The following is a 72,089-nucleotide window of genomic DNA, read 5'->3' as shown; positions in this document are numbered from 1 at the left end:
TTCATACACTTTCATCGAATACATCTACTAGTTGCCTCTCTACTTGCACAATATTGGTAAGTTATTGTTGGCAAAGAATTGGGAGACAAAGTGTCTTCTTAATGGTATAGGAAGCCCCTTTCTTACTCCATGTTGCACCTTCAAATCCAAATTCCTAAGCAAAGGGTTGGTGATTATGGTGGCAAAGAGTAATGGGACAATGGGACTCCCTTTGGCATCGACATCTTTACCTCAAATGGACCTAAGCATAGACCATTTACAAATATGTTCCAAAGAGATTGAAACATCCCTACATAAATTCCACAATTCCTCCTCCATCATCTATCATAGTGATGAACTCATGTTGCTTCTTTTGCTTCATCAATTCATGAAATTAATTGGTCAAAGAACCAGTCCCATAAGATACCATTCCCCTTAGACTAAATTTTGGCAACTTCACCTTTATGTTTTTGCAAATCCTCCATGTAATGCTCCACTTCTTTGAGAATTTGATAAAACATCCCATTACTAGAACACTTAGAAAGAGTCATAATAATATACTCATTGCATTGCTAACTACTAACATGCAACCCTCTTTGAAGTCAATCTTGATCTTTGCCATACATATTGGTAATCTTAGTTATGATAGCAATGGATCTCATCTACTTCTACATTGGATTAGCCATTGGATTGTTGGTTTGTTTCCAAGCATCCTTCAGCTATAAGTTGAATCCTTCCCTTTCTAGAAAGGAGGTGTTGAAAGAGAGGGGCTTCCATTTCTTTCTCCTACTAAACACATCCTTCTTGGATGGACTTCCTAGGCACCTCACATTCTAAGAGATCATAGTGAGCCAACTAATTAACATTATATCTTTGTTCAAACCTCCATAATCCAAAATAGAAAAATAGCTTTGTCAACAAAACATTTGCAAGAAGCTTTTAAAGGAAAATTTGTTATTTCTTACCTCCATTAGACTTCAAAGAATTTGGTGGTTGAAATTATTTGTTTCCATCCCGCTTTAACTTCAGCATCTCTAAGATCACGACTAATAATTAGGTTCCTCCTTTTGAGGCTTGTTTGTTTCCTTGAATTTACCCTTCTCAACCTATGTTTTTTCCTTTTTGCTTCTTTTGAAGTTCTTCCTTATCTCCACTATTTTCTCCTTTGCTTCTTCTTATCTCAATTCCTTTTTGGGCATTCCTTTGCAAAAAGCACCCATCTTCTTTGCATTTGAAGCATGTATCCAAGAAGAGGGAGAATTTGACATCGACCAACAACTCAATCCCATTAGGATAAAAAATCTAGAGCATCTCAAGGATCTTCTTCCTCTTATCCCAAAGTATGAGAGGTCGCTTGCTCCACTAGTTGATATTATTGTAAGAACATAGAGCGGTCTACCTAGCACTTCTACTAGCACATTACTTCTCCATCTAGCAAAGTAGGAAGTCCATGAAAACTAGCCCATATTGAGCATTCAATTTGCAAGACCTCCTCAGGAATAAAATCATGATGCCATGGAAGCATGTAATTAAGGCTCACTTTAAGCCAAAAAAGTGAACCCAAAACCCAATCTCTTTTTGCTTTAGATGAAAGCAAGACCCAAAAGAAGTCTAATGGCAAGCAAAACAATGTGAGCACCACTTTGATCCATAGGTGAGCCAAAACAATCTAGCAAACTCATCCTCAAGGGGGACCTTCCCTTAAAATACATGTGCATGTTGCATAGAGAATACTTAGCATTGCTTTGCCGAATGCATGGCAACAAGGATACCACTCATGCACATAGCACTTGCTCCCCAAATTCTATTGTGACTCTCTTTTAATTCTCATTGAAACATTTTTTGTCACCCCACATCTTCTTCTCTAGCTTTTCCATGTTCATGCTAGCAACGACAATGTTAGCATAATCCATCTCCATCCCATTGTCTTGCTTCTATTGCTTTATGTTAGTGATATGTGTTCCATCATCTCTTACTCCTTGTTCACCCCCCATGAATATGGTACATGCATGAAAGTGGGAGTATATGCCACATGTTGGTAGGAAATGTTGCTTTTTTAATGAACTTAATACAACCACCCTAGTTAATAGACCATGTGCCATGACTATCTATTGAGAGTTCCCCTCTTCAAGTTTCTGCATACTCAAGAGGTTCTATGTCTTTCATTTAAGGAAAAGGCTATTACAATTTGAATTGTTTCTATTTTGCTAATGGATGGATATGCTCCTTTTTTGTAAGGGGCTCAAATAACTTTTGATAACTATTTGTGCTTGTATGGATGCTAGGTATATCCCACACTTCAGGGGGGATTTGAGGGAAATTTCAAGATTTAGAACCATGGCATTGAGTTGATTTGAATGAGATTCTTCTTTGTTTTAATGTGACAAGGAAATACTTAGATTGTTAAAAAGGATGTTTTATTTGTGGATGTGTAAACTATTTGTGCTATGTGAGTAAGAATTAAAAGTTATCAAAATGCACAAATGTATCTTATAGCACATGTACATTTTGGATGCGTACAAACATATCCATTACAAGTGTGTATCGACATTGTCTTATTTGAGATTGACTACATGGTTGATGGTTAGGCCTATCAATTGTGATGTATATTACATAACATGACTATATAAGCATGACTATGTTCTATACAAATTTGTTTTGAATTACTATGCATGCACATTATCCTATGATCCATAGCTTCATAATTTTATCCAATTAAAAAAACTACATTAGGTGATATATAGATATTTGCCTTGCTTTACCATATAGACACTTATTTTACTAGTTATAGCTTCACATCTATCTAGTAAAATTAAAAACCTAGTTCCAATTTAAAAAACCCTAGTTACTAACTAGAAAAAAATGTGTATTTACTAGTTATAAGGCTATTTACCATCTAGTTTAGTGTCTAAAGTTCCTTGTGCTACAACTCGGCTTCCTCGATCTGTGTAATAGACCGCTCTCCTTGCAAAAATGAAGATGGCCTCGACTCCTCTCCTAGCAGCCCTCCCCCTCTGAGCTTTTGTAAAGATGACCTCTCCTCCCTAGATCATTCCTGACCCTCCATCCCAATCGAGAAGCTGCCCTCTTCCTGAATATGCCTTCCTTTCATGTGTAGAAGCTCCTCCAATCTTCCTCTAGATATGTGGTATCTTCCCTACTCTTTGTCTCCCAGCTCTAGCTCCCTTCTGTAGGCCCCAACTCCCCTTCTATCTGGTATAGTACTAAAAGGCAAGGCACGACAATGTGATTTTACTAGTGGGTTACAACTCCTTGGTCTCCTCTAGAGTAGTTGTTATGGCGAGCTCCCAGCCTGAAAATGATGCCCTCCCTTCAGCTTTCTCTTAGCCCATAGTAGCCTCCCTCTCATCCATCGATCTCCCCTTCATCCTCCTCCAAATGCCCCTCTCAAAGATTCAAAAGCAACCGTCTTCTTCTTCACCACCTCCTTCTTCCACTTCATGTGCGTAGATTTTTTTTCTTTTTAAGGCTTTTTTATTAAGCCTTCTTTGGCCACATTTCCACACATACAAGCCCATAAGCACAATGGCATGCTCTCCTGTCATTTTGTATTGTCACCCTCAAATACATCACATCTACTTGTCCCTCACTATATCCTCTTCCTCTTTCATGGCTTACATTATATTTTACACATGAGCTATTCGACATATATAGCCACCACGTATTTGATGTCTTGAGCACACTGTCTCTCTAGGGATACTCACCTCCTAACTCACTTCCATCCTGCATTATGTTGCCATCCAAAGCTTCACACACTCCATGTGCACTAGTGGCTCTAGGCATGGGACCATGTCCTAGAATTGATGGTATGATAATGAGTGCATGGAGCCATACAAACATCTTCAGATCTAGAGAGGACTAGGATCTATTGCTAAGCAAGAGGCTTGCAAGGCAAATGATGACTCTGACTCGCTGTAAGTGGTGAGCAGATGAGAAGGCACAATATTGGGACGTGTACCACTTATTCATGAGCCAAGATGCAACCATAGTCTAGCACTAACTATGGTATCCACATTTCCCTATACCTATCAGTGACCTTATGATATGGCGCTCATTATACTAATCATAGATTCCTCATTCACTAGAGTCCCACCCTATCACATTCACCTTCTTTACACAGAATATGGTCAAGAGAGTGATAGAGCATGTGCAACATGGAAAATCGAGATACCATACAAGTATACAAGGTGAGATTGCATTTGCGCTATAGACACCATGGTGCCTCCCTTTGCCTTTAGGTTTAATAGGGCCCTTGTGGAAGGCTAGAGGCACATCTCAGTGTGCATATGCAAAGTGAGGCAATTTGAGAGGAGTAGGATAGGCTAGATTCACATAAGGTTTTTTTATACGACCATAGTTTCACCTTGAGGGCCATGGTTAAGCAAATGAAAATGAAGAAGAAGAAGCTCTAATGCTACTTTGTGGATTTCCATAAAGCTTTCGACCCCATTCCATGAGATAGATTGCTACAAAGGTTGCAAACACTCAAGATCCTAGTAGACATGATCTAAGGTATTTATGCATTGTATGAGTGTGATTGGTCCAGTGAGATGCTCAAGAGTACTATCAAGCATTGTCTATAGTACCATAAGAGTAGAGCAAGGATGGGATCATCATCTTCCAAGCTATTATTAATGTGCTCTTCTATGTCTTGCTTTTCTTTTTCATAGGAATCACCGGCATCTCTTCTCTTGAACAACTTAATTCTCTTCCCCAAAATATGAACTTTCAACTTTGTACCATCAAGTTCACATAGAGAATATGTACCATGCTTCATAGTGTGTAGACCAAACCACCTCTTTGAAACCTTCTTGATAATGCTCTATTGATTCTCAAGACTGCTATTATAAATTAGCACCCAATCTTCTTCTTCCACTGGTCTTAGACAAAGCCTTTGCTTCTTATCAAACATATCCTTGTTTTTCAATCTGGCTTCTCTCAATCATATAATTGCAAATTCAGTATCTTTAGTCTTTCCTACTACATCTTCTTCCCAATGTAGCACATTCCAAATGGTAATAACATCTTCAATAGGCATGATAGGCTTCTGACCATACATTAATTCAGCATGCATATATCCAGGTCCCACTATGTGTAGTATGATTAGCCCATAAAGCATAAGGAAGCAACTTGGGCCACTCATGAATCTTCCCATTGCATGCTTTAGCTAAAGCTTTGTTAATAGGAGAGTTCCCTCTTTCACTTTTTCTATTCCCTTTAGCATTATAAGTTATAGTAAGAGAACTTTATTCCCATCCTGGAAAAAACAATCCTAGGCCCATTATTTTCCTAAGAAAGGCATAACATTTCACTCGTAGACTTTTAGTGAGCAGATCTATAGATTCTTGTCAGTTGAGATCTTGACAAGCTCTATTTGCTCATCCTCAATCATCTCTAAAGTGATAACACATCTCAATGTGCTTGGTCTTTACATGAAAGACAAGATCTCGTGCCAACTAAAGGACACTTGTAGAGTACGAATGCAATGTAAGAGTCATAGTCATATGAAAGTTTGCCACCAGACTAACTATAGAGCCTTGCTACAAGCCTCAATGGCTACAATGTACTCAATCTCGATAGTAAATAAGGCTATGTATTTATGCTCCATAGACATCCAAGAAACAACACCTCCAACAAAGGTGAAGACATAGCCAAAAGGTGGACTTTCTACCATTTGCATGTCCTACATAATCACAATCTGTATAGCCCATGACTCCAGTATCCTTAGACACCATAACAAATGCACATATCTACTTCATGGCATCCCAATGTCACTGGCCAAGTGTCACCATATAGCAAGCCATGATTCACATGACAAATGTTATGTTAGGTCTAGTGGGTATCATGGCGTACATCAAACCACCCTCCACAGCATATGCTAATAGAATCTTGGACATCCTGGCTTTCTCATCATCCAATTGGGGACAATTTGCTTAACTAACCTTCACATGAGAAGGCAATTGGTAGCCAATAGGCTTACCACCCTACATATGGAACCGCTCAAGGACTTTATGAATGCACTCCTTTTGTGACAAGTAGAGAAGGCCATTAGAGTGATTGCACATAATGCACATATGATATATATGTGAGGCATGTCCCATGTCCTTCATCTCAAAGCTCTTCTTAAGCTCAGTCTTCAAAGCATCTAACTCATCATGAGCACTCCCAACATATAGCACCAAAATGATTAGGCTACCATCATAGGTCTTCTTTCGTGTAAAGATACGAATTCATATAACCAATTTATAATACCATTTCCAAGGTGCCTGCTTAAATCCATAAAGACTCTTCCTCAACTTGGATCCTAGGTGTTCCTTTCCCTTTTCCTCAAAGCCCTCAAGTTAAAACATATAAATGTCCTCATACAAGTCCCTATACAAAAGTCATTTTCACATCCATCTAGTACAAATCTAGATCCATCTATGCAAGCAAGTCTAATACCAAGCATAGGGCAGTCATCTTAACCACAGGAGAGAATATCTCATCAAAATCAACTCTCTTCTCCTGCTTAAATCCCTTAGCAACCAATTTAGCCTTATATACTGGCTTGGGCAACCAAGGGTACTCTTCAACTTATACACCGACTTACATGACAATACATATTTCCCTTTGGGCAAAGGAACCAAATCCCATGTATGGTTTTTTTACAGTGAATCATACTCAAACTGCATGGCTCTCTCCTATGCATAGCCTTATTATAAGTGAGAGGTTTACCAACATCTGTCATCATGACATAATGCATATAGGGCTCAAAACAATCAGGAGGATGTGAAGCTCTAGTAGAGTGTCTCAAGTCAGGTTGTGGGGCCTATAAGGCATGTCCTCTCTATCCAATATCATCATCGTGTACAACAAGTGGATCATGGGTCACTATATCATCAATAGCTACATCATGTTGTGTAATTGGGACTGGTTGTACTATAAAAGCGGGCTCTTTTTGAAAGATCACCTTACATACATCGCCTACTGTAGTCTCATATGCATCTTTTTTTCTCACCTACATCACCATATTCAAGAAAGATACACTTAACAAGCTTATCATGCTTGTCTTTAGGAATATGGTAGAGAGCCTCATATTCAAAGACTCACAAGTGTGCATACAATGAAGATTTACTAGACCATACCTCCTTTGCAATTCTATCACCAAGATCAATGCATGGGGATCTATTAATGAGATGCATGGTAGTAGTAACTACCTCAACCCAAAACTATCGTGGTAAGCCTGCCTGACTAAGCATAATACAGTGTCATGGCATCGCACGTTCACATTCAAAAAACCTAGGTTGCAAAGCTGGAATAAGGAGGTGTCACTCTTGTGTGGTTTACTGGTTTCTTTCTACTCAATTTGTTTTTGTCACTGAAGAAGATGAGAAATAAGTGAATTCATTTGCAAGTTGTGGATGCAAATCTCACTAATCTTAAAGTGCTTGTGAGTTAAAAGCCTCGAGACATTGGTCGCAAGCTCAAGTTGAGTGAGGAGCCTTGAGATGATAACAAATGTCCTTAGTGATTGAGCAAATGTTTATATATGTGATGACAAACATGCTTGAAGAGCCATCATAGGGCATTAATTCAAAGGAATTGGTTGATCCAAAGGAGGTTAAGTCAACCTTATGCTCTTGTGTGAATAAAAGGATGTTGTGATGGAAGTTAAGATAAGCTATTAAGCTTATTTTGACTAAGCTTGCTTTTAGCCAGCTTTATTGCATGAGGGGTTATTGGCGATTGCCAACTTTTCACAAATAAAGGGATTCTATGGCAATTTTAGAAGGGTATAAGTTTTTTATGAGTGAGCGCCATATTTAGGAGAGGCCTTTTCTCTCATTGAGCTGACTTTGTCAAGTTTTGGAAAAAAGAAGAAGAGAAACAACCAAAGTCTGGTGAAGATAGACCATGTATTCGGCATGTTCACACTACAAGGATACGGAGGCATAGCCACCGCACTTTTCGATGCAAAATAGCGGCATTGACGCAAATAACGACGGTGTTCAAACGGAAAAAATGTGGGTCCAAACCCGAGCGCGTTATTTTGCGTGAACAAACAAAAGAGAGAGCGAAAGGGAGAGCAAACTCCATCTTGCATTTGAGAGGGAGAGGGAGAGAAAGATGGAGAAGGAAAGCTTCTCACCACTGCCACCACTGTTTGGAAGAAGAGGAGGAAGTGTACGGAGGGCGAAGAGGAGCCACCGAATCCATCCTCGGGCCTTTGCGGTGAGTGCATTGTTTCCTCTTGCTTTGTTTTTGTTTTTTCTTCTTTTCTTTTACTTGTTTTTGTTAAAAATCATGTGTATTGAGAGAGAAAGAGAGGAAATAAGAGAGGGAGAGGAAGAGAGAAATGGAAAGAAGGAACGAGAGAGAGAGAGAGAGAGAGAGAGAGAGAGAGAGAGAGAGAGGGAGAAAACATTAAACATAATAGGGAAAGAGAGAAAGAGAGGAAGAGGGAGGAAGGGAGGGAGAGGTCCTTGTTATTGTTGTTGTTGTTTTATTTTTTCTTTTCTTTTTTTCTTGTTTATTGTTGTTGTGGTAGTCGTAGTAGTGGTAGTGGTAGTGGTAATTATTGTTTTTTAATTTCTTATTTTCTTGTTTGTTGTTGTTGTGGTAGTCGTAGAAGTAGTAGTAGTAGTGGTAGTGGTAGTGGTAGTGATAGTAGTAGTTGTTGTTGTTGTTTAATTTCTTCTTTTCTTGTTTGTTGTTGTTGTGGTAGTCGTAGTCGTAGTCGTAGTCATGATTGTAGTAGTACTACTAGTAGTAGTAATAGTAGTTTTCTTATTTGTTGTTGTTCTTATAGTAATAGTTTTTTTTCTTTTCATATTTATTGTTGTTTAGTTTTCTTGTTTGTTGTTGTTGTTGTTGTTGTTGTTTTTTCTTCTTTTCTTATTTGTTGTTGTTGTTATTGTTATTGTTGTTTTTTCTTCTTTTCTTGTTTATTGTAGTGGTAGTGGTAGTGGTAGTGGTTTGTTGTTGTGGTAGTCGTACTCGTAGTCATAGTCGTTGTAGTCATGGTTGTAGTAGTAGTAGTGGTGGTTTTCTTGTTTGTTGTTGTTGTTTCTTTTCTTTTCTTTTATTTTCTTTTCTTGTTTATTATTGTTTAGTTTTCTTGTTTGTTGTTGTTGTAGTAGTAGTGGTAGTAGTACTAGTTTTTTCTTCTTTTCTTGTTTGTTGTTGTTGTTCTTATAGTAGTACTAGTAGTAGTAGTAGTTATTGTTGTTGTTGTTGTTTTTTCTTATTTTCTTGTTTATTGTAGTGGTTAGTGGTAGTGGTGGTAGTAGAGAGAGAGAGATGTTTTGTTAAAGGAAATGAGAGAGGGAGAGGAAGAGAAAAAGAAAGAAGGAACGAGAGAGAGAGAATAAACATACAACATAATAAAGAAAGAGAAAAAGAGATAGAGATGGAAGGAGAGAAGAGAATGAATGGATAAAAAACAAAGAGAGAGTGGTGGCGAGGTCGGGTGAGGTCCGATGCAATACCACGAGACGGGAAACACTCCGACATACGTTAATTTGTGGGTGGGTGGAGACTTTATATACGTTAATTTTGCTGAGTTACAAGAGAAGAAATCCCTTCTCAAACAATTTAAGAAAGAAAAAAAGAATGATAACAAAAACAAATTATTTGTCATAACGTAGACCAAATGGAAAACGATGAAGGTCGTGATGTTCAAGATTGCAAGGCGTATCTTAATCAGCGTGTCCCATGTCCTTGCTCTCAATGTAAGCTAGCAATTAGATGAAAACGTCGATTGTTTATAGAACACGTACGACGCTTCGGCGAGTTTCAATCTGAGATCATTGATCAAGTAATATCATATTTTGAGCAAATGGTAAGAAAAGTGTATATCAATCATGCATTGTATTCGCAAGCTAATTGAATACCATATACAAAAACATTGGATGTGGCTGGAAAATTTTCTATCCAGGGAGGTGACGTCTCATCCCAAGGAGGAGTGCACCCTTTGCGACTAGTTAGAAGAGTTCGTGGGCATGCGATGGATGGAGTGCCTGAGCCAATCCACCACTTGGAAGGTACTACCCAATCTATACCGTCAATACCAGAGGAGATAGGTAGCCTTCCAGACTTACCTACAATCTTGGAGCCTGAGATGGAGGCAATGATTAATGCATTGATGCCCATTGAAGTCGAGACTTCTGATCCACTTAGAGAGGAAGCATCCATACCATTATATGATGGGTGTCGAGTATCTCGCCTGAAGACACTGCTTGCACTCCTAAGTGTGCAAGCAAAATATGGGTGGAGCGATGCGAGTGTGACTGAGTTGTTCAGGTACATTATACGTACGCTTCACTGATTTCTTTTTGACACTATCATTAAAAAAATTTGTGCTTTTTCAAGGTGTTTTATGATTTTTTTTAAAGTTATTGAAGTATCATATATTACCACTTGCAAATACCATGCCTAAGTCTCGTGATGATGCGTGATATGTTTTATGAAAGCTTGGCATGGACTACAACAACATCCATGCATGTATCAACGATTGCATACTGTTTCGAGGAGAATATGAGACTATGGAGACATGTCCAAAGTGTGGTGCTCACAGTTATCGACAGGACTTGCAAGGGCAAACCATCCCTCAAAAAGTTATTAGACACTTTCCGCTTATCCCCCGCACAAACCACATGTTTTGTACATCCGACATGGCGAGCTTGACAACGCGACATGCGCAAAATAGGTCCACAAATGGAGTTCAACGAATATCAGCGGATTCACGCGTATGGAGCCACATTGACTCTACCTTTCCAGGCTTTGCTCGAGAGCCAAGGAATCTTCGGCTCGATCTTGCTATGGATGAACCCATTCGGTCTGCGCTCAACTTCTTACAGTGTGTGGCCTATAGTCCTTGTCAACTGCAATATCCCTCCATGGCTTTCTACAAAGAAAGGACATCTCATCCTTAGCTTGCTCATTCCCGGCCACTACAAATTCAAAAATATGGATGTGTATCTTCGTCCATTAGTCGATGATGCTTAAGATTTTGTGGGAGAAGGGGGTCACTGTGCAAGATATGAGCAAGCGCGATGGTCGATGGTCCGCCAATATTCAAGCCATTCTCATGTGGACCATGCATGACTTTCCGGGATTTGGAGAATGCTCAGGTAAGTAGGCTTCCGTTCTCATTGGTAATATCTATCATAGCTCGTTCAAGTTTATATGTTGGTGGTTGGAAATGGGGTAGAAAAAAGAATGGATGCTGCAATGGAGGAGAAAGTGAATCGCTTTTGTATGTTGCACCATGCCTCTATGGAGACGTGGCTCGCTAGGTACGAGCAAGCTAGGAAAGATTGAGAGGAAGCGTGATCTGAATTTCGATATAGTACGCACCATCGACCGATTCGATATCCCGAGCGCATGGAGAAGGTGTTGCGGTTTATGTTAATGCGATGGTTGCATGGAGCTTTGACTACAGCGTCTCGCGAATGAGCGGATATCTCAACCGAGGAGTGGGAATTCTCGAGGGGATGTAGTCCAAAGGTGATGACGTGTTTATGGTTTGTCGTATCTATATTTTATATGCAAAAACTAATTGAGTGTTTCAATGTACAATACAAAATATATAGTGCAGTGTGGTCACGCGGACAGCATTTTCGCATGGAGCATATTAATAAAATGCGCTCCACAATAGATTGTGGTATCATGGCAAGGTTTGAGCAAGAGAGCCGACGATGAGCAACAGATCCAAACACAATTATAGATGAGATGGAGTGTTTTGGAAACTTACAAAGTATTGTCATGGTGGATTACCATAGCTTCTCCATGATCCTATTCGATGTGCAGTGTTTCAAAGTGGTACTTGAAGGAGCTGGAGCAACAGTTTGACGAGGTCCATCTGGATTTCTCGAAATAGATTCCAAAAAAAAAGACAGATTTGCGCGACACGTTTGTGTTACCAGCTCATTGTGAACAGGTGCATGAACTCGTGTTTTTTAATTGTATTACGACATGGTACATATCACAATAGTTAAATCTCTATTATACATGATTATGAACATGTAATTTTCTATCCAAACTCTCGACAACCTCGATGGTGGTATGTTATACCTTTAGCTCCCCGAAGTGCGAGAGTATATGATCAAAGTGATGTTTTGAGCATAGATAAGGACAATATGCAAATAGAGAGGTCGATATTGCAAGGGGTGGAGGCCACCGAAAGCTTGAAGCATGTAGAGGAGCCAGTATCGGGTAACAATGATGGAAATACAGGAGTCCAAGAATTCTTTGAGAACGAGGTGGACTCATCCTTTTGTGGTGACATGTCTATCGACCTTCCAGTGTATACGGAGTTGTGTCAGGAGATTGATATGGGACCATAGGGTACTTCATACTTGGAGCATCCACCTACTCAATTCGTTGACGAATCGCTTATAAGGGTACATAATATATGCATTTTAAGTAATATATTTTTTAAAAGATTTATATTACCGTGCTTTGTATGATTTATATTGATTATGCTAACATCAATTTTTGTCTGTGCGTATGACCTTTGTGGATATTTAGATCATCACAATGAGTCGAGGGATGAGCAACGAGGAGCTACAGGAGATCTTCACGCGTATGTCTCCAGATCAAATGGCGAAATTCAAAGATATGGCAGACCACGAGCTATCTCGGACACCATCAGGCCGCTCTATTAGATCTACTTCGGTGCGCTCTAATGCTTTCATTTCCAGCAGACGAGGTCGATGCTCCAAACTTGGGCCAGACAGAGGGAGTGGTTTAGGGGGATGCTGTGGAGATCTGGATGCAGTGAGCCCGTAGGTGGCTCGAGATACAGATGCTACTCCTCGTTCTCATGGCAGTTCGAGAGAGCGTGGCTCAGGTGGTTGCTGTGGAGGTACCGACGCAATGTCTCCGTCTCGTAATTTTGCTGGAGTTGCATTACCTCCGATATTTGTCACACTAGGTACACCAGATATACAGGGGTCTCCTGGATATGCCCAATAGCGTGGTCACAGGTGGGAGAGGACCCATCTTAGGCATACCCCAGAGGGGTATGCCTACCTTGCAAATGATAGGTTAGGAGCCATCATCATGAATGATGAGGGGAGGAGGGTGATGGCTTGCATGAGAGAGTTGTGCCAACAAGTTTTTCGGCACAACGTCTTGGATCATTGGAAAAACATACCAGAGGGGAGCAAGGACTATATAGTAGTATCCTTGCATGAGGAGTTTCTGGTACCAACCGCAAGTAGATAGGTTTTCTATGGGCTGGATAATGGAGTGCATACGTGTCACACAGACAATCGGACGCATGCAAGGTACTTAAGAGTAGGGCTTCAAAGCCCGAGTGGCTAGACACAGATGACTAGCACCGACTCATGGAGGAGGCTACAGATTCTCCAGGACGTTGAAGGTAGCAACGCGAGGCGGCGAGGGCACGACTAGAGGCCGAAGTGGTCCATCATCTTGGGAGTGGTAGCCACAGGACATATATGGAGGACTTTGTAAGTTTTCCTTTTGTTCTACTTGCTTATTTTTTTGCAATACCCTTTGTACTGACAATCGTGTTTCTAATCGTTGTATTTTGTTTTCTTTGCAGCACTCCATTACAAACCGCGATCCCATCGGCCTTGAGACTCAATATGTAGAGAGGCACGGTCTCACTGCATTAATCGACTGATTGTATGGACGCAGCGGTCCTGTAAGTCACTCATCTTTCTTGTCCGTAATTACTAAGTTTAATTAAAATGCATTATTGTATGGTGGATTGATGTGTAGTTGTTTCTTTTTTTGTAGAGTCCGTTCGATGCTCCTTTGCGGGCGGGACAAGGTTTCGGATGGCGAGGATCTATAGCTTGCCCTTGGATCCCTGGAGCTCACATACTCTTCTTTTTTTGTCACGTGATATGTGTAGATATTTTCTATGTAGTAGTAGTATCTTACCATGATTGTATCGGTCGCTTTCATTACGCGATCATGTATTTATTTCATGTATCAGTGTTATGATTTAAGTACACTTTGCCTTTATTTACATGAGCATTGTACACATTACTGAAACTATTTTGTATGGCCCAAATAAAGCACATAGTGCTATATGTGGCAACCACAAATTTTTTTCCCATCTTACGGTCACTATTAGTGTCGCAAATTTACTGCATGTGTCGCTATTAGTGTCACAAAATGTGTCGCAAAGCGTCGGTATCAGCATCGCATTTTGCGACGCTAATACTGACATTGATAATGATGCTAATACCAACGCTTTTTGCGATGACTGGGGCAAATTTCTTTATAAACATTTTCATCGCTTTTAACATCGGTATAAGGCCTATATGTTGTAGTGTCAGAACAAACCCCAACTCCTGGTGTTGTGTTTCTGGGAGAAGCTATAACTGGAGAAGGAAAGCACCATCGCATGTAGGACAAGTCATTGACTACACAAACTTTGAACCATCACCTTGTGGAGCATATGACTGCTTGCTAGTTCTAGGGAAAGATCATTGCAATTAGAGACGCAATTGATAGTAGCTCAAGGTTCAAACATGAGACACTAACTCGGAGGGAAGGAAGTGACTGTAGTGCAATCATTATAAGAGCTGATTATTGTGTTGAAGTCATGGAGATTGCAATGTGCTTGGCGGAAGGCTAACATGAATTTATGGATTTAGGAGGTATAAGAGGCTAGTGAACATGTACTTTGGAGAACTCAACATGTGGATTGGAACGTAGTTTAATCAAGTCATGAGATTGACAAAACAGTGCTAAAGATAGCCTATGTATTGCTAAGATTGCAATGCAAAACAAAGTAGAATGCTTCATCCTGCAGCCATGCTTCAAAGTTGAAGTGTATAGCAAAGAAGGTCAATGCACATTATCACAACAATGTTAACAAAGTTGAAGATGGGAAGAGCAAGCCACTTGATAAGCATGGACTGACATGCTGAAGATAGGCAATCATGAAATTTTACTCATTTTTCTTGCTTGAAGCTTCTTAACTTGAAGCTACTACTTGTCATGCCAAAACATTCATTATGTTTTGCTCTCCTTATAAATTTAACCTTGTACACCAAGATCCTCAACATGTTCATGCCCTCTAAGCTAAAGAAATTGTACTAAGATGTTTGTATCCCATAAATCCCCAAAACATAGGAATCATAAATAACCTAAAAGAATCATGCTTCTACCATTCAAAAGTTGTATTTTCATCTTGCTACACGCCTAATCCTACGTGGATTTGTGGCTTGGCTCAATTGCACCTTGACATCAGTGATGAACTTGACATAAAGCCACAACCAAGGCATCAACAAGATGGAAAACTCAACTTCTTTTGTCTAAAGAGATGAAGCAACTTATTCATGCACTTATGGAATGGTAACAGCAACACCATTAGCAATAGATGCTACAACAAATACAATTACAAGCCAATGCAAAGTATGAGGCTATTGCTCTATGCAAAGGACACTATCATCACTTTAGTTAAGCGACAAATGTAGAAGTCGCGGCTATGAAATGGCATTGTGTCACCCATGATCCTTCCTGCTACTGTTGCGCCTTCTTCCACTCCACCTATAGCTCTAGTCTCTCTACCTACACCCACTCTTGTTCCTTCTCTTGCCATGCCTACACTTTCTATGCCTACAATTGTTCTTCCTACACCTTATGTACCTTCTTCAGCCCCTAGGCCTACACCAAAATTTACCCCTATGCATATGACAGTTCTTATACCTTTGACTATCTCACCAACTCTTACTCCATCGTGTACTAAATTTCTTGAGGAGGTAAATAAAAATTTGGAAGATCTAAAACTTGATTTGTCTCGACGTGTAGGACAATAGAGATAGACACCTCTGCCTCCTAGAGCTTTAAGAAGAAATAATGACTCACAATGTCTTTGGTGTGATAGTCTTGAGCATTATTACAAGGAGTGTGAATCTTTCGAGGAAGGAAGGAGAAGGAATTTAGTGTTTTGGGGACCCGATAACAAAATATGTTTGATAGAGACCATAGGTTGTCTTTGCAATCTAATTTTGACAAAGGGAAAATGAAGCAAGTTCTTGAAGAGATGACTACTTGAAATTCATATGTGGCTAGAATCGATGCATTTGCTTATGGTATGCAGGTTGAGCGAAGTTCATCGAGTAAGTCTACTTTATGGTCTTTTGACTTGGATAAAGCTCACAGGGGAAAGATGCAGCAATTGGAGTTAGTTACTACACGACAAAGAATATGGAGAGAGGCTGATTGGGATGCACCAGTGGACACTTACTCTGCTTATGCCTTTTCGGCAAAGACCCAAGGAACAGAGGTACAAGTAGAGGAGTAGAGGAGATGGGATGATGAGGTTCCTAGCACATCGAAGGAGACTACAATTGACTCATTCCTAAATAGTCCTATTCATGCGCTCTATAATACCATTCTAGGATGGGGTGTATGGGGTGGTCAACTTACACTTAATACCCCTCTCATCACAGAGTTGCTCAAATCCCTTAGAGGTATATTCATCCCTATTGTTAGATCCCAAGGATTTCATCCTATGCCTAGATTGATTCTCAACTATAGCAAGAAAGTGGTGAAATGTAGGCAAGATATCTAATTTCATTTAATAGCATATGTGCAAACCATATGCAAATAATCATATATGAATGCAACAAAGTACTTCATGTCACCCAATGATTGATAGGGCATGGAACCACAAACACCTGAATGGACAAGAGCAAAAGGCTTATCCACGTGCGTAGAGCCAGACTTTTTATGAGAATTAAATGTCTACCTGCCATAAAGACAATGATCACATGAATCAAAAAATGAGTAATCAAGAGGTGGAAGATATTGCAAATGAGTAAATATTTTCATTCCTCTCAAAGGCATGTGTCCAAGGCTATTATACCATAAAGATACATGTGAAAGATCGATTACAACCAAAACATGGTCAACAGACCCAAAGACAAGTAAGGGGTAGAGGCTATCGACCTTGGCACTTTGAGCAAAAACAAGACTACCACAAGTGATCTTCCATATAGAGTTACCAAAAGACACATGGTACCTGTCATCATCCAACTTTCCAATTGAAATAAGGCTTTTAGTCAAAGCTAAGTCATGATATACATCATGAAACACAAAGAGAGAACCAATATCAAACTACAATCTAACATTACCTATGCCAATAATATCTAATGTAGTGTCATCTCCTAGTCTAACAAAGCCTGTAACAATATGGTAGCTATGAAACCAATGACAATGTGGGGTAACATGGAATGAAGCCCCTAAATCAAGAAGCCAACACCGAGTAAGAAGATTGAGCATCGGTCAACTGAGTAGCATCAAGTGATGAAACAGCAAGTATGTAATCATTGAAACTACACTCCAATGTATTTATCTCCTCTATCTTCACACTAGACTTAATAACAATATTATGATCATCAAAAGATTTAGCATTATCCTGTGCTTTCTCTATCTTTTTCATTATGCATTTTATTGCATTGCGACCTAATTTGGCCATACTTTCCACAATAGTGACATGTTAAAGAGGACTTACGACAATAAGACTTACTATGTGATTGCCCATGAGGCTAAGACTTGCCCCTGTTGGGCTATGAGTCTCTACCACATTATGATTATTCCCATTTCAACAATTTTTTCCTTTAACTATAAGTGTATGAGAAGTGCATGTTGTATCAATACTTTTCCTATTTAGTTCCTCTATAAGTAAAGTACCCTCTACATCATTATATTTAAAACCATCTTCAAAAGGATTAGTACTCATAGCAGCATTAAATGTATCCCATGACTCCGATAGTGTGAAAAGTAAGAAAAAATACTTTATATTGTCCTCAAGCTAAATGCCCTACGAGATAAGTTGAAAATAGAGTGAAACTCATTCAAATGAGTAAACATAGGGATGCCCTGCTTCATAAGAAGGCCCACAAGCTTCTTCAACCAATACAACTGAGATGCAGGACTCTACTTGTCATAAAGATCACATATCTTCTTCCATAAATCATATACACCACCATTACTTGAAATAACATTGAAGTATACATGCTTAAACAAAGACATTATGATAGTGGACTTGCATAACTCATTAAGCTCATCTCAATCATCTTTATCCCAATTGTCTAGCTTTATACCCTTGGCTTTCAATGGCTTAACCCACTTCTTCTACGCTTATACCTACTATATTTATGTATTCCGATATTTGAAGTTGTTACCATGCAACTTCTCAATGTTGAAAATAGCACACCATTATGTTTGTGAAGGGATACAAGTTAAAAGAGTATGGGCTGCTATAAGCATAGCAAAATAGTCCCAAAACTAAGCCAATAATGAGGCCAAGCAGGGGAAATAAAAGAATATATAGCTATCCACAAATAATGGGCACTAGAGTGCTTGAACAAGGAGTTTACTTTCAAGGAAATTACTCATAAACAATATTTAGCATTGTTGTCCAAGCTCAGAAGCAAATCAACATTGTTGATAGGTACAAGGTGCCCAAGCTCAAAAGCAAATTAGCCCACAGTCACATCAAGCTCTGCAAAGACAATATGCATAAACCAACTAGCCATATACATAGATGAGAGACTTCGACAATCTCTAATGAACCAAGCTCTATAATGTAAATACAAATAGCTCCCACTAGAAGTGAATCCAAAATGACCAAGAACATAAGAATGCTCGATACATCAAGGAGATAACATCCAAGAAGCCCAAGCACATCAATGGTACATCTAGAAACATATACATATGATATAGCCCGCAAGTGAAGGATCACTAAAGCAAATGGTTAACATCCAAATACATCCAATAGGGCTCAAATCCAAGCTTCAAATATCACCATAAACATATGCGAGCATAAATATCAATGTCGAGCATCAACGCAAGCATATGGAAGACCGGAATAGCATGTAGGCATGTAATGCACAGAGCTCTATAACTTGTAAGTTTTCTCTCCCAATAGAAGTGTTTCGTTCTATATAAAATACAAAACTAAAAACTACACAAAATCAACTCCGTGAGTACTCATAGTTTTCATTGTGTTGTTCATTTCTAGCTATAGAATACCTTATATAGTATGCAAAAGTTATGGCCAAAATATGAAGGTGTTGTTAAGCTACCATAGTTATTAATGACTTCTACATCATGCTTTGTATCCACTCAAAATGGATAGAATGACAGCTTCTCAGCTCAATAAGCACTCAATGAGGATTCAAAAAGCTCTTCAACTAGCTTGAAATACGTGTTGCAAGTAGGGAAGCCAATGCATACCTCAAATGGATTGAAATGGGGGTTACCATGAAAGTTATAAGTCAAGCTCTCTCCCTGAGCTAAATGTAATGTCGATGATGCTCCTTGAATGCTTGCTCTGATGCTAGTTGAAAGGTGGAGTAAGAGTTGGAAGCACAATCGGAAGTAAGAAAGAAGTAAGAGCTATGGAGGTTCAAGCAAGAGAGAGCAAGATGGTCTGTGGGAACTGTAACAGTCACAATGTGACCTACCTTCCCTTATTATGTTATCATAGTAAGCATAAAGAATAAAATGACAATGATGGACCACCACCACTTGAAGTGTATAGGTGTACGAGCAATAAGTACAAGTAAATACAAGCTACTAAGCACAAGTGGACTTTAGCCCCCAACAAGAACAACTAGCAATCATGCCATATAGTGGTAAGCAATCTATCTCAACAATAACTGAAGCTCCAATAAAATATTATTTGTCACACTTTAATGCTATAACCACTCCCCACCGTAACTCCCTTTTTCTATGGATACTTTCATTGACATTTACTCATCACCTTAGCACCAAACCTCAATATATACTTGCATCATTGTTGATCGTCTTGCCCAATAGCCCATCCAATCCCTATAGGACTAGTATTGACAACTATGACAATGATAGGCCTTCCACTTAATAATTGACTTTCTCTTAGCACTAATGTTGTTTGCAACAAATACTTTAGCTTCTTCATTGAGTTTCTATGCATCTTAGACCATTGGAACCTTTGACATTTCCTCAAAAATTGGTAGAGTGCATCCATAGTATGAGCAAAATGTGGAATCCAAATAAGATAGAAGACATATGCACCCAAGAATCTTCATGCTTCTAAAATGATATTGCATACCTCCATCTTCCCAATTGCATTCACCTTTTTTGGAAATGGCCATCTCCCATAGGGCCACACATATGGCCCACAATTAAGACTTCCCTAACTCCAAAAACTAAAGTTTTCCCAAAAGGAGTTAGATTTACTTCTTCTAACTTGATTAATATATTTTCATAATTGGCTATATGATCTGCAACACAGAATCTATGACCCACAATTAAGACTTCCCTAACTCAAAAAACTGATTTTTGCCCTAAAGGAGTTAGATTTACTTCTTCTACTTGGTTAAGATATTTTCATAATTGGCTATATGATCCACAATAGACCTTCGGTACCCTTAAATAGCATCCATTAATTCATCCCTAGCCCATTCTTTGCATCCTTTGATTGGCACATAATCAAGAAGAGGCATAGTGATTTGTGGTATAAAAACCCATAAGACTATATTCATAGCATTCATCATATGCACAACTAAAATAGTTACTCCCTATGGTAAGGTACACATCCTCACCAATCCCAAATGTGTTTTCATGGTTGTTATATTCCTACTTTCAATAGCCAATTAGAATCAATTATACCTAGAGTAAAGACTACCCAAGGAGTAGATTGCCCTTCCTTTAAAGTACAAACTCATCCACAATTAGATCAACTTCAACATTCCTAATACTTATTGAGTCATGGGCTACATATCATTATAAACTGTAGAGCACATTCTTCTTTAGTACACAAAACCATCTATTTAAATATGAAGCAAATGATGGCTCCAAAATACCCATCCTTATCTTTTCATTCAGCAACTCGACCAACTGATTTATCTATCGAGATGCTTGTTCAATCTTCCCCCAGCTCTATTAGAAAAGCAATAGGTTTTAACTTTTTAGCCATAGTTTTGTACTTAGTTTAAACCCAAGCTTCTAATCTTTCACATACACATGTGCAATCTTGTGTTTCAAAATCTTCAATCACCCTATATATGCCAATGAAGCATACTTTGATAATTTCATAACTACAAGTCCACCCTTAGTAACATCACAAGACACCTTGTAAAAAATCCATGAGATGCATTTTTCATTACAGATATGCTCAATACCCCACCCTCATAAGGTGCCATCAATGGTCCATGGTGCTCTAAATTGTAAGGCTCCCATTATGAGGAGAAGCCATGCATGAGCATGGAATTTCACTTGTATGCTAGATGAGGTCTATGTGACTAGATGGCAAAAAGGTGACCGTTGTGGATCTAGCCTTTAGGTTGGAAAGAGTAGTTATATTGGTAGTAACTTGAGGCACAATACATCGAGTTGCAGGGTGTGTGAGTTATTAGAGATCCTTATTTTGGGGTCCACCGGGGGTCGTAGAAGCAACCCCTAGCTGGGTGGTGGCTGCCCTGGTAGGGGTTTGGGGGCAGCACCCTTGGCTCGATAATAAATAGAATATTCCCTAGAATATTCCTTGGCTTACTAGGGAAGGTTCATAATGTGGTCGGATAGGTTGACCAGACTACCTTACTAGGCTATAAAAGGAAGACCCCTCCCAAGTGATGATCAATCTATCTTTCACTCAATCAGAGTTCCTCTAGCTACTCTTTGCTCTTCACTTGTCATCTATCAGGATCACCATCTAAGCTTAACAATGGAAGCACACAGGTGGACAGAGCCATCTTTATATCAATTTATTTTGAATTAAAGAAGTTTATTTTCTTCTCACATTTGCTATGTATCCTCTACTCCTTGCTCAAATTCTATTTGTTGCATCATGTAATTTTTGCACACAAGACTCAAGCAAACCATTATTCTTCAAATCCTCTTGAGCCTTGAGAACATACTACATTTTATTTCTATGCATATTTTTAAGCTTCTAAAAACAAACTGAACCATTTGCTAAAAAATGTTGTAAATCCTTTAGGAAAAGTAGCTATACCTACTAAAAAAAGTGATAGCCTTTTCTTTTTAGTACCATCATAGTCCCCCTTTATAATGGCACTTGTTGAAACCCATCTTAGTTTTTTCATGATTAACACTTATAACGAGAAACTGAACAACATGCTTACCATCACAGCTTCTAATCTTAGGTGAAGCATCATCCAATACCTTAGCTTCCATATGAATTGTAGCAATACATGGATGAACATCTCTTGTATAAAGAAAAGCTACTCATCCTGAACATCTTCTATGGTGATTTTAACATTTAGGCATGTAGTATACAAATCTCTTAGTGCGTTATTTACAATCTACATTATTCAACCACGATCCATGTCAATTGGCCACATTCTCTTTTGGGAATGACTCATTATCATTATATTTATCTCCAACCCATGATCTATCAATGCAATGCATGGCTCCTCAAGATCACCCACTTTGACTGGAGTCTTTGTAGTAGCTTTTGCCCAATGATTCTTAAACAATGACTTGTAGGTATAACTCTAGTTGCTTCTTTGTCATTGAATTGGACCTTCTTACCCCTCGAGAAGTTTGGCTATAAATTCTTGCATTTTCAACATATCCCTCTTCTTGCTTTTGCATCCCATGCATATGTGACTCCTATATACCTTGTATTCCTTGTGAAAACATTTCTTCTTCTCCCTACAAAGTGGAATTGGTCAGTTCCCCCAAAATTTGACACTTCCTCTTCATAATATCTATGGTTTCTTCATGAAACTCTCATTTAGCAATCCTAAGAAAATTTCATATTGTGTTCAAAATTCTTTATTCCAATACTTTCTTCAAATATGTCGCTATTTTAATCTCACATTGCAATTTACATGTTGGGTTTTTTGCCTTAGCTTTTCTTTGGTCAAGTTCCTTTCCCTTTGATGCATTTTCTATGGATACATTAGGTGGGCTGTTTTCATGAGGTATACACTATTCAAATTCAAGCTTTCCACTTCCTTTGGTTGCTCTTTTCAAAGTTCCTTCATTTCCATCATACCATTTATGCTTCTCTTTAACAATGACTCGGTGTTCTAACCTTTAGCAATGTAAGCATACACGAAAAGAGAATCCACTAGATCTTGTTGGCTAGTCATTTTTCATATGCAATTTCCTACTTTCATTCAACTCATCCTTGGTAATCTTCCCTTTCTTAGTTTTTGCATTGCATAAGATCAAAGCTCATTCTTCTTGCTAGTCATGCCTTCTCTTCTTGCATCCCTCTTTATGACATTTTCAAGTTTTAGATGACCAGCTATTCCAATTGCAAGATCATCATTCTCTACCTTGGTCAAGTAATTAGGAATTGCATGCTCTTTCCATAAGTTATAGCTTCAATAGCAACAATGCATGCCTTGTAGACATATCTTCAACTAGCTTCCTCATACCGCCTTTCCCATAATTTGTACTAAGTAGCAACCCTATTTCTTGTAAATGGATCTTATCATCCTTAAAGAAAATAAGATATTTACTTAATGCACCCTTGTAGGTATCACAATATTTTCAAGCACACTCTGTATTATCACACCAATTACATCTATATACAAACCCACCCTTCTCGACTTTGAGACCTTTGTTTGGTTGGATTGTCCTTTTTCTTCTAGCTTTGCAAACTTCAACTCTACAAATCTTGCATATCTTTCACTAGTTCTTCCATCACCTCATCCTTATTTGGAGATGTAGTGATCATTGGCACTATAAGGGATGGGGAATATCGACGTAAACTTGCTCTTAGTATGTGTAGTCCTGTAAAATATACATAGAAGAGAAAAGTTTCACTTGTAGGGTAAATTTAAATTACACTAGGATTTGTGCTAGTATGTGCTCTCCTTGAGTTCAAGCTTTAGCAAATTCCAATGAGCAACATGGCAGGGCACAACTCTATAAGGATGAAGAGGATGATGTGTTAGACTTATATGGTTGAGGCATACTAGAAGATAATGATGGTTGGTTGTGGTTGTTGATAAAGGGTAGTAGGTTGGTGTAGCTCTTCAAAGCTATGGGTGGAGGTGTCCAACCAACAAAGCATGTCTAGTTGATGGTGTTGGTGGAGAGACAATTGAAGTTACAACTTTTGACAATGGTTTGATGATGCCTCCAAGAGGAGTGGTAGTGACATAAAAGAGAGGTGCATTCACACCATTGCAAACAAATGCGTTAATGCTAATGAAGAGGAGGTAGTGATGGGGATTGCTCCATCATGGCAAAGGAGAGGTTGTCACACAAGCCTCTTGTGACTATTATGACTATATCATGTATTCTTTGCATCTCTAGGTTGAGGACAATAGTGAAGCTCTAGATCCTTTGTAGCTCATCGGTGTTGAGTGAGTTGATGAAAAGGTTCAATGTGGCAATAGAGGAATCTTGATGGAGACCGTGCTTTTTTCCCTAAGAAAAAAAAGCTTATGAAAATGAATTTGAGTGTTTATAAGTATAATCATTTGCCTCTTATAATTGTTGGGATTTTGTGCAATAATTTTTGCATGACATTTATTGCACATGAAGTGCATTGTATGTCCAAATGCGAAGGTTGCAATAATGCCAACTACATGGAGCATAGTGAGTGCATTAGATTAGCAATGCCAACTAGCCAACTAGTGTTTCTTTGTTTGTGAAAAAAAGCAATTGCCATGTGTGCTTGGTCGTTATATGGTTTATGGCTTATGCTTGCTTTAAGAGAGAGTGTAGAAATATCTATACTATTAGTTAAGGAAAGGTGGGGGGCGGGTGCCACGTGGCAGCCCCCCACCTCCCCCACAAAAAACAAAGAGAACGCGGGGGTGGGTGCTGGACGCAGTTAAGGAAAGGTGGGGGGCAAGTGCCACGTGGCCCCCCCCCCCCAAACAAAAAACAAAGAGAATGCGGGGGCGGGTGCCACGCGTCCAACACCCACCCCCCCCCCCCCCCCCCCCCGCAAAAATCGCGCCCCTTCGCGCCGGGGGCGAGTGAAGGCGCGGAGTGCCTACTCGATTTTGAAGCAAAAGGTTTCAAACCTTCCAATTTACGGAATATTTAGATATGGAAAAAAAATCTCTCCCAAGTGTAAGGACAAAATTTTCACGACCATTGAACCTATGACCTTTGAAGCTGCGTTAAATTGGAAAATGTTTATTTATGCTTCAAAGCAGAGGCAATGACCGAGGTGCAATCTCAGAGACAGGTTCTTAGCGAGAGCGCAATCGCAGACAGGTTCTACAAGTGAAGGCTGGGATGTGGTAGAGAAGGCAGCGGCCTGCAGACACTGGTTTCGAGAGAGAAGGTTTTCATGCCGTCAGCAGACAAAACAGTGGCTTGCAGACACAGGTTTTGAGAGAGAAGGTTGTGATGCAGTCAGTAGACAGGACAGTGGCTTACACACACAGGTTTTGAGAGAGAAGGTGCGGAAGCAAGCTGTTGAGCACGATGCCTTCCATCTCTCAGGATCTCTACCCGGCCGAGGAGGATCTCATCTACGAGGAGGAAATTCTCAGGAACCCCTTCACCTTAAAATTGTGGTGGCGGTACCTCCTTGCCCGGCGCGAGGCCCCTTTCAAGAAGCGTGCCATCCTGTATGAAAGAGCCGTCAAGGCTTTGCCTGGAAGCTATAAGCTTTGGCATGCCTACCTTCGTGAGCGTATGGAAGTCGTTCGTGACCTGCGCATCGATCACCCTCAGTATGAAACCCTCAATAACACCTTTGAGAGGGCTCTTGTCACGATGCACAAAATGCCTCGCATCTGGATCATGTACCTGCAAGTCTTAACGGAGCAAAAGCTCATTACACGCACCCGGCGCACTTTTGATCGAGCCATTTGTTCTTTGCCTGTGACGCAGCACGACCGCCTGTGGGAACCCTACCTCAAATTTGTGAGTCAGAAAGGAATTCCTGTAGATACTTCACTTAGGGTTTACAGGCGGTATTTGAAGTTTGATCCAACTCACATAGAAGATTTCATTGAATTTCTTCTCTCCGCAGAGCGCTGGCAAGAAGCAGCTGAAAGACTTGCACAGGTGCTGAATGATGAGGGTTTCCAGTCAATTAAGGGGAAGACACGGCACCAGTTGTGGCTTGAGCTTTGCAACCTGCTCACTAAGCACGCCAATGAAGTTTCTGGCCTTAAGGTTGATGCCATCATACGGGGTGGAATTCGCAAATTCACTGATGAAGTTGGTCGCCTCTGGACATCCCTTGCAGACTACTACATTCGAAGAGGCCTGTTTGAAAAGGCTAGAGACATCTATGAAGAAGGTATGACGAGTGTGATAACTGTCAGAGACTTCAGCATGATTTTTGATGCCTACAGCCAGTTTGAGGAGAGTATGCTGTCAGCAAAGATGGAAACTCTAGAAGCATCTGATGATGAGGGAGATTTGACAGAAAAAGGCAGTGGTACAGAGGCTAATACAGAAACTGGGGCAGTGAGGAGCAATGATATGGTGGCATCTGGTGGTCCTCTTTCTGAAATTGATTTGCGAGCTCTTCCTCGCTTTTGGTTGAATGATACAAATGATATCAACTTAAGGTTGGCTCGGCTAGAACACCTAATGGAGAGGAGACCAGAGCTTGTAAGCAGTGTACTTCTTCGTCAAAATCCCCACAATGTGCATGAATGGCACAAGAGAGCAAAACTTTTCACTGAGAATCCTGCCCGACAGATTTTGACCTACACTGAAGCTGTGAGGACTGTTGACCCATTTAAGGCGGTTGGAAAACCTCATACTTTGTGGATAGCTTTTGCTCATTTGTATGAGAAACACAATGATCTTGCAAATGCACGAGTCATTTTTGAGAAGGCTGTACAAGTCAATTATAAGACAGTGGATGATCTGGCAACTGTTTGGTGTGAATGGGCTGAGATGGAGTTAAAGCATAAGAATTTCAAAGGAGCCCGTGCACTGTTAGAAAGGGCTACCACAGAGCCTTCTGCTATGGTCAGACGCAGAGGTATAAATGTCTTCCTGACACTGTTTTGTAGATATCTTGTAGTGACGTCTTTTACTGACATGTCAACTAATAGCAAAGAGAGAAAAAAGGTTGAGGAAGATTGGTTCTTTTATTTTGTTTTTGTCCCCCTCTCTTAGGCTATAACATGGCAAATGATACTTTACCCAGGTCTAATACCTAAAAACTAGCTTATATCTGTGTCCTGTGAAAGTTATACTAGTAGAAACTAATTGTGAATCTTCTTTTAGCAATCCCTTCACATGTATGGAACTGTAAATCAGAAGTATATTCGGTATCTTCTGAATAAGAATAGAAGCTGTCTCATTCATGTACTTATGATTATGTACATGCGATGCATGCATTTGCTTTTGTATGCTTGTAAAGAGATAAAGTTATGGATTATTGGAGAGAGGGAGGGATCTGAGATCTAATGGCTGTTTACAATCTTGGCTTGCAGTGCAAGCAGATGGAGACGAGCCTGTGCAACTAAAGTTACACAGGTCTCTAAAGGTTTGGTCTTTCTATGTGGATATAGAGGAAAGCTTGGGTACACTGGAATCTACGAGAAAGTTATATGATAAGATAATCGACCTAAAGATAGCAACACCACAGATGATAATAAACTATGCCTTACTGCTTGAGGTATGCGGGTGCCACACTTCAATTTTGCAAGTCAATTTTAGAGAGACATGTTAGCTTTTATGGTTAAATGGTTTAGCTTGGGCAAGACAAAGGGATTTCAAAATTTGGTTGCTAAACAATCAGATTTGAAAGTCTATTATGAATATTCACTTTTCTGGCGTTCATATTCAGGAACATAAATATTTTGAAGATGCCTTCAAAGTTTACGAGAAGGGAGTCCAAGTTTTCAAGTATCCTCATGTCAAAGACATTTGGATGACGTATTTGACAAAGTTTGTGAAGCGGTATGGGGGGAAGAAGTTGGAACGTGCCCGTGATTTATTTGAACAGGCTGTTGAAAAGGTTGTTTATTGTGATTATTAACCTATCTTTTCTAGTAGTACTGTGTTTGCCAGTTTCTTATGGCTGATGTTTTCTCATTATCTTGAAGGCACCAGCTGAAATTGTTAAACCTTTATATCTGCAATACGCAAAGCTTGAAGAAGAGTATGGGCTTGCTGCTAGTGCCATGGCTGTTTATGACCGAGCAACAAAAGCAGTTCCAGATTCTGAAAAGATGTCTATCTATGAAATCTATATTGCTCGAGCGGCTGGATTTCTAGGTGTCCCTAAAACTCGACACATCTATGAGGTATAGGGGTGCTTGTCTTTTAAGTGTTGTAGTTATGTTTAATGCATCTTGAGTTGAGTGTCAATATGTTCTACAAGAAATATGCAACTTGTGTTCAGACATTGCTGCATAGCTGTATGGGTCCTTTTCTTTAATACAGGGTATTGGTGTCTACCACCTGATCATGCAGTTGACTATTTGGGTGTTTCAGAACTACATATAGCTTGTAAGGAATATGGTGTCTGTCTTGTATGTCTTTGATGCAATTTTAGTAATAATCTTAAGCATGCAATAGTTTATAATGTGTTCATCCCTGCTATGTCCTCGGACATCCAATTGCCCTAGCTTGACAGGGCATTTACAGGTACCTAGTCACTTGATGACCCGTGGTGGCCAATGCTGTGGGTGCCGGCTCTACATAAAAAGGACTTTAAGGACTCAGTTGTGCCACGTTTTGTGTACCATACTTGGACTCTAGGCCCATAGATAATGTGATCCACACTTGGAATGGTGTGGATTGAGGTATGGGAGACCAGCCCTTGTGGTGGATGTGTGGCCTGATGTGCTATTGGTTCTAAGATATGGGGGTGAGTCCATTAGGTCTATGGCTGGGAGGTGAGCTTAATGTTTGCCCTTTTTGTCTCATTTATTTGTGAGCAGGGCTTGTCTTGTGTCATGTCCTCATCTTAAATCTATGTAGGTGCCTCATTTGTATTTGGGCAACAATGGGCTCTTCCGCACGTGATATATTGACATGCATCGAATTCCTAGAAGCTCATGGGACCTTGACCCATGCCCGGCAGGTCCACTCTCCTCTTGATCAGGGCAGTATGGGATGCAACTAGCAAGAAAAGTGGACATTTGAGGCACATGCAAGCAGGTGGTGTGTACAGCACTTGTGTTCAGAATTGTTGCCACTTGTTGGTGTTTAATGACTCTGGAATGCATTGCTCCAAACTCCTTGCAGTGGAGGTGGCTTGAGGGAGTTGCCACTCTGCCATAGCAGACTTCACAGAGCGATGTGTGAGAGAAAGATTCTTGTTGGCGCAAAAAGCAACGCTTGGGCTGAGGTGTAATGTTGCTTGCGGAGGCAACATGCAGATTGAGATGATGAAGGTTGTAGCTGGCCCTGTTAGGCGGTTGGACCTTTAATTAAAGTTTCATAGTCAGGGATCTCGAGGATTTCAAGCCCAGTCACCTCTATCACCAGCTCTAAAGGAATGGATACTATTGTAAATCACCCTTGTGGATTTTTTGAAGTATGAGGATAGGGCTACGTCAGTGAGATGTGCAACAAAATGGCATGGGGGTGGGGAAAAGAAAAGAACACAAAGGAGAGGGGGTGGGGAAAAGAAAAGAACACAAAGGAGAGAGAACAAAATCCAAATAATGTTGAAAAGAAACAGAACTGCATTAAAAAATGATATGGTGAACTGGGGCCCCTTCATGAGTGTTGCGAAGGCAAAGGAACAAGGGTGCCAGACAGAGCAACAAGAGATGGAGAAGTCATTGCTAATGAGGAGAGAGAAGAGAAGTGCAAGCTGGAGAGAAGAGAATGATCACAACAAAGATGAGATGATTGTGATTGATGGGGAGTGCTGCATAAATAGGGGATAACCAGCAATCTTGCTGGCCTTCATTACATGCAAGTTGGACATACGTAGGATGGCTGACTGTTCAGAAAAATAGCCAAAAAAGCTCCATAAAATGACAGAAATATTGGTGATGTGCCACTTGGCAGCAAAGAAGAAAATGGCAAACCAGGATGGCACAAACAGATCGAACTTCCTTGATCTCAAAATGTCGATTATACAAAGATGAACAGACATGACCGGTGCCAAACCTTCAAACGTCCTTGTTTGACTCAAACTAAGGCTCACAAGCAGGAGATGGACTTGAAAGAGGACATAGAAAGACATGACTACTAACACCCCCTTCCATATTGTGGGTTTAACTTAAAGCTAGAAGAGCGGGAAAGCTGGAACACCAGAGGAGAGCTGGTTGCAAAAGAGGAAACTGGAATACCATGAGCAACCTCCAAACCCAACATCAAGGACTATAAAAGATTCAAGGTTAGCAAAGGATCTAGTGGAAAATCAACAGATTTGATTCTATTGATTGAAGAAGAAAACTATCCAAGAAGTATGACCCAGTCTCCAAAGAGAAGCTGGAAGAAGCAAGTGGCCAAAAGATGCCAATGAGAATGAAGAGAATGGAGAATGGATGAGCTAGATCATGGGCCCAATCAGATGATTGCCAAAAGTGCCAAAATCCCCTCCTCCAATGGATGGAAATTGAGGACCAAAGGGCAAGGGATGAGTTTGCAACCAATGCTGATAGAGGCAAAAATGACAGCTAAGAGATTATAAAGGTGTTTTTGCAAGCAGAAAAGCCTTGTAAAAGCGGATAACCTATAAGAGCTCCTCAAAATCTTAGAAAAGCCTCTTTGAAGAAGGAGAAGAGGTGATAATCGCTTTAATGGTAATAATGGCTCCAATGATGAAAAGTGTGTTGAGCTAAAAATGCAATAGCTTTACTTAAACAGCCCCAAAACTTGCTTAATTAATGAAGAAACCTTGTTTATTTAAAAGAAACGCGATCCTAGAGAGTTTCTGTGTCCCATAAGCACAAACCCATTTGGGAGGGCCCAAACTTTCTATAAATACGTATGATGCCCTCCATTCAGCCAATAATCTCGTTTTTGTAGATTTCAGGTGTTTAAGCTTGCTGCCCACACTTGTTCGCGGAGGACATCTCATCCGAAGTTGTCCATTGCTGTTTACATCAATTGGCGCTTGATTTCCAGCCCTCTTCTCACAGTTTGGAGCTGATCTCAACCAAGCGATTGTTGTTCCTGCACAGACTTGTTGCTGTATTGCGTGCCACGTCATCTGCAGTCTGCTTTTGGCAGTTCTCTCTTCTTCAATTGTTATCCAGCTTCTACAGGCTGTCGTTAGGCTGTCCAGCCTGTGTTTGGCAGTTTTCTCTCTCCTACAAGCTGTGCTGCTTGCGTTTTTAGTCTCTCTCTCCTGCAGGCTGTCCTACTTGCGTTTTTAGTCTTTCTCTCTTTTCATTGCTGTTTGCATCAGATCCAGCTTCTCATTGCTGTGTTTGCTGGCCTTCAATATCCGAGGGCTGCCTTGCTGCGATTTGGGATCCGTTCAGAGTACGACACACTCTCCAACTCATTACCCTTGCCTTGATCCTTGAGATACAGGAGTTTGAGATTCAATATTCATTCACTGCATAGTGTGTTTGCTGCACGAGCATTGTATATTTAGCAGCTATATCACTTTAGTTATTTTTTGTGTTCATTGTCTCTGGGTTACCCTAACCCTAACTAAGTTCTTTTATCAGTTTGTGCTTTGTCGTACGATTTTTATTTGTGTTTTTGTGTCAGAGTATTTCTTTACATGGTATCAGAGCCTGGTACTTTGTGAGAAACCTAGGCCTTTGATGTGAAAGCTCTCCGCAAGAAGCAAGAATAACAATAGGTTCAAATGACTTCGAACACATCAACACCAATTCGGTCTCCAGAACAACCGATGCTGAGAATCGAGCAAGAGTGGGCAGAATAGTTTGCTCCACAAAGTTCCGACATGGTGGAAGACACTTTTGACAACACAAAAGAAAGGCTATACAAGCTTTCCATTGAAGGATATCATGTGATCATGGACTTTAGACGAAAGAAGATTGAGGAGCTCGATCGAAGGATTGCCCTTAAGGAGAAGCTACTCAATGAAGTTATGCATGAATTTCTATCTTCAGATGTTGTGTATAAATCTGATGATATTGTAGGGCCATCCTGTTAGCAGTCATGTTTGTCATGCCTTGTCATCTCTTGCTTGTGAGCCTCAGTCTGAGTCAGACGAGGACTTTAGGAGCTCTGACTTGTCTATCACTTGTTTTGACGGAGGAGGTAGCTCATTCTAGAGTACTCAGTTTATTGCATTTCAGTGCATTTTCTCCTCCAGTCGGGATTTTATGTGCATTTATTGGGGCAGTTTGTGCATTCTTCAGCCTGCCTCACCTGTGGGACATTGTCCACCCTTTTCGGGATTTTTCTGAGCATTCCTGGCATTTTTACCAGCATTAAATGCTGGTCGGACATATTTATGGCCTCAAATTTCAGGTCGGCCAGTTTTTGGGTTTTTTGGCTATTTATAGCCATTTCCCACTTGGCAGTCAGTTGTATTATCATCTTCCCTCCTTCTTTGGCAGGTGCATACTCCGACTCCGTCATCTTCCTCCGTCTTCTGTACTGCCGTCATCATCAGCTTGATCTGGTGCCCTCACTGACGCTTCAGACTGCGTGCAGGGACCGATCAGTCCACAGTTTTGTATTTAGCATTCATTACAGTCAGTGCAGATTTTCTTCCTTCATTTTCTGTTTTCTCTCTCTCTCCCTCTGTGTTCGTGTTTCTTCTTCCGTTGCGCACTCTCACATAGTATCATCACCTAACTGAGAGCACAGAGGAGAGCTTCCATTGCAGAGGAGGACACCATCAAGTGCAGCCTTTCTTCCCTCCTTTCCAGCCCTTGGCGGTGCTGTCCAGGCTGAAACGCAGCCTTCCATACCTGCGTTTTGTTGTTTTGTAGCATTAGGAGGAGTAGGTGACAGTTTTCTAGGTGTTTGCAGCCTACGTTTGCATCAAACGCAGCCAACAGGAGGTGGTCAACATCAGTAGAGGAGAAGGCGTCATCATCTGGAGGATAGGCGACAGTTTTTTTCTCCAAGCGGCAGCATTTTCTCTCTCCTCTTGCAGGTGATAGCATCTTCTGCGTCTTTTCTGACATAGGCAGTTCCATCTTGACTGTCTTTAGTTGCAGATTGTTTGGTGATTGCAGATATATACGAAGATGTCTTATCACCAGTTCTTTGCTGATTCAGAGGATGTGGTCTCTATTCCTTCCTCTAAGAGACCGAGAGACTTTCGTGCTAGTTCACACGACGACCGGAAGTCACCTAGCCCATTTGACCGAGATCCCTCTATACCCCATTCTCTCCATGTTTCACAGAAGGCTCGTTCTGTTGGCCTTCATATGCCCTCCATGGCACCCTCTATATAGGTGTCCGTACTCCCTTCTTTGCCCAAAGAAGACCTGCTTGATGGTTCCAACTACTCGCTTTGGTCGTGTAAGGTGGAGTGTATCCTTGATACCTTCGATCTTTGGGAGTTTGTTACGCACCCTATTTTCCGTCCAGTGGAGGATCCCATCGTTGGATCATCGATGGATTGTGCGGCCTTATGGGATCGGCTCAATTCGCGAGCTCGCGATCTTTCCTCTTTATGAGCTCACAGGATTCTATCCTAGTGCATGTGTGCAGGTTGCGGAAAGTAGCGGAAGTGTGGACAAAGCTTGCTTCTTTGTACCATTAGAAGACTTTTGCCCATCGGATTACTCTCGAGAAAAAATTAGTATGCTCGTTGATGATGATTCTTCTTCCATGAAGGATCATATCAATAGGTTGGAGGACATGAGGGATGAGCTTGCATCCCTTGATAGGATGATCTCTTCCGAGGATATGGCCATGATTCTTTTGACTCAGCTGCCATCTTCCCGTTTTGATATCTTCTACACCAGCCTTCTTACATCGAGGACCCGTGAGAAGCTTCTATGGGAGGTGCTTGCCCCGCATGTTTTGGAGCATGACGAGCACGCCAAAGAGGTATCTAGTGGATCCACCTCCATCAAAGCTTTTGTTGCAGGTTCGAGAGGGGGGACACAAACGAAAGGGAAGTCACAGGCTAAAAGACAGGAGAGTTCTTCAGGTTCTGACTCCAAGGAGAAGCCTAAATGCCCATACTGTGGGAAGGGGACACATCCAGAGGAGAAATGTTGGAAGAAGTACCCTCACCTTCGTCCAGGAGCGAAGGATGGAGCTAAAACATCTGAGCCTTCTACCTCTACTCCAGTGGTTACCCATGAGTAAGTGTTCCTTCATATTGTTGACTTGGAGGAGCCTTCTTTAGTGGTTGCCTCATCTTCTGAGAGACCTTGGCTGGTTGATAGTGGAGCTTCTACTCATATGACTCCCTGAGGTGATTTGTTGCAGGATCTATGCCCTTCTGAGGGTTCAGTCACTGTTGGTGACATTGTTTCGGTGTCTATTTGTGGTGTTGGCACTTTGCCTTTATTTCTCGACCGCGCATTGAGCTCCCTTTCCCAGGCTCTTTATGTTCCTGACTTGGGCTTTCCACTCCTCTCAATCTATGGCCTTACTAGGCTTGGTACCCGGGTTGTCGTCACCGAGCAGGCCGTTTGTATTGAGGATTCTACAGGGGCTGTTATTGCGACAGGTTGGCAGGAGAGCGGGCTTTATAGGCTCCATTCCCCTTCTCTTATGCAGGGACCTCCGAGGCAGTTATCTATTGCTACACCCGTTTCCACTTGTGCACCCTCTTTTCCATGGGTTCCTTCCCATCCCCCACCCTCTCCTTCGGTGGTTCCCTCGTACCCCCCATCCCTTTCAGAGGGGGACAATCTCGGTGATGCGACTGTGGATTTCCTAGCCCCTACTGTTTTAGAGGGGGCTTCCCAAGATCGCGAGGAGTTTCTTCATCGGCAATCTTCATCGACGAACTTCATTGACCTTGGCATTCCTCTTGCCACCCCAGGATCCGTTTCTCCCTTCGCCTTCCGCCACATCCAGGATCTGAGAGGGGGTGTTAGTAGTCATGTTTGTCATGCCTTGTCATCTCCTGCCTGTGAGCCTCAGTCTGAGTCAGACGAGGACTTTAGGAGCTCTGACTTGTCTATCACTTGTTTTGACGGAGGAGGTAGCTCATTCTAGAGCACTCAGTTTATTGCATTTTAGTGCATTTTCTCCTCCAGTCGGGATTTTATGTGCATTTCCCGGGGCAGTTTGTGCATTCTTCAGCCTGTCTCACCTGTCGGACATTGTCCACCCTTTCCGGGATTTTTCTGAGCATTCCTAGCATTTTTACCAGCATTAAATGCTGGTCGGACATATTTATGGCCTTAAATTTCAGGTCAGCCAGTTTTTGGGCTTTTTGGCTATTTATAGCCATTTCCACCTGGCAGTCAGTTGTATTATCATCTTCCCTCCTTCTTTGGCAGGTGCACACTCTGACTCCGTCATCTTCCTGCGTCTTCGGTGCTGCCATCATCATCAGCCTGATCTGGTGCCCTCACTGACGCTTCGGGCTGCGTGCAGGGACTGATCAGTCCACAGTTTTGTATTCAGCATTCATTACAGTCAGTGCAGATTTTCTTCCTTCATTTTCTGCTTTCTCTCTCTCTCCCTCTGTGTTCGTGTTTCTTCTTCCGTTGCGCACTCTCACAGTCAGACCTCCCTAAGGGATGGGCCCCCTTGTTGGAGAAAGAGATCTAGAGTGTGTTCCATTCTTTCATCCTATTCTTGTTAAGAGTCAGCTTCCTGCCACGTCAGTAGTGCCACATGGCAGTTTTGCCACGTGGCAACAGTCAGCTGCATAAAATGCAGCTATGCAGCTGACCTGCCTTTTTTGGCATTTTACAAGGCATTCTTTTTAGCCTTTTAAAGGCTGAGTTTCCAATAGTTTTGATCACTTGTATTTGACAGATTTCAGCTTGCTCGTGACGGAGACAGCACTCAGGGCTGATGGAGATCGAGGTTCTCAAGGCGGAGACATATGCAGATATTCTCTCTATAATCGTGTATAATTCTTCATCCTTATACAGCGTTCTTCATTGTAGATTTTCTGCGTTTCACTGTCTCTTTCTCTCTCTCTCTCTCTCTCTTCTCTCTCCGTTTACTCTTTGTCATGGTCATTCGCTTCCACATTACTTCTTTGACATGGTATTAGAGCATTAAAGGACAGACCTAACTAAAGAGGAGTTTTCAGCGCGACACAAGGCTGTGTTTTCACCGTTCAAGTGCAAGCAGGTGGGTTGCGCATCAGAACAAGGCTAAGGCAAGCATGGGTGTGCGAGAAAAGAGAAGATTTGCTGAAGTTGCTGCTGTTTTTCTGCTGTTAGAGAAGAAAGAACACTCTGTTTTTTGCCTTCAAGTGCAGATTTTACCTTTTCATCGCCTCTGGCGGTTGAAGAAGATTCGAAAATCGGAGACGAGCCCTAGTCGGCTGCGTTTTCATAGTCAGAGGGGGTTTCTTTTGCGTTTGTACATGCATTGCAGGTGAAGATGTCTACAGAGACTGACGTGGAGTTCCAGGCGATCATGGACTGGAAGGTGCTTGTCCTACTGGCTCTTTCATTAGATCAGAAGCTTGATGGTGACAATTACTGTATGTGGCGAGTGATGATGTTGGCCATATTGGAGTCTTATGATTTGGCGGAGCTTGTGATGGAGGAGATCAACCGGCCCTCGGTGAGAGATGAGTCCAAACTCTCTTCTAGTGCTCGTGTGGAGTTGACCAAAGCTCAGTCTCATTGGGACAAACTGTATACTAGGATTCGTTCTTTTCTCTTTTTGTCTTGTACAACAGCTGTGATAGCCCATATCGAGTTTTTGACTGTGGCTTGGGAGATATGGCTAGAACTTTGACCAGATGTACAATTGGACGACTTTTATGAAGAGGGTTTCTTTGGAGGTGCAGATGCAGACCTTGGTCGTAAATAAGTTTTCTTCGCTTCGAGAACACATCAACAAGCTTCAACAACTTCAGATGCATGTTTGAAATGCGGGAAAGCCCATTTTCTTCGAAGACATGGCAATCACTTTATTGTCCCAGTTGTCGCCATGATTCGATACTTTTTATTCCGCTCTTATTGCTTGAGGGCAGGAGTCGACTCTTCGATGGGAAGAGTTGGTTCCTACGGTCTTGGACCAAGAGGAACAATTGAAGGGTTAGAATGCTTCCAAATCGAAGGCATTGGTTGGTCAAGCCTCTCAGAAAAAGGGGAAGGGCCAAAAAAAGGATGACAGCAAATCCAAGGACAAAGAGAATGAATCGACATGCCATATTTGTGGTAAGACCGGCCATTGGAAGAAGGATTGCCCCGACAAGGACAAGAAGGACACCAAGAAGAAGGATACGAAGGATTCTGGAGCGGTGGCTACATCCTCATCAACTCCTTTTCTACACTTAGTTATTGAGGACCTTACACCAAAGACTACTGATGCTGCGATGATAGCTCCTTAGGCTTGAGAGTGGATCGTGGACAGTGGTGTCTCCTAGCACATGACTCCTTCGACAGTCGGTCTCACCCATTTGCGACGATCGCATGGGCAAATACTCATAGGAGACATCTCTTTTGTGTCTATTGTTGCATGTGGTGAGATGCAGCTGATTCCAGATGGACCTGGTGGTACCCACACTTCCGAAGTGTAGCATGTGCTAGGTTTAGGGTATCATTTACTTTCGGTACATAAGATTTGTTCTCTTGGTCTCTTGGTGAAGTTTGACAGCGATACTGTTCGCGTTCTTGATCATGGATCGAGGAAGGCGCTCTCTTCAGGGTATGAGGAGAATGGCATCTACAAATTGAAGTCTTCTTCCGCTCTTACCTCTCTTCTTCTTACCTCTCTATGGCATGCTTAGTTTGGCCACCTGAACTATAGGTACCTTCGGAAGGCGTCGCGCAGATTGCTTGTTTGAGGTTTGCTGGACATAGTGGTGAGCTAGCAGCCATGTGTCTCTTGCATTCGTGGGAAGCAACCTAGGGATGCGATTTCCAACAAAGCTTCGACGCGGTCTACTGTACTTATGGAGCTTGTATCTACGAATCTTTGTGGCCCGATGAGGAATGAGTCCCTGAAGGGGGGCTTGTACTTTACGTTGATTGTAGATGACTATAGTAGGATGACATGGGCCTACTTCTTGACGTTGAAGTCGGAGGCTTTCTCCCACTTCAAGGATTGGCTTCTCTTCGAGGAGAACCGATCTGGCCGGAGATTGAAAAACTTGCGCTTAGACATGGATGGTGAATTTGTTTCTAATGAGTTTACTCGTTTTTGTGTAGATAGGGGCATTCACCAATAGTTTACCAAAATTAATACTCCTCAAGAGAATGGCATTTTGGAGCGGAAGAAATGAAGTGTGATTGAGATGGTGCGCACAATGATGGAGCACTGACAGATGCCTCAAATTCTGTGGGCCGAGACAGTGGCTACGACAGTTCACATCCTCAATTGATCTCCCACTTCAGCTGTTGACATGATGACACCTTTTGAGGCTTACTGTGGGACTAAGCTTGAGGTCTCTTATTTCAGGATCTTTGGGTGTGACGCCTATGTGCACATCCCGAAGACGTAGCGTGACAAGTTTGAGGCAGCTTCTCGATGACAGGTCGTTGTTGGCTACAGCTCCCAATCCCAAGGTTATTGAAACCGGTCTATGACTCACATAAAGTGGTAGTTCCTTCAATTAGCACTTGGGCTTTTCACACACACGCAAACAGAGACCTCACTCTCTCGCTCAACACCAGATTGGCCCCGAAGACCGGCGCCCCTCTTGTAATTTCTTTATCAATTAAAAGATGGAAAGTTACAAAAATGAAATGTTCCAAAATACATAACCTATGAACAATTGGTTTTCATCTTTTCTGAGTGAATCCCAGCTGCATAAGGACAATACAACATGACCATAACAACATCCCTTTTAGGAAAGCATTTTCTGTGACCATAACTCAATGATTCATGTGCAGAATTGCAGTCTGCAGAACTTTGTGTTTACTGTTCTTACTGTCCAGCATATCTAAAACAACATTCCAACAGTAAAACAGTCCCACAAACAACACTAAATCAGAGCTGAAAAACCCTATTTCTGTGTGGCATGGTCATTACTTTCTTTAGTACTTGCATTGGAGAAGCCAACGGCTGCTCATGAACCTGGACAGTGAGGCTCTTGTTGAAATCGGTCTATGACTCACATAAAGCAGTAGTTCCTTCAATTAACACCTGGTCTTCACACACACACACACACACACACACAAAAACAGAGACCTCACTCCCTCACTCAACACCAGATTGGCCCCGAAGAACGGCGCCCCTCTTGGTATTTTTTTATCAATTAAAAGATGGAAAGTTACATAACTTGAGAACCGTTGGTTTTCATTTTTCTGAGTAAATCCCAGCTGCATAAGGATAGTACAACATTACCAGAACAACATCCCTTTTAGGAAAGCATTTTCTGTAACCATAACTCAATGATTTATGCGCAGAATTGCAGGCTGCAAATCTCTGAATTTTCTGTTCTTACTGTCCAGCATGTCCAGCATTTTCTATGATCAAAACTCAATGATTCATGTGCAGAATTGTAGTCTGCAGATCTCTGAATTCACTGTTCTTACTGATTCTGCACTCTGCAGATCTTTGAATTCACTGTTTTTACTGTCCAGCATGTCTAGCATTTTTTGTGACCAATACTCTATTATTCATGTGCAGAATTGCAGTTTGCAGATCTCTGAATTCACTGTTCTTACTGTCCAGCATGTCCAACATTAAAACAATCCCACAAACAGCATTAAATCAGAGCCGAAAAACCCTGTTTTTGTGTGGCATGGTCATTACTTCCTTTAGTTAATTGGAGAAGCCAACAGTTGCTCTTGAACCTGGACAGTGAGGCTCTTGCTTCAGCGTAAGTGCAAAGAAAACACAGAACTATACCTTCAGTGGAATCAGCCCATCATGCAAAGTATTTCCTCTGAGAATAGAGAGAGAGTTGATCAGAGGCAGCAAGCTCTACCTTAGTACATGAGTCAGAGATAAATAAGAACTCTCCATGGCTGATGAAACTGCAGCAATTGCCCTTAGCTCCTCAAAACTTACTCTTAGATCTACTCCTCATGCCTAGTACGTTTTTAAAAAAAATGCTCTTTCTCTCTCTCTCTCTCTCTCTGTGTGGGGAATTTGTCCCACATGGCATACATGTAACAATTTTCCCGTTTAAACCTTCCGGGTCTAAAATTCTCCATGATCGATGCAAAATTTGACCTCGGCATAGACCAGAGAATTAATCCTCGTGCAAAAACGAAGATAATGACGCGAACAGATTCTGGGTTCAAAAAATAGTAACTCCCTTAATTTTAGGGATAGTGACCCTTGCATTCGTCGAGTTGTTCTGAGCAACTTTTATCATTACAACCATATCAAAAAGTGTAATGTGGCTCAGTTACAGTGACTTATTCCGTGAGCATTGTCACATGTGCATCTTTTGTCTTGGCTAGGCTCATTGTCCTGCACCATCTCCAGTGGCTATGCACACAGTCCCAAACCACTGGCATTCTATACTTCAGTGCCCATTCAATATGGAACCGGTCCAAAGGCTCAGACAAACCATTAGTCCAATTTGTCCCAATGGTTGTCTTTTCTGGCCATGCAAAAATCTTGGCTTAATTCAAGAGAACTTTGGGGGTAAAAAGCAACAGTAACTAAAGAAAAGAAAAATAAAATATTTATATGAATAAATAACGAAAGCAGTTGCAAAAAGTATCACCACTTGGTGACATACCCCCCTCTTGAAAGAAGCAAGTGACCTTGATTGCCTGCCACACATGCTAACAGATGACACATGACGATAACAAGATTCTCCATGTTATTAGTGCCATCGCATATATCACTTGCTAATAACAGATGATACGGGGCGATGGTAGGAGTTTTTCCACTACCATTTATGTCATTGCAAGTTGAAGTCTCATATAGGTGGAGGATCACATCATGTATCCAACTATGATTACTAGGAGCCTTTCTAATATACATGTTTTTGGATGCAATACATGGCGATAGCAATACATGGCGATAGCATGCATTATGAATTTTTGAATTCTCTGGCAATTTCAGCCTATACACCACGTCATTGATATTCTCTGAAACTTGAAAAGGGCCATAGTAACGCATACTCAGCTTTGGAAACAAACGTTTCTTGCCCTTTTGTTTTCTCAAACGTGCCTTTTCAAAACGCAATAAGACCCAATCATCCTTTTTGAACAAGAGTTCCCGACAATGACTATAGTAGTTCTTTTCTGTTTAGCTTGTGACTTTTCTAAGGCATACTTGACCTTTTTATATGCTTCTTCCCATTCTTTTACATAACCATCTGCTTCAAAAATGTTATCTTTTGTTTGCAAAATGGGAGGCAATTTCTTTCCACCTTCCACAATCTCAAAATGTGCTTTGCCAGTAGATGAGTGCACTGTATTATTGTATGCATACTTAACCAATGGCAAGTAGTGTTCCCAAGAAGTCTTATGATCTGAAACATAACACTTCAGTAGATCTAAAACAATTGAATTTGCTTCTTCAGATTGTCCATCAGTTTGTGAATAGAAAGAAGATGAAAATTTCAGCGTAGTGCTTATGTTTTTAAACAATGCTTTCCAAAACAAGCTAGTCATTCTTGGGTCTCTATCACTTTGACAATTGACTGTGGCATTCCATGGTACTTGAATATATTTTGCATAAATATCTTTACCATGTGTTCTGACTTAACCTTTTTTCTTACAAGAATGAAATGTGCCTGTTTGCTGAATCTGCAAATGATAGTCTAGATTCCATCATTCCCTGAAGAAGTTCTTGGAAGATCAAAAATAAAATCCATGGCAATACTTTCCCATGGCCTTTCTGGAATAGGCAGTGGTTGCAATAACCTTGGTGCCTTCTATCTATCAAATTTGACCTTTTGGCATACAAGGCAAGATCTGACATATGCATCAACATTAGATCTCAAGGCTAGCCAATAGAAGAAAGTCTCTACCGTTTTTACTGTAACATCAATACCACGATGTCCTGCATATGTAGAGCATGACTTTCTTATAAAACTTTTGGCCTTAGCTGTTTTGTAACGCATAGTCTTTCATGCATCATGATAAAGCCTTCTTTGAATACATAATGATCATGATGTTGGTCATTGATCAAGTGTTCATAGATTTCAGAGAAATCTTCTGCATCAGCATACTGCTCTTTCATATCATCTAATTCATGGTGATAAGAAATTGAAACAGCTGACACCTGTGGTTTGCGAGATAAAGGATCTATAACTACATTCTTCTTGCCTTCCACATGCACTATTTGAAAATGAAACATAGATAGGAAATTTGCCCAACGCATGTGTTTCTTTGACAATTTAGCCTGTGTGAGAAAGTATCTAAGTGTTTGATGGTCCGTTTGTACTACAAAATCAGCACCAAGCAAATAGTGCTTCCAACTAGAAAGTGCATGGATCACAATCAATATCTCTTTCTCATAATTTTGGTAAGTCCTTTCAACGGCAGAAAGTACTCTACCCTCGTATGCCACAACTCGGCCATTCTGCATTAACACATCATCAATGCTGTTTCCACATGCATTACACTGCACTACGAATGGCTTAGACAGATGTGGCAAAATAAGTATTGGATTTGTAGTCATTTTCCCCTTCAAACATCTAAATGGTGATTACTCTTTGTCAATCCATTGCCATTTGACATCCTTCTTTTCAAGCGTATGTAAAGGAGAAGCAATCTCTGCAAAGTGTCTTACAAATCATCTGTAGTAAGAGCATAGGCCAAGGAAACTGTGGACATCATGAACGGTTTTCAAGTCTGGCCAAGAGACAATTGCTTCTATCTTTGCAGGATCCATCTTCACACCATCTTTAGAAACTATGTGCCCAAGGAAGTGAATCTCTTCCAAAAAGAATTTACTCTTCTTGCCATTAATGAGCAATCTGTTATGCTTAAGCTCATTAAAGATTGTAACTAAGTGTTTTCTATGCTCCTCTTCATTCTTTGAAAAGATAATCATATCATCAAAGAATGTGCGAACAAAACTTCGATAAGGGCGGAAATTCTATCCATCATCTTGTTAAATGTAGCAGGAGCATTGGTCAATCCAAACGGCATGACTAAAAATTCATAGAGACCAAATGTCGTTCTAAAAGCAGTCTTATGGACATCCTCTGGCTTGATTCTGATTTGATGGAACCCACTTTTCAAATCTATCCTGCTAAACATTTCTGCTCCCCGTAATCGATCAAGAATGTCATCTATCCTCGGAATCGGAAACCTATTCTTGATCATGTTCTTATTCAAGGCTTTGTAGTCAATACACATTCGCCAAGAGCGGTCCTTTTTCTGAACTAGTAACATAGGTGAACAAAACGGAGAACTATTGGGCTAAATTAGTCTCTTCTCTAAAAGCTCATTAACTTGTGTCATAATCTCTTTCTGCTGCGCTGCACTGACCTTGTACGGTGGCCTATTTGGCGGACTAGTCCCTGGAATAAGATCTATGGTATGATCTTTATGTCTCTCTGGGGTAACTCTCCTGGTAATAAATTTGAGAAACAGTCACTAAATTTACCCAAGAAAGCCCTTCTACTTTCATCTAGTACAGACATTACTGTCAACTTCATTAACTTGCTTTGCAAAAACCAAGTACACGGAAATATGATTTTTCATTACAAAAGTAATTGTAGAAGCAAAAACAACATGGACAAAATCTCCTTTAAGCTTCACATCTAACACATAATTCTTGACCCTATGTACAAGAGTAATCGTTTTGTTGTAAGTATCCAAGATAGCATGCTTCCTGTGGCACCATGGAATACCCAACAGAACATCACAGCCCTCTAAAGGCATAATATGGAACTCCTCTGTGTCCACATAGCTTTGAATGTGCATATGGAGTTTGACAAGAATGGGGGTGACAGGTTCAATATGTCCTGGGCATGCCAAATCAGCCTGTCCAACTGGTCCCATTTCTTCGGGACGTATACCCAGCTTAGCTGCCAATGCCGGTGAGATGAAGTTTGCACAAGCTCTAGGATCAAAGAAAATAAGCACTGTGGAATCTCTGATCTTTCCCCAAGCTCTGCACAATTTTGTAACATCATCAGTTGATTGATCTCCCACCATATCAGGTACTAAGTCAATGTTGGGCTTCTTTTTACTTGGTGCATCTTTATTCTCCGCATCTTTAGAAGATAGTTGTGGGCACTTAGAAGCAATATGGCCTTTTTGTTCACATGTAAAGCATTTCCCAGCCATCATTAAAGCTTTTCTTTCTTTAAATGATTTGCCAAAAAGTGGCCTCTTCTGTCCTTTGCCTTGTTTAAAAGAAGTTTGAGTTGTTGCTGAAATCTTTTCTTCCAAAAAGACTTCTTTGTAAAACTGGTATTTTTTGGAAATTGCTTCTTCTTCTTGCCATGATCGTGCTTAAATTGAGAATCCTTCTTTTCAGTGTCTTTAAAGTTGTCAGTTTTTCCTTTCAACAATGCATTTGCCACACCAGCATTTTCAATTAACTATACCATATTTGTAACCCTAGTCTTGGTACAATAATCCCGGATGGCTTCGAGCAAACCGCAACAACACTTTTCAATTTGTTCTGACAGGGACATTGTCCTGTAAGAACTCATGGGCAAAAGTGCTTCCCAAAATTTCTTATTGTACTCTTCTAAATCCGCACAATTTGCCGCATCCAATTTATGCCATGTAGTCATGACATCTACTTCAAACGTGTTAGTTAACTAGAGGCTGCAAACAACAGTTTAAAACAGACCCAAGTGGCAGGTGCATATCCTTGCATCAACAATATGTTCCACCATTGCAAAGCATTACCTTTCAAAAAAGTTGCAGCCTTCCGCACCTTATAAGTCTCAGTAAATTTGCCTCCAGTGTAAGCTGTGTAAAACTGCTGTATAAATGTCAAAACTTTCAACTTATCTTGCATACCACTGAAGGTTTCAAACTTTAACGCATGACCACCCTCTTTATAGTCTTTAGGCTTTGTACTTTTTGGTGTCAGGTTGTCATAGACAGGTGGCTGTAAAAAGGGGAGTCCCTTAGGCGCATTATCAGCATTCATTTCACTTGTCTTAGCTGCCATATGCCCACTAGGCTGAAAAAAACCAGCCACTGCATTTTGTATTCCAAGCATCAAATAAAGACTTTGCAAAGTCTGATAATCGGGCTGTAGAGCAATATTAGCATAAAGTGGGTTCACTGCCTCAATAGGCATCATTCCTGGTGGCCCTCTAGGCAAGTATCCTTGATAACTCGTGGGTAATCTAGCCATTGCTTGAAAAAGTGACCCATCACCAAAGTAACCAAGATAAGTAGCCAACTAAGGAGGAATAGTTTGTTGTGCCACTTGTGCACAACTGCCTTGATCATTTTCTCCTTGATCTTGTGCTTGTGCTTCTTGTTGCATTGGACTTGTCTCCATGTTTGGCGTCTTTTCCACATGCTCACGCACATTAGAGGTTTGCCTTTTTGAGTGCTCCATGGTATGATGTGATGACTCAGCATGAGAATCCTCATTATGTGACTTCAAAAATTTTTGCATTCGAGGATTCTTTACAAGCTGTTGGAAAGAGCCAACCATACTGAGGAGTTGTGCCATAAACAAGTCCTCTTGTTCTTGCTCCTAATCCTGTGGTTCAATGTCGGTTCTAGAAGGTGCTGATACCTGTGCGCCAATACTCTTTCTTCGGTGTCTATGAACTAAGGAACTCTGCTTCATGAGGGAGTTTTCCTTTGCCAGTATCCATGTCTCCTATCTCTCTAGTCCTGTAATTTTTGTAAAACCTGTGTGTATGGCCTTTTCACCCAAAACTGTCCGAGCTTGAATTCTTATAGAAAAGAATTCAAATCACGGGGATGGAACCATGAAACCGGCCTATGACTCACATAAAGCGGTAGTTCCTTCAATTAACACCTAGTCTTTTCACACACTCACACAAACAGAGACCTCACTCCCTCGCTCAACACGAGATTTGCCCCGAAGACCGGTGCTCCTCTCGCAATTTCTTTATCAATTAAAAGATGAAAAGTTACAAAAATGAAATTTTCCAAAATACATAACTTGTGAATAGTTGGTTTTTATCTTTTTTGAGTAAATCCCAGCTGCACAAGGACAATTCAACATGACCAGAACAACATCCCTTTTAGGAAAGCATTTTTTGTGACCATAACTCAATGTGTCATGTGCAGAATTGCAGTGTGCAGAACTCTCTATTTACTGTTCTACTGTCCAACATATCCAGAACAACATCCCTTTTAGGAAAGCATTTTCTGTGACCATAACTCAATGATTCATGTGCAGAATTGCGGTCTGCAGAACTCTGTATTTACTGTTCTTACTGTTCAACATATCCAGAGCAACATTCCAACAGTAAAACAGTCCCACAAACAACACTAAATCAGAGCTGAAAAACCCTGTTCTTGTGTGGCATAGTCATTACTTTCTTTAGTACCTGCATTGGAGAAGCCAACAATTGCTCCTGAACCTGGACAGTGAGGCTCTTGCCTTAGCAGATGTGCAAAGAAAACACAGAATTGTACCTTCGATGGAATCAGCCCATCATGCAGAGCATTTCCTTTGAGAATAGAGAGAGAGTTGACCAGAGGGAGCAAGCTCTACCTCTGTACATGAGTCAGAGACGAAGAAGTACTCTCCATAGGTGATGTACTTACAGCAATTTGCCCTCAGCTCCTCAAAACTTCACTCTCAAATCTGCATGTCATGCCTATTACGTTTTTTTTTAATGCTCTCTCTCTTTCTCTCTCTCTCTCTCTCTCTCTTTTGGGAATTTGTGCCACATGATATACATGTAATGATTTTTGTGTTTAAATCTTCTGGTCTAAAATTCTCCATGATCGGTGCAAAATTTGACCTCGGCATAGACCAAAGAATTAATCCCCGTGCAAAAACGAAGACAATCATGCGAACAGATTCTAGGGGCAAAAAATAGTAACTCCCTGCATTCCTCGAGTTGTTCTGAGTAACTTTTATCATTGCAACCACATCAAAAAGTGTAATGTGGCTCAGTTACAGTGACTTTTATTTTGTGAGCATTCTCACATGTGCATCTTATGTCTTGTCCAGGCTCATTGTCCTGCGCCATCTCTAGTGGCTAAGCACACAGTTCCAAACCACTGGCATTCTATTCTTCAGTGCCCATTCAATATGGAACCGGTTCAAGGCTTAGATAAATCATTAGTCCAATTTGTCCCAATGGTGCTCTCTTCTGGCCATGCAAAGATCCTGGCTTAATCCAAGATAAATTTGGGGGTAAAAAGCAACAACTAAAGAAAAGAAAAATAAAATATTTATATAAATAAATAAGGAAAGCAACTGCAAAAAAAAATCACCACCTAGTGACAGTTTTCGCTTGTTTGATCTTGTCAAGCAGGATGTCTACACGAGCCGAGATGTGCGGTTCGTGGAAGTTCTAGCCACAGAGGGGGGTGAGGAGCACCTCGTACTTCGAGATCCAGGGGAGAGTTGGGCTCTCGAGATAGTTCCTTTGGAGCTAGAGTCTCTTGATGGAGATTTTTCTTCAGATTCTGAGTCTTCGCTTCCACCGGCCATGTCAGTGGAGATCCCGCCGGTGGATGTACCTGAGTCTTCAGTGGATGGAGAGCGTCGAGGAGAGATGTGACCTTCTCATTGGGCATGTGACACACTTTGAGATTCAGGAAGTGAGGGGTTTCCTTGATGAGTGGGAACCGTAGGATGGACCGCGGAGGTCATGGAGGCACTAGGTATATACTACGGAGCTTGATTGCTCTAACTATTGTTTGATATCTCGTGTTATGCAGGATAGAGAGCCTACATCAGTGAAGGAGGCTTTACAGTTTGATCATTGGCGGAAGGCGATGGAAGCCGAGTTGGAGGCTATTGATCGGAATGACACTTGGTTCCTTGTGCCTCGTCCGTCTCATAAGAAGGTGAGTGGTGTTAAATGGGTCTTCAAGACCAAGTATCATAGTGATGACTCCTTGGACAAGCACAAGGCTCGCCTTGTTGCTAAAGGTTTTGCACAACGACTAGGTATAGACTTCCATGATACTTTTGCCCCTACAACTCGCATGGCGACTATTCGTGCTGTTCTTGCCTTGGTTGGCCATAGGAGATGGCTTGTTTTTCAATTGGATATAAAGTCGGCCTTCTTGAATGGTGATTTAAAGAAGGAGATCTATGTAGAGCAGCCTTTTGGATTTGGTTCTTTAGATGGGCAGGTTTATAGATTAAAGAAGGCCTTGTATGGCCTAAAGCAGGCTTCTCGTGCTTGGAATGAGAAGATTGGCTCGTTTTTTCAGGCCAAGTTGGGATATCGGTGTTCTAGGGCCAATCTGCAGCTTTATGTGCATACTTTCGAGGGCGTTCATGTGTTGTTTGTTTTGTATGTTGATGACTTGATTATTGCAGGTGCTCATACCCAGAAGGTCGAAGAGATGAAGGCAGCTCTACACCAGAAGTTGTAGATGACAGATTTAGGACTTCTCCATTTCTTTTTGGGCCATGAGATTTATTAGTCTTAGAGGGGAATTTTCATCTCTAGCAGAGATATGTACAGGAGCTCTTGGCGATTATTGAGATGGAGGATTGTCGGTTCATTTCTACTTCTATGGATCCGAATTGAAAGGCCACTTCACAGGTAGATTCTCCTTTGCGGGATGCTACTCGCTATCGTCAGCTGATTGGATCATTGATTTGGCTGCTCAACACAAGGGCTGATCTATATTTTGCTGTAGGTCTCTTGGCTAGGTTCATGAGTTCGCCTCAGCAGGTGCATTGGTAGGCTGCTTAGGGGATTCTACGATATCTAAGGGGGACCTCCGAGTTAGGGATTCATTATCCAGTAGGTACAAGTGCTTTTAATCTTGTTCTTGCGGTTGGAGTGATTCAGATTGGGCTGGCGATGTGGATCACAAACGGTCTACTACTAGTTATTGTTTTACCTTGGGTGCCGGTGCTATCTCTTGGAGTAGTAAGAAGCCGCCCACGGTAGCCCTATCTTCGACTGAGACAGAGTATCGGGCTGCGTCTTCTACCACATGTGAGGTTGTGTGGCTTCGGTGGTTGTTGGAGGAGCTTGGCTGGCCCGAGACTCATCCTACTATCTTGTAGTGCAACAATGAGAGTTGCATTGCCTTGGCACGGAAATCTGTATTCCATGCTTGGATGAAGCATATAGAGATCCAATCACTTTATTAGGGAGAAGCTTCTAGATGCGACCATTGATGTGGAGTACTGTAAGATTGAAGACAATCTTGTAGATCTGTGTAGAAGGCACTTCCCCAGGCTTTGCTTCATCGAAATTTCAGATCCCTACATCTGTTGCCTTGTGCAGGATCTCAGAGGGAGTGTTAAGAGTCAGCTCCCTGCCATGTCAGCAATGCCATGTGGCAGAAGTTAGATTGTTTGACTGTCCGCAATCGGCTGCATTTTAATGCAGCTGAATCAATTCAGGGAATCAAAAGGAAACTCCCAGTCACAACTCAAATAAGGGTGGCAAAATGTACCTAAAAAAATAGGTATTGCCAACATTGTCAAAAGGCTGGTCATTTTGACGACGAGTGTCGCTCAAAGGCCAGAGGCACAACATCCAAATCTTAATCTTAGACCCTTGCCCCTCAGTCACGGGCAAAACCCCCAGCTGGGGAGGCAGATTGATGGCAAGGGGCAGTTTATAGGTCAGACTCATACTGCCACCGCTCAACCATCGCAGTCAACAACATTCTCAACTCCAGAGAGATTGTCTGACTGGTCTACAGAGGCCCACATCGTCTCCATAGAGACATCAGATGCGAGTCTCGTCCACATTTGTGAGTTGCCTTCCGACGAGGTTACCGCAGAGACCCACTCGTTACAGTTGAGCACTAGCTCCTGTTTGGATTGTGGACAGTAGAGCTATATATCATATGACTCGTATAGAGGATATTTTCCGTATCTGAGCCACAGCCCTTGCAGCAAGGTGGGTCTGCGTAGGAAACAACTCCTCGGTTAAGATTCAGGCTCAAGGTAGTGTTAGTTTTGCCACTGACAAGGGTCCGGACTTGGTTTCGCTAGACAATGTATACCATGTTCCTCAGCCTGGGGGGGAACTTGTTATATGTTCAACAGCTTTGCCGGTTGGGGCGAGCAGTTTTCTTTACAGCGATCACAGTCGAGATCCTTGACTCTTAGATTGGTTTAGTGATTGCTCGCGGTGAGGCATAGCCTAATGGCCTTTACCACATGATACACTTTCTGATCGAGCTGACAGCCAAGGACTTCGTATTCCATAGCTTCCAGGCATTAGCCACATCTCGGGAGTAAATGAACAATGAGTGTCTTTGACACTTTTGCTTAGGGTATATTGGTTATGACTCTCTTTATGAGTTATCCCGCCATCAATTGGTTGAGGGTCTTTCCTGCCTCAAACTAGCTTGCGATATCTGTAAAGCTTGTCAACTTGGAAAGCAACACCGTAGCCCATTTCCTTAGTAGTCCACACATCGTGTTGAGGAGCCTCTTAGATTGATTCATGTTGATCTTTGTGGGCCGACATCCATTGCCGCCTTGAATAGCGCACTATACTTCTTTTTGATAGTGGATGATCATTCTAGATACATGTGGGTATATTTCCTCAAACATAAGTTCAATGCTTTTACCTATTTTTTTTGCTTGGGTGCTACCGGGTCATAACCGGACTGGTCATCGTGTTGGTTGCATGAGGAGTGATAACGGTGGTGAGTTTATCTCCCATGAGTTTTCCAAGTTTCTATTGAAGCATAGCATCTCTTGCCAGCTTACCTCTACTAACTTCCCCTCTCAGAATGGAGTCATAAAGCGTAGGAACCAGACAGTTATGGAAATGACACGCTCCATGTTGTTCGCTGTAGAGCTTCCTGAGCGCCTTTGGGTCTTCAGTGTATATTCTCAACCAGTGCCTGATTGTATCTCTTCTTCAGAAGACCTCGTATGAGGCATTTTTTGGCTCTCGGCCTGTCATTTCCCACCTCAGAGTCTTCAGGTGTCGTTCTGGAGGATGCATTTTTGTGTCACAGCAGAAGTACACACTTCAGCTAGTGGAACAATACACTTCGGATTAGTCACGGCCTATGGCCACGCCTCTTGATCCTACTATCCACTTGTTGAAGGATACCCTAGGACAACCCTTCGATCCACATATCTATTATTCTGTTGTAGGAACACTTCTTTGGTTAATTCATACTAGGCCAAATTTAGCTTACTCAGTCAGCATACTCAGTCAGTATTTCACAGCAGCTAGCATGTCACATTGGATTGCATGTCTTCGTGTGTTGCATTATTTACGGTGTACTTACTTATATGGCCTGACATATGGTTTTGGTTTATGTTTGCAGGGGTATACTAATTCTGATTGGGCAGGAGATGCCGACACTCGTCGTTCTCATGGCGGCTATCTCTTTACCTTGGGCATGACTCCCATTTCTTGGTTAGCCGTAAGCAAGAGATAGTGGCGGCTTCCACGGCCGAGGCTGAGTACCGGGCTCTCTTTGATGGCACGACCGAGGCCATGTACTTGAGAGAACTTCATGTTCCATGCGTCTCTCCCACCGTTATCTACTGCGACAACTAGAGTGCCATTGCCCTTGTAGGTAATCTGATCATTACACCACGGATGCGGCATGTGGGAGTCCACTTCCATTTTTCCAAAGAGCAGGTTGAGCTAGGCACCATCCGCCTAGAGTTTGTGTCCACGTTCGAGCGGTCAACCGACCGGTTCTCTAGTACTTGTTACCCAGGATCGGTTTGGGTATATCCTCCCCTACTTCTTCAGCTTGATAGGGAGAGGGTGCTTCTTTCTTGCTTTCCCTTCTAGTTCGAGAGGGGGACGGCTTCTGCTCTTAATAGTGACAGTGATACTGCTTAGAGTTTTTCGACATTCGTGCATTTATTCTTTTGTATTGTATTATGGACATTTGTAACTTCATCCGCACTGTGAGAACGATACAATTGTAAAAGGACGCTTGTGCAAGTAAACAATTCCCTTGCGAGGGCACTGTCCAAGTGGCACTGTTGCATTGCATCTTGCGTGAGCATGACATCTTGTATTGCCCTTTGCATTACCCCATGCCTTGGCATTCTGTTTATGTACACATGCATCTGTGCGCATTTGTTCCTTTTTGGTCTTTTGGAGTGGTCGACTCTGGATGCACCATATTCGTGGCATTACCCATGGTAGTCTTCAAGGCAATTTTTTTCTTAGCTTGCTTTCCTTGTCTTGCTTGCTTTCATATTTGCTATATCCACACCTTAGCCTTATTGCTATTCACCAATATCCAGTAATGATAGTGATAGTGTGCTTGTTTTGTGAAGGTTTTGGGTCTGACCATCCTTTATCATTCTCCCGTCTGGGGCACGGATACTCAATAGGACGAAAACTGATTTGAAACCCACAATTAATTCTAAACCTATCAAATTCAAAAAAGAAAAGAAAAGAAAAAAAAAGAAAAGAAGTCCATAGTTGATTCCATCCGCCTTTGTATTGCTTGGTAGGCCATTGGGCAGCCGACGTGCACCCTTTGTCCGTTGCCTTGTCCTCTCTGGGTATGTGTTTACTTTCACAGGAGGAGCAATCTCTTGGATCTCCAGGCTACAAAAGTGTGTTGCATTGTCTACTACAGAGGCAGAGTATGTGACTGCCATTGAGGCATGCAAGGAGGCTTTATGGATTTCACGTTTGGTGGGAGAGCTTGGCATCACAGAGTTACTTGTTCTCCATTGTGATAGTCAGAGTGCTATTATGCCAGCACAGAGTTTTGTCTTTCATGCAAAGACAAAGCACATACAGGTGAAGTACCACTTCATTAGAGATGTATTTAACAGCAAGAGCATTGAGCTTGTCAAAGTACATATAGAGGATAATCTTGCAGATCTTCTCACGAAGGGTTTTCCAGCACAGTGGTTTGCTCATTGCCGACAAATGATGGAAGTTGGATAGATATATGTATTTCAGCTTTGTACATACCTAGACTTAGCTGATTCTTTTTTCGTGTTAAGGCACATTGCCTTTAGGTAGGAGGTTGTTGGGAATAAAGGCCCTTGTGCCTTTAAATGTGCTCTGGTGTGAATACACCCTTAGCACTTGTACTTACATATATATATATATCTATCTAAAAACCTAAAGGTATACTCGTCATTGTACCTACAAACGTGCTCACTCTTTGCTCTTTTCTCTCTCACTCTCTCTGTCTCTCCGCGACTAAGAAACACCTACTGTCTTGATCTTCGTGCCTCCCGGTAACTACGCCCTTATCATTGTACCATTGTATTGTATCATCTAACCCATGATTTGAGAGAGGTGTTAGTAGATATATCAGCTCATGTGTGAGTTTGTGTATACTTTAGGGATGGGCATTATTTAGATTATTTTAGGCATTTTTATGGTCTTCATTTTGGTCATATTTAGCATTTATTACTGGTCAACCGACATTAAATGCTAACCGACTTGATCATATTGAGGACATATTTTTGTCCTATTTATTCAGGCTCTTCCTCCTCACTTAGTCAGTCACTCACCATCACACTTGTGGATCTTTTGCTGGAGAGAGGAGCAGATGCTAGTGCCCATCAGCTAGTGACTCACTGTTGTACGCGACTCTCTCATGTTGGATATATGGATTCCATTTCTCGAGCATACATTTGAGTTCTCATCTATATTGTGTTCTTCAGTGTTTCTTCTTTCCTTTCTCTTTTGTCTTGTGGTCAACAATTTATTTCAGCACATGTTTATGCTTCCATCATTGCATCCACTTCTGGCAGGGGATACCTACTCATCATGAAGTTCTTCACCCACCATTTACTCTTTGGGGATGATTGTCTTTGAGCGGTCATTTCTTTCATTGATACCGAGGTTCTTTAGGTACTACCTAGATCGGAGCCTTGGAGATTCAAGTGCGACTTAATGATCAGGTCTTTGAATTCCTTCAAGCATTGAGCTACGAAGCTAGTGGCGTCTCTCGGGAGGTGGAGTCAGGTTGTATAGTTTGTCCTATCTACTATTCCTTACTACAGGTTACCTTTTAGGTGGAAATCTTGGATCGTAGGGATCCTCTACATCTTTTCCTTACCTCTCTTCTCTCCTCTTTCTTCATCCCTTTTTGGGCCCGAGAGGGGGTATTGAGAAACTACTTCAGTTTATTCACTTTAGTTAGGGTTTCACACTGAGAGCCCTAAAAAGGGATAGTGCCCTCATTCTGGGCACTTTATCAATGGGTGCCCACATAGTGGTGAGTCACCCTAGATTGGCTAGGGCCTGTATGTAGGCCACCTCTCCCCTCATTTATACACCACCTTTCCACATGTTTCATTTCTTTTGACATTGTCACTCTCTTCCACATTCTTCTCTTCTTTCTCCATCTACTCCACTGCTGTCAACACCCCTCGAGGAGGACATTACGGTTTGTGGCTTCTGCATCCATCACTATTTGGCATTTTGTTGCTGCGTTCTACTGCGGCATTCTACTGTCACGTTTTATTGCTGCATTCTATTGCTATGTTCTACTGCTACATTTTACTGGGGCGTTCTACTGTTGCGCTTTGTAGCTTGGCCCACTTCTTGGCCTGTGAGGATTGTGTTTCACTCCTTGACAGTTGGTGATCATCTTCTTCATCCTTGATGGCATCAGAGGACTGCGTTCGCTCCCTTGACAGCCATCCTTCACCTAACAGTGATTACTTGATAGCCCATTACCTGCAGGATTGCTTTTCGCTCCCTTTGTTGTGGAGCCTCCCCATAGGTGCTGCTGCTTGATTTAGATAGGATAGTGTAGTCATCTTCAAACCTTTAGCTCCGCTGTATTGGCTTTTCTTCACATGGCATGACTCATTGCTTCATCATCTTGTTGTTCTGTGTTTTTTGAGTTTCTCTCCTCTCTCAGTGTTTGCTGTACAGTGTACACACACTTTCTCCCCACAAACCCTATTGTCTATCTAGTTTGTCGCATATTTTGACATGGTGTCATAGCATACCTGTTATTTTGACAGTGTGTTGTAGATGGAAGACTTGGATGAAACCATAAACATCATCATCATACAGATCCCAAATGTGAGCAGCCAGCTAGCAGTTGAGGTAGATGCACCAAACTGCAAGAAGAAATTTGTGTTTGTACTGATGGAGAAGAAAAATTAGCATTTTAGCTGATTGTTGCAGTCCAGCAGCAGAGGTTGTGTTTGGAGCAGATATATCATATAAGAATGCTGCATGCTAGGTTGAAGCATCAGCGTGGGCAACAGGGTACAGTCGCCAGACAGCAAAGACTGCTTTTTTAAAGGTGTAAACAGCAGCATGTGACAGCTGTAATAGCAGTCGTAGCAGTCATGAGCAGTTGTAGTAGCAGTTGAGGCAGCAAATGCAGGTTGTTGAGGGGGAGGGTCTGCACAGTAATGCTTGACCAGGTCCTACATAGGTTGGCCGGGCTCGAGGGCCTAACGGCACAGGGGCGGTGCCTGTAGGCCCTAGGGGTAGCCCAAGGGCGGTGGCTGCCTATGTGCAGGGTTCTAGTGAGTCTGAGGTAGTAGGTTCAGCAAGGCTAAATTAGGCTGAAAATAATGTTATGTAATCCGATAATAATGGCCAAATTTATGTGAATAAAACTGGCCCAAAAAGGGCCAATTAATTATTTTTATAGGTTTGAGTTTGGGTAGAACAAATGATTGCCCAAACTCTATAGAAGGGGGCCAAGGGGGAAACCAGTCTTCATTCTCCATTATTTTATCTTCAGCAACATCATCATTACCATAAGCCTACCAGTCTCTTCATGCCAGGTCCTTGCTGTCCATGGCCAGTCACTACATCATCTATGTCATCATTAATTGCAGCGTGCTTTCACGTAGTGCATGTCATTGAATGCACACATCCTCTCTCTTTGTTTGCCTTTACAAGCTAAAGGTTATGCGAAACAATCCAAATGCAATTTCTTTTTTGTGTAATGCTGTTGTCTTTTCACTGTGTTATATTTGTTGATGACAGCATCTGCCGCAAAAGGCAAGATTTTTTGCTCGAATAGCCTATTCTTCATTCTGTTTGATAAGTGAAATCACTTAAGATTTCACAGCTTCTTTTGGAACTTTAAGGGCTATGCAAAAATTGCTGTCTCTAGTCTGTACAAGGGCCTTTGAGGTAAGCAGATGCACATTGGACCATAGATTGTTTGGGATGATGAGCTTGAACAATGCTTTTAAACATTGGAGTGCTAGTTGTGGAAATATTCAAGTGCGTGGCCTTTATTGCAATGATCTTGAGATTGTGGATTCGAATAAGGCTTCTAGAGTTCATATACATGCTAATGACTATATGAGATGTGCCACAACCTATTGTCATTGAGAGTTGTAAGCTCATAGACACCTAGATGTGCGCTACACTATGCAAGAAAAGGAACTCTAGGTCCTCATCCTCATGCTTAAATTCTGGTGTCATCAATTATATGGTGCCCAATCCATTTTATTGGACCTTCATTAGCTGTAATACCTTTGTGATTAATGAAAGAGTTCTACTGATAGTTGTGGTGTCTAAGATGAATGAAAACTCAGAATTTTGTGTGGAGTTTGGGGATCCAAATTTGTGCTTTAATGGAGTCTTAAATTGAGCACTTCTGTCAGTTATCTTTTCTCTCATGCTCAGATGTCTGTTGACAAGTTCAATTGGAGAGGGTCAAGTGGGAAGGCATTTGTTTTCTTATGTCACACCTCAGTGGTTGAGGCTGGGGTGCAGTTTGTGAAGAAAATGTAGGGGTAGAGATGAGTATTTGTTTGTGGATGTGTTTGGCAAAGGTCCAATTTATTTGCTTGTTACTTCTCTTCATACTAGTACTTTAACACTTACTGTCCTTGAGGCTTGAATATAACAAGTGCAATACACAGCATGGTCTTAATTCACATCTCCCAAGCAGTTCTGCAATTTGCTCAAAAATTTATGGTGTGGTAGCACAGATCTGATTGTTGCAATTTTGCATCTGCAGCAAGCAATTGAGTCAAGGCTACCAGACAAGGATGTGAAGGCAATGTGCATGAAATATGCTGAGCTTGAAAGGAACTTGGGAGAGATAGATCGTGCTCGGGCTGTGTACATACATGCGTCTCAGTTGGCGGATCCCCGTTCAGACACGGATTTCTGGGAGAAATGGAATGAATTTGAGGTGCAGCATGGAAATGAAGATACTTTCAGAGAGATGCTGCGTATCAAACGTACTGTATCAGCTAGCTACAGCCAGGTAAGTTTTTGGAGTCTATTCACTTATGCTGTAGAGGTCTATAGTGGCTTGTTCGTGTGGAGCTGGTTCTGAAGCTGAGTCCTATATCATACTGTGTGCTTGGGTATTTTGGTGCAGATGCATTTTATTTTACCTGAGTATCTTATGCAAAAGGATCAAGGTAAGTCTTCCATGGAGGAGACCGTCGATACTCTGAAGCGTGCTGGCATACCAGAAGATGAGATGGCTGCTTTAGAACGGCAACTTGCTCCTGCCAAGCCAGCACCAACTGGTCCTAAAGATGGATTGAGAGCTGTTGGTTTTGTGAGTGCTGGTGTTGAAATTCAGGGTAATACAGGAGCAGGTGCAGCTGATACTTCCAGTCAGGTGCTAAGAAATCCTGATGAGATAGAGCTTCAAGAAGGAGAAGAGAGTGACGATGAAGATGCGAAAGTGGAGTTAGATCAGAAGCAAGTTCCTGATGCAGTGTTTGGAAAGTTGGCAGACACTCATAGGAAGCTTGCGGAGCAAGAGGGGAGTACTGGAAAGAGAGAAAATGAAGAGCCAATGGGTGCTCTGGAAAGGTTCAAAAAGCAAAGACGGCAATGATCAATGCCGAAACTCGACAAATATCCAGCTTGTAATTGCATACAGGTGTAGAGTCCTTGCCTGACAATGCAGGATCACTGGAAGCATGTATGGTCTGTTTTGAAGCTAAATCTTTTCTATGGCAACAGCAGGTACAGTTAGTATTTGCCACATTTTTTGACCACCAGTACTTGTCTAGTGTTTTGATGCGTTACATGGGCTTGTCTGGCTTATTGTAAATGTTTTTTTGTTGGAGCAGGCATTGCATCTTGTGAGGCAGTGGCCCAAGGTTATGAGCAGGGGCCTTCTTTACCACAAAAACTTACAGATGGTGTAGGTGTAGCTCTCAAGAAAAGAACAATACACTAATCTTGTATGCATTTACTCTCACATGTTCTTGTAGATGCTGACTTCAGCATTTTATGAATCCTCTGAGGTTCATGCTGTCTCGATCAGCTGAAAATAGGAGCAACTAGAGGATGGTGCAAATTTATCATCTTTGTATATCAATATATGCTTGGAATGTCCTCAGCACAGGTTCTAGCATCCACAAAGTGGATGCTGCAGTATGCAGTCATAAAAAAGAGAGAGGTTCCCTAGTTTGTTACCAATTTTTGTGTGTCTTCTATCTTAAAACATGGATGGGCTGCAGGACTCACCTTTTATATCGTGTCTGTTTGCAATTTTTGGATTAGTGATATCCTGTACACCCTTCAGTAGACAATATGGATCTGGAAGTGGATCCTGTACAACCTTTAGCAGACAATGCAGATCTGTACCAGTCATGATTTGGTGATGGTCCTGGGTTTTTTCAGTGATACAGATTTTACCTATTATTGGTGCTGTGAAGGGTTTGGTCCCATGTCACCAGACTTCTATTGACTCTGGAATTATGTTGGACAAACAAATCTTATGAGCAAAAGAGCAGTCCCTTTCACCATGGCTGCTGCAGAACCATGGTTCTCTATGCTGGTGTCATGAGTACTTGGTGTTGGCGATGGCTCTTAATCTAGCAGCCTCTCAGTACTCTATCTAAGAATTCCATTTGAAGCTGTTCAGAATGTGTCATATGCACGAGTGTCTCTTCCCTTTAGGCAATTTAAGATGATTGTATTTCACAGAGCGACATGTATGTAATGCCATGATATGACCTCTAGATGAATATTAGAATCTATATTTCTACAAAACCTTAGCTCTGCTAGAATTTTGAGATTCATTGAAGTCGCAATTTGAATACATTGAATTGTCAAAATACCTTTTTTGTGGTAAAAATATGGCTAATTATATTAACTGGAAGAATTTTGCGAATAGGTGCTCAATAGTCTAGTTGGACTTGTCTCAAAGTCACAAAACAACCATATATATGAGCCTCTCAAGGTGGTTTGGGGGATGTGGAGGAAAGAAACCATGGTGTATATTGCCATTGGGGGTGCCTTGCATTGTGAAAAAGAGGTCATGGTTGACCCAAGTGAGCAAGAAATAATGTTGGAGCTCTTGATGGGCTTGGGATTGTCTTGCACTTGGTCAGAATGGCAGTTGCAAAGTGAATGGATGATGGATGCTCAGAGCTTTGCTAAGGTTGAGTATACGAAGAGGTATTCGCTACCAAATATTAGATGCTAAGATCACGTGTATGAAGAGGCACTCGTTGCCAAAAATTAGTCATTGGGTATGTCCTCTAGATGTGCCACCTTCTGAGACTTGTTCTTCCATGCCTTTGATTGCTCTATTGTGGGCTCTAGCACTTCATGGATGGGCAATGCATCTAGGTCGACCATAACACAAGAATCTATCTTGATGACGAAGATTTTGTAATGCATCTCAGCCTTGTACAGTGACTAGTGGCCTTGGTTTATCACTTGCTAGTAGAAGTTCCCTTGGGATATGCACCCTAGGCTAGGTGCCACACAATGGAGAATACAACAAACTTTTTACACCAACTAGGTTGTGCTTTGGGGTATCCAAGTGCTCACGTGGACAATGCTTGCAAACTCCACATGTCCAAAGGCAATGCTTTGGAGTTTCCAAGTGTTGATGTGGATAATGCTTGCAGACTCCATCTTGTTCATTTAGGCCAACTAATTGCTAATTGCCCATGTGCGAGAAGCCAAAGGAAGGAGGATGCTTTTGTAGTATTCAACTATTCCACGTCTTTAGAAGGTTTGGTAGAAAGCATCCATGATGGTGTGCTCCACCCAGTGCTTGGTGCATGAGAGTGGTTTTATCCATTTCTTGCACCAAAATATTTTTGTCAATCCAAGTTGTGTAGGCCAAGTAGATTTATGGTTTCTTGGCGAGTGCTAGCCAAAGCCACTCTTTAGGTCTAACTTTAGCTCATGTAAAGGCAAAGGTCGACTCTTTCGAATCCAAAGGTGCTACTCTTGGAGCTCAGTCTAGGATACATATGAGTTCAATTGCCAAATCTTTCCTTGAGGCCAATGACACAAACTCTCCTTTAAGGGATGGCACCTTCTTGTCCTCTATTAGTGACTAGTCAACCACGAACAAAAATTGTGGGGAGCACCACCCACTTTGCTTGCCACTTATAAGGGGATGCCCATCATTGAGAATCGAGTAGCCCATACCTCTAAGTTTCATGGGCTCCTTAACAAGACGATCTAGCCACCCTTGTGAAATTGTTGCATCGATCTCCCTCCTTTTGGCTTAGAACTCGGTTTTACATCTTGTTGCCTCCTAAGACCTCCCAATCTACCATCTTGTAAACATCCCACCACATCTTGACCGTGCGAGTAGGGCTAGCCTCCCAGTTGGACCATTAGATATGAGGGCACTCTCCAATTTGAAGTGTGGAATGAGGGTTTTAGAAAACACGGTGGTGATGAATCTCCTCCTAGCTAACTGGGGATCTCTTTACAAGGGCCTTGTATAGGTCTTGCCAACAAACACGTGCCAAGTTGTGAAGGAAAGAGGATCTGGGTGGTGTGATCTATGTTGTAGTGAAGATTGACCTTAGGGATGGTCGTCACTTTCTACTTAGCTGATGTCTACATTCCTAAAAGCCTTGCCAAGAGGACTTTCCATGTTTGTCCACTTGGGGCGACTCCTCAGACCATAAGATTGCCCAATAGGGTTTAGATTTTGATATTGTGGATCAATGATCCCCAACTCTCCCTCAAAGCAATGATGGGTGATAGTCTTCTAAGCCCCATGTTGGCATGGGAATCATTGGACATATTTGAGCTTGTTTAAAGGAAGTTCTACACCAGATGGTGTTGTTGAACCAAACATGCTAAGAAGAAACATCAATAGAAAGCAATGTATCACGTCACCAAGAAAACCGGGTTGACCACTAGGGCCGTGATTGCCATGGAGAGGTAGACTATGCTTTAGGAGGCCAACTTTCATCTGATGGAGCCAAGTACCATGATGAATTGCTAGGCTCAAGTAATGCCAAGTCTAACTTGGAACCCAATGTATTTGATTATTTGACCCTTGGCCACCCATTTGAAACCAAAGTGGGTGCTTCGCTTGGTGCTTGAATTTGGGTCTGTAAGATAATGTGACTTTTTCTAGATGATTTTCACCTATAGCCATGCAAAACATCTCTAGTGTGCTAGTCTCACTCTCTTTAGCATTAGCTCATTATCCTCAACATAGAGCCATGTCATCAGCATACCTCTAGCCCATAAACTCTGCATCTGCCCTCAAAGGGAGCTTGAGACCTCGTAAGTCACTTAGTTGAGTGAAGGAAGTAGGACATTACCATTGTGGAGACAAGGAAGAGGTATGGGGCTAGATGGCAACCCTAATGGTCAGACCTCTGGTTGGAACTCAACCCTTCTTTGCCCTCCAATGATCACTCTACTAGTGGTAGATTTGTATAATGTAGATATCTCTCTAGTCCACTCCTAGGGAAAGCCTAACCATGCCATGGTACCCTCCAAGAAGTTCCAATCAACCCTATCATAAGCCTTCTCAAAGTCTAGAAGGAGCACAACCAACCTTGGTCATTGTGCTATGCCTACTTTGTGGCCTTGAACGAGGAAAACATCGTCAAAGATACTCTTATCTTGGATGAGGCTTGTGTGTGTTTCATGGGTGATATTTGAGAGGATGGGATAGTCTATTGCCAATCATTTTGGCTAGTCCATTGTGCGCAATTGTGCCACTAGGATTATAGTCTCCCCCTTTGGGGAGGAGACTAACTAGACTTGTTAACATGTTGCCCAATATCAATGTTGGAACTAAAGATCTCCTAAAATTCTTGTAGCAATGGATCCTTCACCACCCCCTAGTATGTAGAGAAGGTGGCTCAGGACAAAGCATCCTTTCTAGAGGCATTTTTGCCCACCTATGAATGAAAAGCCTTAGCTATAGCTCCTTCTCAATGAAAGGGGAAAGGAGAGACTGTTCTATTTCCTCAGTGAGAAAGGATGGCATATGGTCCCAAACTTCTTGTTTGCAATGCATCACTTGAACCAAGATTGCATCTTGCTAGAAAAGTTATTTGCAAAATTTAGTGGTGAGCTCAATCACCTCCTCTGGCACAAGCAAAGCCTCCCATACTAGTCATGAAGGCTCTAGATTTGGTCCCTTGATGTGCACTATTGGTGCACTTGGAAGAACTCTGCACATCATGTCCCCTTTTCAAGTAGTTGAGGTATGGAAGGAAAACTCTAACCTCATAAGCTTGCAAGAGCTGTCCATGCACATAGCTCCTAGATGTGGAGGGTAGGATCCCCACACAACTCTTATAATAGCCTTTGAATGGCTACTAGATCCCTTTGAAGGGCCCTCTCCTCCTCCCAACGTTGTTGATGAGCCTAGGGGGTTGTTTCTTGACAAATCCTACTTGACTATCCTAGTGCCCCTGCAACCTCCACAATCTGTTCATCTTGTGCCTACTCCATGTCCAAAGTTGCTCGATTTGTTTCCTCACTTCCTCACACCCATGGCTTGAATTTGGAATGCGGGAGGAGCAAGGATCCAAGGCTAAACTAGGGGCATCAAATGTAAGGAGAACTAGGTTATGAATTGATAAGGTGGTCCCTACTAGCTACCCCACTACCCTCTTCGAGTGCACCCCCACTCCCTTGCATAGAACCTGTCCAGCTGCTCCAAGAGTACACCACCCAACTACTTGTATCCCCAAGAGAAATCTAGGGAGTCATCATGCTTGTGGAAAGCTAGATCCCTCTAAGCATCTTGAGCTCCTATTGCAAGGATGAAGGCTTTCTAGGCCTCTTACTCCACATTTTCCATGCCATAAAAGTCCATGCCTTAGCCTTACTAGTCCTCTAACATCTTTAGATTTTAAAGTCTCCTCCAAAAATCCAAGAGTCCACCTCAGACAAGCTTGCCACAATCTCGAACTAGAAGGCCATGTGTGCATGGACCTCTATGGGTGTATAGACATTGAGGAGCCCTTAATGTCTAGCCTAACCCATAGGATTCTCCCACCACAATGATCCCATGGTCCCACACACAAGCTAAAAACTTGAGCCAATCAAAGTACAAAGCACTACTCTTATTGTGGGAACTGGTAGAGTACTCCCAACATGTGTGTGAACAACCTGAAGGACTTTCCCCACCCTACTGGCCTAGGTAATGTCGATTCATCCAACAAGGGCTCGTTGTAACTCTTGCGTAACAACCAACTTCCTAGGACCTCTTGTTCCAATGTAGTGAAGGTTGTTCACATTCCAAGATCCAATGTATAAGCTCATGGAAAAAATCTAGTGTTTGTTGAATAGAAACCTACTTTGCATAGTCAAATACAACGAAGAAAGAGACATTAGGAAAAAATTAGACTAAAAAATGGGCCCTTAAAAATAATATAGTTATTATTGTAATTGTTAGATATTTTTAGTTAAAAGGGATTCATCAATTAAACAATCTAGTCATAGCTTTCTCATGGCTATGATTTCAATAGGTTTTGCTGATCATAAGTTTCAAATCTATCATTGTTATTGTAATCAATAGAATAGTATAGATATTCTATCTTATAGGTAAATTCTCTCTTTTATATTGCAAAAACTCATGAATAATTAGTTAGTTTGGTTGTTATTGAAGTGCTATGTTTTTGTGACATGCAAGTATTGTGCAAGGAGTGATTTCTTTGTATTGGACGATATGGATTTGCCGGAAGTCAAGGTTCATAAAACCTTGATTTGTTGATTCTACATGTCCATTTGGATCTCCATTCCAATTGGCTATGATCCATGAAACTCTTGTATCATGTCATCCATATAACACACAAAATGCTGAGTCATAGAATATCTCAGGTATCAATCTAATGTGCCTATTCAGATTTGCATTCTATGTGGTTGCTATCCTTGTATATCGGCTACTCTTTAATACTTATGTTTTAATGCAATGTATCGAGTCAAATTAGACTTCTAGTCATTATAATTTAATTTCTTTTTGAAAAATTTCTTGAGTATTTTTATACTATTCTTTCCATTCTATTTCATGTAAATGATATGATTAAAGTGATACCTTGAAACTGAATCCTTACTTTGTATCAATGTACATATCTATATGCGTTTCGATATCAATGTTTGTGTTTGTTTGCAAAAGTATAAACATCTCTTGATGCCATGTTGATCTGCATGGCATATTGGCGATTATTGGTCGGACCTAAGATGCTTACTATTTAGGGCTTAACATATACTTCTTTACATCTATTGTCTAGGTTATAATGCATCGGAGAAGAACAAGCGTTCTCTTGATAGAAGTACTAACAAGAAAGATGAAGAGGAAAATTGGATCACGGATACGTATCATTGCTTATCTTGGGTACATATGCATCCAAGTATGAAGGGAGCTTTCAGGGTAAAAGCAACTGCAATTGTAGATATATCAAAGCATTAAAAGGATAAAATTCTAGTTCTCAAATAAAGGAAGGTTGATTCTCACCTTGTAATAGAGGCGTTGATACATGTATTCATGTATTAACTGTCAGACGAACAAGGTGGAAAATCTAGAAAAGCTAAAGTAGAAGACAAAGGCCAAGGCAAAGTAAAGCGGAAGAAGAAGGCGCGGTAAGAAAAATCTGGAAACACAAGAAGCGCATAAAAGTCCTAAATAAGGAAAAAAGGTGCACAAGGAAAAGCGCAAGTCAATACTTTTGTAAAAGAGCGCAAGCGCATCATGATCTAATTTAAGGAGCACCAGGCTCTCACCCGTGCAATTTGTAAATGTAGATGGGCGGTGGAAAGGAAGCTAGGAAGATAGAAGAACAATGGGAAAAGGGGCCTAGGCCACGACCAGCCATGTAAAAAAGGGGATAAGGGAATGACCACCCAAAAGGGATTTAGGGTTTTGTATATAAAGTTGAAAAGTGAATGAGAAGCTCATTGTTGTGTGTGGCCAAAAGTGGCTCTCTTCTTCTTCTTCTTGTTTTTGCTTGCTTGAGCTTGTGCTTGAGAGAGGGAGTGTGAGAGAGTAAGGAAGTGAGTGTGTGAGGATGAGGGATCGGGGAGGAGAAGCTCACCATCTTCTCCTCTCTTTTTCTCTTCTCTTCTCTTGTCTTGCTTGCAACAATGAAGATTACAGCGTGGAACTTGAGGATGGAGCTTGCTTGAAGCTTGCACTTGGATCGTGGAGCTTCCAGAGTGAGTGGGAGACGAGGTAACTTGATCGGCATGGAGGTAAGCTCACTACACCCGTAGATATGGATAGTGCGTTGGCTATGTGAGAGGTAGCCATTAGTGCTCGGCTTGGAACGCTTGAAGCAATAAGCGGTCCCTGGGTCTTGGCGGTTGAGTGAAAGCTCCCACATTTTGGTTTCATTGCCGGGACCAACGGATTGCAGCCTTGAGCGCTTGTGCGCTTCGAATCGAGCATGAAAGTAGGGTTTTCCCCGAACCGGTGCTTGAGGTAGATAGGTAGGAAGCGAGGGAGTTTGAAGAGGTATTCGATCTCCTTAGCAAGTAGGTTTTTGGTTTTCTGGATTTGGAAAAGCATGTTGGAGTAGTGTAGGTATTTGCTTTGTGATTTGGATGCATTAGGGTAGGAAAAAACAAAGAAAGAGAAGAAAGACAAGCATCAGGGTTTTTGTTGTCATAACAGGGCATGAGGTTTTGATTCGGTTGTTGCCAATTTGCATTTTGGAGTTTATTGGCTATTCCAGGTATATACAATTCTTCCCCTCCATCCATAGCTTTGATTTGGGCCTTGACCTAAATTGTGTGATTTATCGTTGCGTCGGCCAAAGTCGCACCGCGTTCGACCAGTTCAAGTGACGACGATTCTGGGCCGAGTTCCAAAATCGGTCCTTAGCCCACTACCACTCGGACCACTCGACTCGGATGCGTCGAAATTCAGCCCTTGGCCCACTCAACTCGGACACCCACCGCTCGGCCCGTTCGAATCGACCATTCGGACCAACTTGATATTCGGCCCTCGGCCCGGTCGACTTGGCCCACCTGACTCGGCTCTCGGCCCTCGGACAACTACACTCGGATTGGCCGAATTTGGCATTCGGACCAGTTACATTCGGCCCTCCACCCTCGGACGGGCCGAATCGGGCATTCGGCCCCTGCAATTCGGACGTGTTGGGCCGAATTTGGATTTTTTAAAATTTTAACGTGTAGACCTTGAAACTAACCGAGAGACCATATAGAGTCGAAACCATATTAGAGATCGATCACTGGGCTGAAATCTAGAGCAAGTAGTTCAAAATTTGGCTACGAACGGTCCTTCAAATCGCACATGGCATTTACTGTAATGGCCCTGTAGGCCAGGGGGGACTATCCCCCTGGACCCTCCGCAGAGGGGGCTTTGTCCCCTTCACACCTCCCCTGAGTAGGTTGGAGAGAAAACGCGCGCCGTGACAGGTTCTCCAAATTAGACCCTAGTGTAGTAATGGCTCTACACGAGCATGGATTCTCACTTATAAAAGAGCAACCAAAAGCCTATACCCGAACAGAGACAAACAAAGACCCTAGAACCTCAATGGGCCAATCTAGCCAACAAGGGAAAAAAGGCGACACTGTAAAAACACGTACATGTTGCGTTCGGACTGCATCTAGTCAAAACGGAAAGCAACAACATCAAGCTACAATGGCGAGAATGACTAGATATGACAGTCCTAACGATAGATGCTCCTTGAATAGCACTGCACAGACGATCTAAGACATCAGTGGAGAATCCACATTTGGTTGTGCAGTTGGGGACTTAAGGGCATTTGTCAGAAGGCTTAAATTTACAAGCCAAGACTCGGAAGACAAAGACATAGTACCACCTACTTATCTTAGGGTCAAACTCACCGCGAAAAGAGAGCACACTGTCGATGCTCTGATTGATGAAGGAGCAGATTTTAATATCTTGATCTATGAAGCATGGATTCTACTAGGCCAACCAGAGCTCACACCGACTAATGCAACTCTTAGCCCTTACGGGGGACACCCACAAGCACTCATAGGGAACTGCAAAATCCTTGCGACAGTTGAAACTGAAAGCTTGCCTATCCTATTTCATGTCCCTCCAAATAGTGCTAATTGTGGGAAGGAAACCCTCCTAGGAAGACCCTTCAAAAGGGCGACCAAGTGTGAGGCTGATTATGTAGCACAGAGGATACACTTGACACTATCAGGTGTGAGGATAGTCACAACCTTTAGCAAGGGTGACCTCATCGAACCTCGAGGGAAAGGCAAGGAAGGTGCTGACATAACAGGCAAGCCTAGTAATGAGAGCAAGGACCTATTGAAAGAGTTGATACAAGCACAGGTTGAACAACGAGAACCGGTGAGTGAGGCCATGCTTGAAACAAGGAGGTCGGGAGCCAATGCCAAGGACATGCTTTGGACTTATAAATATCCTAGAAGACCCCAAAAGAAGCCCAAGCCTTATAGATGAAGGCATTTATGGAGAGCCAATACAACACCGAGATGGATATCCAAAGCGTTGCTACGTGATCAAGGGTATTATGCATGTAACCGATGGATTTGGGTACTAAAATCCCCTTCTAAACCACCTCTATCAGTTGAAGGCTAGATTGCATCAAAAGCAACGAAGCACAGGAGGAAATCTAAGAGAAACTCCAGGTCTTGGGGAAAGAAACCAAACATGAGTGTTCGAAAGAAAGAGCCTTAGCCTAGCATGCTTAATAAGTAGATGTCAGATGTAACCATTGAGTGTACACAAAAACCAATAGTGCTCAAGGAGATTTTGACTTCCCAAGAGGATAATGAGCACCGGAGGCACAATGCTGCTTGTAAGAAGGCTGATTGCTTAACAAAGAAAATGGCACAATCGTCGAACAGCCTTGAGCAAATCGTAGCCAATGCCAAGTCCACTTAAGAGTCCCAGATCTCCTATACCCTCTTTTTCCAAACGGACACAGGAAGCACAACAACAGTCGTCAAGGGCAGCTGCTCAATCCCAATCTCTATCTCCATCTAAGCTTCCAAATGTCCAAGAGGTGAGACATGGCACCACCCGTAGATCTTGGCCCAAGGGTATGCCTGTGCAATCTATTGTGACTAGAACAGCTGAGGCTCGATCTGCACAAGTGAATGCTCAAAGGGCAACAAAAGACATGACCACTTTCAATTGGTCTAAGGACTTGACACCGCAATCCACCAATAGTAGCCAGTCCACTGAACTAGCTACTACTACTTCCAATCAAGGATCACATCAGTCCACAGCCCTTAGCTGTGACAATGCCCCTTGTGCAACGTGTCCTTAGCAGTTCACCTGTGGAGGAGGTGTCGCAACCAACTTCCTTGAAAACTCCAGCACTTCCAAAGCGTCTAAAGCCTAGGTTGGAGGAGTTAAACAGAAGGGAATTGGCTGAAGAGCTAGACTCTCCAAAAAGAGAGGCAGTTGTACCCTTGCAACCTAGCGAGGCTATTCAACAGACCGCGGCTATGTCCCATGAGGACACACTAGAGAAAGAGAATGCTGAGGCCTAGCCAAGCACATCGACGACTGACCTAGTTCAAGGTTTCGAGTCTTCAAGGGATACACCTTGATTGCCTAAGAAAAAGAAGAGAAAAGAACGAAAACAACAACAGCAGTTGCAAGTGGTTGTAGACCCCAAGAAGATTGAAACCAAGAGTGCCGAAGAGCTGAGGAATAAAGCATCGAGTCCATCCACCAATGAACCCATTCATGTCTCTCCTAATAGCAGTGAAACCTCAGACACATCTGTGTGTTCTGAAAAATCAAAGCAGCCATTACCATCAACAATTGCTTGCAACACTCAATCCACCGACAACAGAACTCGCATTGACCAATCAAGAGTGGATACAACACTGTGACAACATGGTGACAAATTTATACCAGTCACATCCAAGGAGAACCATGACGCAATAACAAAGCCTCGGGACAAACATGGAAACCCTGAGAGCATAAGAAATCCTAGCATTGACCAATCTTGCTCATCTAGGCCTGAGCCTCCAGCTATGCTAAAGCCTAGGGAAATTCCTAGAACCTTGCATGAGATAGCAACCGAGCAAGCCCTCGTTTTGAACATAGAAGTGTCGCAGAATGCTTAACTGAGTTGGATGCTAAGCTCAAAGTGTTCACACATATCTATGTCGTGGCAGACAAGGGCGCATTCCCTAAGGAGTAGCTTGAAGAATACTTACTATTTTCCCTATCCTGGGAAGAGCAAGAACATCTTGATGAGCACTATGACATGCTCGTGCATGAATGCATGCGACTCACCTTTGACGAGGAAGCCAACGAACTACACTTAACAGTAATATTCAATGATATGCTCTGCCAACCAAATATCTTAGAGATAGAGCAACTAAAGCAACAATCAGAGGGTCGAAGTCAATTTGAAAAATGTTAGTTTGAAAACCGTGTTGCAATGGCCGAACTAGGAGCCCAAATTATGATAGTCTTAGAGGAGCGATTGGCCAAATGGCAGTCTCAAAGAGACCCAACCTATGTGGCACCAACTTTCTTTCGAGTGTGCTGACTGCCATTTGGGATACAGACTTAGCTGGAACTAGCCAAGAGAACTCTCTGGCTGATAAGGTTCTCACTGAGGAGGAGGTACATGTTGCCAATAGACTCGGACAAGGTGCCATGCTACTCGATGTTGCAAAATATCTATTGGTATTGAGTAAGCTACCATGACTACTGGATGCGTGTGCCACACTTCAGTACAATCCGGAGTTCTACAATTGGTTTTTATCCTCGTGAAGTGACATGGATTTGTAAATATGTACATAAATAAACAATGAATTTTGTGACCCTGTATAGATAATATCAAAACACACAAGCAATGAAAGTCAAACGCAGGGAGAAGAGTTGGGTTTGACAGGCTAAGCTTCTTAGGTCCTCCTCTCACCACACATTTAGAAGTCGTGTGACCATTCCCGGCTCCAGGTGGAGGGCATGCAACCCTCATTACCGCCATAGGAAGCCCTGACCAACATCTCTGATGGTGTAGATGGGGCACCGTCCCTTTCTATACACCTTTCCCCTTTCGGATCTATCCTTTCGAGGATAAGCCCTGCCCCACTCCATGACAACCAGTCCATGCAACTTAGCATAAGCCAAGATATGCTAATGAATGGAGGAAAAACGACATCATCACGGAGGTTGTCCCTCTACAAGAAACATTGCATGCCTAACCTCTTCCCTCTTCATCATATGTGCTTAATAACCCATTGTATAATCCCTCCCATGTGAATAGTTTTATCGTGCCTCAGGGCCTAACCCTTGGTTCTCATTTTGGAGGTTCCCCTATGGTAGCAGTCATGGACCACATAGTGTAGTTGGCCTACAAGGAAGCTCTCTGCCGTCAGAGGGAGCATAAGGCACTAGCGCCCCCACCAGAACTCTACATGCCTACTCTAATGAGGTACACATCGAAAAGAGGCCCCAAATGACACCGCCCAGGATGCAGGCTGAAAACCCCCCAAGCCAAGAGGATGAGGGCTCAAAGGAGCACATGGGGTGTGGCAACACCGGCTATGCAGGCCCCCACCAGACGCTCGGGCACCAGGTACTTGAAAGAGGAGAGGGCAGCTCGAGACAAGCAAGAATTCGATGCATTGTTCAAAAGAAATTTGGAAACAGTTGAGGCCACAGACTATACCATTTGGGTCCCGACCGACATCTTCCCCGCCGAGCCTCACAGGAGCCCCTCACCGGCACAGCCTCAGTCACCCGACCACCCGGACTCGCCCTGTCTCGTACAAATAGAGTAGCCCCTATGATATATAAGATGCTTAACAAAGGCCATCCTTCCAGAACTTTTTATCTTTAAATAGTTAAAGGGACAGGCTCCCTACCTCTATACACTTTCCTTACCTACTGCTAATATATGTCACGTCTTTAACAAGCACCAGAATATGCATCACAATTAGCATCATAGGATTTTGATAAAGTAATATCTTGACATGATTGCATTTGTTCGTTGTACTTGATGCATGTGACTTGCATATACTCTCATGAAGTGACAAGTGGATGCAAGACGATGTAGGTCTTTGTGCGAACGTGTTCAATGCCCAAGTCACCGAAAAACCACAAACCTCACAAAGAGCCACGACAAAGCCACGCTGTCGAAAGCGAAAATCACCCTTGCGAGCACCCACATTGCATGGCCGAAAGCATGATCTTAACCATTTCCTCTTTTTGGATTACACTCTACGCCGGACACTCACACCAGCTGTTACCTCAATTGTACCAACATGCCACGTTCCAAAGAGGGTTGGAAAATCTCAAGTGTATCTCCCCATCTCAACAAATGCTTCTCTAACAATGAGACTAGGGCACAATCATCACTGTAATATCCATTTCTTGAGCCTTCGAAGCTCGATATCTCCCAATCCATTGAAAGCCTGATAGCCTCAACATATTGCAATGGTTGTAACTCAGGCAAGTTCCAAAAAAAAAAAAGAAAAGAAAAAGAAAAAGAAAAAGGAAAAAAGAAAAGAAAAGAGACGAAAAGATAAGAAGCACCCACGATCATAGCACAACACCTAGGGGTCCTCAAATTAGGTACGTCCAATGACCTTGGTCGACTGGCTCCGTCCCTAGTTCCCTCGCCCTTTCGCGTCACCCACAATTGTTCAGGGCATATCAAGGGCAGGACATACCCCGGGAGCTTGTCTCGCCTATGGTTAGACCTGTCACCCTGACCCATTCGCACGATTCCCTCTTGCACTCTGCCTTAATACCATTGCAATCAATCGTGGTAAGCACCACACGAATGGCCATGAAAAGTACATCGTCCTCATCAAGCAAGTCCAATAGCTCCCAGCTACCGAAAGTGCGGTGCCCTTGTGTTCAATTATGCTACGTCGTGCAGTCACAACGCAAAGGATGTCTCATACATCTTCACGTGTACTTTTTCTCAACATGGACAACTTTGCTTCATCCACACATTGTTACGAGAAACTAGCCCGCGGTCTTCTAACTATGTAATATCTAAGTATGCACGAGCACTCACATAATATCTACACCGAAACATATGCACAGTTTGAATCCTCAAGTGCAGGACAATACTCTCAGCTTGCTTAGAGTTCG

At 42.0% G+C, this 72,089-nt stretch overlaps 1 protein-coding gene across 1 annotated transcript; it reads left to right on the top strand.

Annotated features, from left to right (window-relative positions):
• Nucleotides 1-25,083: 25,083 nt before the first annotated feature.
• On the top strand, nt 25,084-58,806 carry LOC148018000 (Tetratricopeptide repeat (TPR)-like superfamily protein). Its single transcript, XM_087661799.1, has 7 exons — nt 25,084-26,902; nt 27,360-27,544; nt 27,716-27,886; nt 27,975-28,175; nt 56,814-57,065; nt 57,183-57,784; nt 57,892-58,806. The coding sequence occupies exons 1-6, from the start codon at nt 25,381-25,383 to the stop codon at nt 57,651-57,653; spliced, it is 2,802 nt and encodes a 933-aa protein (XP_087517925.1). The 5' UTR covers nt 25,084-25,380; the 3' UTR covers nt 57,654-57,784; nt 57,892-58,806.
• Nucleotides 58,807-72,089: the final 13,283 nt, after the last annotated feature.

The sequence above is a fragment of the Lygodium microphyllum genome, chromosome 21 (assembly GCF_053477565.2).
Source record: "Lygodium microphyllum isolate KBCC chromosome 21, Lygodium_microphyllum_v1.1.10, whole genome shotgun sequence".
In the NCBI taxonomy this organism is placed as follows: domain Eukaryota; kingdom Viridiplantae; phylum Streptophyta; class Polypodiopsida; order Schizaeales; family Lygodiaceae; genus Lygodium; species Lygodium microphyllum.
The sequence above is the reverse complement of the archived record's forward strand: the minus strand, read 5'-3'. Positions and strand labels throughout refer to the sequence as shown.

Coding starts and splice junctions, on each gene's coding strand:
- LOC148018000 (XM_087661799.1), top strand. CDS start 25,381: ATGCCTTCCATCTCTCAGGATCTCTACCCGGCCGAGGAGGATCTCATC. Junction 27,887..27,974: donor TTGAACAGGCTGTTGAAAAG/GTTGTTTATTGT, acceptor ATTATCTTGAAG/GCACCAGCTGAAATTGTTAA. Junction 57,066..57,182: donor TATCAGCTAGCTACAGCCAG/GTAAGTTTTTGG, acceptor ATTTTGGTGCAG/ATGCATTTTATTTTACCTGA.